The sequence below is a fragment of the Ovis canadensis genome, chromosome 6 (assembly GCF_042477335.2).
Source record: "Ovis canadensis isolate MfBH-ARS-UI-01 breed Bighorn chromosome 6, ARS-UI_OviCan_v2, whole genome shotgun sequence".
NCBI lineage: Eukaryota > Metazoa > Chordata > Mammalia > Artiodactyla > Bovidae > Ovis > Ovis canadensis.
In genome coordinates this window covers 41,290,669-41,362,757 of record NC_091250.1, presented here as the reverse complement: position 1 = coordinate 41,362,757, position 72,089 = coordinate 41,290,669, and the positions used below count along the sequence as shown (strand labels likewise).

Genomic DNA, 72,089 nt, shown 5'->3' with positions numbered 1-72,089 from the left:
TCTGAGCCACCAGGGAAGCCCCAAAGAGCCTGTTGCCTCCCTACCAGGGAACTGCAGTCTCCCAAGTGACAGGCAGGGATACTCGCCATGATAGAAACAAGGACGGCAAGTCTCATCTGAATCTCATCTCTCATCATTCATAATGACCTCACATTGTCATCTTTTTGTCATCTATTTGTCTTTGTCATGTCTTTGTCATCACTTATCTCTCAGCTTTTAAACAGTATTTTGTATCATTACTTGTGCTTTTCCATCTCTTTGACTCTTGGAGACCCAGTGTTATACTGGTATCACCTGCATCTAGCAATTCCTGGCATTAACTGATACTCCAGAAATTCTTATTAACTAATTATGAGCTGATCTTTCTCTCAGTTCATTTACTTTTTTTAATAGTCCCTTCATTGCCTTTTCAACTATTACTTCTCTTCAAACTGCTTCTCCCCAATAGAGCATCCTTGTTGTTAACACCCTCCTGAATCATTCTGTCATATTCCTTGCTGTCCTTCACTTTCACATATTTGCCAACCATTCACCTCTCTGGTTTCCCCATGTTGATGTGTGATTACGTGATTATTTTTAATTATTCTCAGCAGACAAATTATCTAGTTTTCCCAGGAGCAGAGTCAAAGAGTTGGTATTCTTTAGGGCATTATAAGACACTGAGGAAAACAGAAAACTCACCATGGACACCTTGGGAAAGGTAAGCGCTAGTTTTGAAATAGGTCTATATCATCTTTATTAAAAAGTGCAAAATCACTGCAGATGGTGCCTGCAGCCATGAAATTAAAAGAAGCTTGTTCCTTGGAATAAAAGTTATGATCAACCGAGACAGCATATTAAACAGTAGTTCAGTTCAGTTCAGTCGCTCAGTCGTGTCCAACTCTTTGCGACCCCATGAACTGCAGTACACTAGGCCTCCAAGTCCATTACCAACTCCTGAAGTCCACCCAAACCCATGTCCATCGAGTCAGTGATGCCATCCAACCATCTCATCCTCTGTTGTCCCCTTCTCCTCCTGCCCTCAATCTTTCCCAGCATCAGTGTCTTTTCAAATGAGTCAGCTTTTCCCATCAGGTGGCCAATGTATTGGAGTTTCAGCTTCAACATTAGTCCTTCCAATGAACACTCAGGACTGATCTCCTTTACGATGGACTGGTTGGATCTCCTTGCAGTCCAAGGGACTCTCAAGAGCCTTTTCCAACACCACAGTTCAAAAGCATCAATTCTTCTGTACTCAGCTTTCTTTATAGTCCAACTCTCACATCCATACATGACCACTGGAAAAACCATAGCCTTGACTAGATGGACCTTTGTTGACAAAGTAATGTCTCTGCTCTTTAATATGCTGTCTATGTTGGTCATAACTTTCCTTCTAAGGAGTAAGTGTCTTTTAATTTCATGGCTGCAGTCACCATCTGCAGTGATTTTGGAGCCCCCCAAAATAAAGTCAGCCACTTTTCCATTGTTTCCCCATGTATTTGCCATGAAGTGATCGGCCTAGATGCCATGATCTTAGTTTTCTGAATGTTGAGCTTTAAGCCAACTTTTTCACTCTCCTCTTTTACTTTCATCAAGAGGTTCTTTAGTTCTTCTTCACTTTCTGCCTTAAGGGTGGTGTCATCTTCATATCTGAGGTTATTGATATTTCTTCTGGCAATCTTGATTCCAGCTTGTGCTTCATACAACCCAGCAGTTCTTATGATGTACTGTGCATATAAGTTAAATTAGCAGTAAAGACAGTACTTTGCCAACAAAGGTCCATCTAGTCAAAGTTATGGTTTTTCCAGTAGTCATGAATGGATCTCATTCAAATACGAAGGAGAAATCAAAAGCTTTACAGACAAGCAAAAGCTGAGAGAATTCAGCACCACCAAACCAGCTCTCCAACAAATTCTAAAGGATATTCTCTAGACAGGAAATAGGAAAACGGTGTATAAACCCGAACCCAAAACAATAAAGTAAATGGTAACGGGATCATACTTATCAATAATTACCTTAAACGTAAATGGGTTGAACGCCCCAACCAAAAGGCAAAGACTGGCCAAATGGATATAATAACAAGACCCCTCTATATGCTGCTTACAAGAGACCCACCTCAAAACAAGGGACACATACAGACTGAAAGTGAAGGGCTGGAAAAAGATATACCACGCAAATAGAGACCAAAAGAAAGCAGGAGTGGCAATACTCATATCCAATAAAATAGACTTTAAAACAAAGGCTGTGAAAAGAGACAAAGAAGGCCACTACATAATGATCAAAGGATCAATCCAAGAAGAAGATATAACAATTATAAATATATATGCACCCAATATAGGAGCACCGCAATATGTAAGACAAATGCTAACAAGTATGAAAGGGGAAATCAACAATAACACAATAATAGCGGGAGACTTTAATACCCCATTCACACCTATGGACAGATCAACTAAACAGAGAATTAACAAAGAAACACAAACCTTAAATGATACATAAGATCAGTTAGACCTAATTGATATCTATAGGACATTTCACCCCAAAACAATGAATTTCACCTTTTTTTCAAGTGCTCATGGAACCTGCTTCAGGATAGATCACATCCTGGGCCATAAATCTAAACTTGATAAATTCAAAAAAATCAAAATCATTCCAAGCATCTTTTCTGACCATAATGCATTAAGATTAGATCTCAATTACAGGAGAAAAACTATTAAAAATTCCAACATATGGAGGTTGAACAACACACTTCTGAATAACCAACAAATCACAGAAGAAATCAAAAAAGAAATCAAAATATGCATAGAAACTAATGAAAATGAAAACACAACAACCCAAAACCTGTGGGACACTATAAAAGCAGTGCTAAGAGGAAAGTTCATAGCAATACAGGCATACCTCAAGAAACAAGAAAAAAGTCAAATAAATAAACTAAATCTACACCTAAAGCAACTAGAAAAGGAAGAATTGGAGAACCCCAGAGTTAGTAGAAGGAAAGAAATCTTAAAAATTAGGGCAGAAATAAATGCAAAAGAAACAAAAGAGACCATAGCAAAAATCAACAAAGCCAAAAGCTGGTTCTTTGAAAGGATAAATAAAATTGACAGACCATTAGCCAGACTCATCAAGAAGCAAAGAGAGAAAAATCAAATCAATAAAATTAGAAATGAAAATGGAGAGATCACAACAGACAACACAGAAATACAAAGGATCATAAGAGACTACTATCAGCAGTTGTATGCCAATAAAATGGACAACGTGGAACAAATGGACAAATTCTTAGAAAAGTACAATATTCCAAAACTGAACCAAGAAGAAATAGAAAATCTTAACAGACCCATCACAAGCATGGAAATTGAAACTGTAATCAGAAATCTTCCAGCAAACAAAAGCCCAGGTCCAGACGGCTTCACAGCTGAATTCTACCAAAAATTTTGAGAAGAGCTAACACCTATCCTACTCAAACTCTTCCAGAAAATTGCAGAGGAAGGTAAACTTCCAAACTCATTCTATGAGGCCACCATCACCCTAATACCAAAACCTGACAAAGATGCCACAGAAAAAGAAAACTACAGGCCAATATCACTGATGAACATAGATGCAAAACTCCTCAACAAAATTCTAGCAATCAGAATCCAACAACACATTAAATAGATCATACACCATGACCAAGTGGGCTTTATCCTAGGGATGCAAGGATGCTTCAATATCCACAAATCAATCAATGTAATTCACCACATTAATAAATTGAAAAATAAAAGCCATATGATTATCTCAATAGATGCAGAGAAGGTCTTTGACAAAATTCAACATCCATTTATGATAAAAACTCTCCAGAAAGCAGGAATAGAAGGCACATACCTCAACATAATAAAAGCTATATATGACAAACCCACAGCAAACATTATCCTCAATGGTGAAAAATTGAAAGCATTTCCCCTAAAGTCAGGAACAAGACAAGGGTGCTGACTTTCACCGCTACTATTCAACATAGTTCTGGAAGTTTTGGCCACAGCAATCAGAGCAGAAAAAGAAATAAAAGGAATCCAAATTGGAAAAGAAGAAGTAAAACTCTCACTGTTTGCAGATGACATGATCCTCTACATGGAAAACCCTAAAGACTCCACCAGAAAATTACTAGAGCTCATCAATGAATATAGTAAAGCTTCAGGATATAAAATCAACACACAGAAATCCCTTGCATTCCTATACACGAATAATGAGAAAGTAGAAAAAGAAATTAAGGAAACAATTCCATTCACCATTGCAACGAAAAGAATAAAATACTTAGGAATATATCTACCTAAAGAAACTAAAGACCTATATATAGAAAACTATAAAACACTGGTGAAAGAAATCAAAGAGGACCCTAATAGATGGAGAAATATACCATGTTCATGGATTGGAAGAATCAATATAGTGAAAATGAGTATACTACCCAAAGCAATTTACAAATTCAATGCAATCCCTATCAAGCTACCAGCCATATTTTTCACAGAACTAGAAGAAATCATTTCAAGATTTGTATGGAAATACAAAAAAACTCGAATTGCCAAAGCAATCTTGAGAAAGAAGAATGGAACTGGAGGAATCAACTTGCCTGACTTCAGGCTCTACTACAAAGCCACAATCATCAAGACAGTATGGTACGGCACAAAGACAGAAATATAGATCAATGGAACATAATAGAAAGCCCAGAGATAAATCCACACACCTATGGACACCTTATCTGTGACAAAGGAGGCAAGAATATACAATGGAGTAAAGACAATCTCTTTAACAAGTGGTGCTGGGAAAACTGGTCAACCACTTGTAAAAGAATGAAACTAGATCACTTTCTAACACCGCACATGAAAATAAACTCAAAATGGATTAAAGATCTAAATGTAAGACCAGAAACTATAAAACTCCTAGAGGAGAACATAGGCAAAACACTCTCAGACATAAATCACAGCAGGATCTTCTATGATCCACCTCCCAGAATTCTGGAAATAAAAGCAAAAATGAACCAATGGGATCAAATTAAAATTAAAAGCTTCTGCACAACAAAGGAAAATATAAGCAAGGTGAAAAGACAGCCTTCGGAATGGGAGAAAATAATAGCAAATGAAGCAACTGACAAACAACTAATCTCAAAAATATACAAGCAACTTATGCAACTCAATTCCAGAAAAATAAACGACCCAATCAAAAAATGGGCCAAAGAACTAAATAGACATTTCTCCAAAGAAGACATACGGATGACTAACAAACACATGAAAAGATGCTCAACATCACTCATTATTAGAGAAATGCAAATCGAAACCACAATGAGGTATCACTTCATACCAGTCAGAATGTCTGTGATCCAAAAATCTGCAAGCAATAAATGCTGGAGAGGGTGTGGAGAAAAGGGAACCCTCCTACACTGTTGGTGGGAATGCAAACTAGTACAGCCACTATGGAGAACAGTGTGGAGATTCCTTAAAAAATTGCAAATAGAACTACCTTATGACCCAGCAATCCCACTGCTGTGCATACACACCGAGGAAACCAGAATTGAAAGAGACACATGTATCCCAATGTTCATCGCAGCACTGTTTATAATAGCCAGGACATGGAAACAACCTAGATGTCCATCAGCAGATGAATGGATAAGAAAGCAGTGGTACATATACACAATGGAGTATTACTCAGCCGTTAAAAAGAATTCATCTGAATCAGTTCTGACGAGATGGATGAAACTGGAGCCGATTATATAGAGTGAAGTAAGCCAGAAAGAAAAACACCAATACAGTATACTAACACATATATATGGAATTTAGAAAGAGGGCAATGATGACCCTGTATGCAAGACAGCAAAAAAGACACAGATGTGTATAATGGACTTTTGGACTCAGAGGGAGAGGGAGAGGGTGGGATGATTTGGGAGAATGGCATTGTAACATGTATACTATCATGTAAGAATCGAATCGCCAGTCTATTTCTGACGCAGGATACAGCATGCTTGAGGCTGGTGCATGGGAATGACCCAGAGATGTGTTATGGGGAGGGAGGTGGGGGGGGTGGTTCATGTTTGGGAACGCATGTAAGAATTAAAGATTTTAAAATTAAAAAAACAAAACAAACAAAAAAACACACAAACTTTCAATGCCAATTAAATTTTGCAACAGTTAAACTCAAACACATTTTACATTATTAACTGAATGTTTTCAATATGCTGGTTTAAAATCAATTTTCCCAGAGGACTGGGAAAACAATGCACAATACTGGGCTTAAAATTTTTGGTTTCTCAATGGTGGTGCTGTGGATACGTGGTCAAAATTCCTTCATTGGATAGAATAGACTCTCATATTGCAAAACTAGTTGATGACACAGGGTGTACAGAGTAGATTTCAAAAAGCCTAGCTTATTTCTGTATCTGATCATCCACCATGAGAGTGGGTGAGTCATTTTTAAGTCTTTGAGTCTCCCTTTCCACATCTTTAAATTAAGGGTAATTAGACGTGCCCTGTTGGAGAAGGCAATGGCACCCCACTCTAGTACTCTTGCCTGGAAAATCCCATGGATGAAGGAGCCTGGTAGGCTGCAGTCCATGGGGTCACGAAGAGTCGGATACGACTGAGCGACTTCACTTTCACTTTTCACTTTCTTGCATTGGAGAAAGAAATGGCAACCCACTTCAGTGTTCTTGCCTGGAGAATCCCAGGAATGGGGGAGCAGGGGAGCCTGGTGGGCTGCAGTCTATGGGGTCGCACAGAGTCAGACACGACTGAAGCAACTTAGCAGCAGCACCACCACCAGCAGCAGACTTGCCCTGTGTTTCTCTGAATATTATTATAGGGATCAAATGAGGTCATTCATGTAAAAAAATTATTCATAATAAATCTCAGACAAAAGAAAATTTCCAAACTAATTTATCCCTGGCCACTTAATTCCTACCCAGATGATATCTACAGGGATCTGGGGTTCTTATGATCATGCTAAAAAAGGAGTAATCCCACTGAAGTATCCCTTCACCCCAGGCCCTGAAGGAGCTGGAATTGTGAAGAGTATCGGTGACAGAGTGAGCTCAGCGAAACCAGGTGGAAATGGACCACAAAACTCTCTCCACAAACAGCCCACCACCAAAATGCATTAGCATATTTATAGGAGAAATAAGTTGGTTTGCCTCTGAATTGTTTTACCTGATCACATATCATGGTAGTAAATATATCCAGTGATCCCAAGGGTCGCACAGTTTCTCTGCTGTCAGTGCTAGCAATCCAGAGAGGCAGTGGCTGAGCCAAGTGACTAGTCACAGCGGAACAAGAGTTGAGATAGGACCAGTGTATTTCTAAACAGATTAAAATCTCCTTAGGAGCAGGAGCTGCTTCTTTTCTTTTCAAACAGACAATGAAACTATATTATAAACATTAAACTTTCTAAGTGACTAGATTTTAATTGTTGCTGAAACTAAAAGAAATTATAATTACATGACACAATAGAAGTGTTAGCTAATATGAAAATGGCAATCATATTGCAATATAAATGTACCAAATCAGTAAAACTTACAATTTTGTTTATCAAATATATGTCAGTAAAAACTTTTTTCTAATGAATTATTTGTCAGCAGAAAGGGAAATTTTATAATCTGGCAAGTTCATTTATTCTGACATAGCTGCAGAAGAATTCACTGTTTCCTTTTTTATTGAAATACAGCTGACACACACACAATACTATGCTACAGGAATTCCCTAGCAGTCCAGTGGCTAGGACTCCATGCTGTCCTGCCAACAGCCTGGGTTCAAAGCCTGACTGGGGAACTAAGATCTTACAAGCTGCATAGTGTGGCCTATAAAAATACATCTATGTGTGTGTGTGTATCAGTTCAGTTCAGTCACTCAGTCGTGTCCAACTCTTTGGGACCCCATGGACTGCAGCATCCCAGGCTTCCCTGTCAATCACCAAATCCCAGAGCTTGCTCAAACTCGTGTCCATTGAATTGATGATGCCATCCAACCATAACATTCTCTGTCATCCCCTTCTCCTCCTGCCTTCAAACTTTCCAGCATCAGGGTCTTTTCCAATGAGTCACTTTTTTGCATCATGTGGCCAAAGTATTGGGAGTTTTGCTTTCAACATCAGTCTTCCAATGAATATCCAGGACTGATTTCCTTTCAGATTGACTCGTTTGATCTCCTAGCAGTCCAGGAACTCTCAAGAGTCTTCTCCAACACCACAGTTCAAAAGCATCAATTCTTCAGCGCTCAGCTTTCTTTATACTCCAACTCGCACATTCATATGTGACTACTGGAAAAAACGTAGCTTTGACTAGATGGACCTTTGTTGGCAAAGTAATGTCTCTGCTTTTTAGTATGTTGAATAGTTTGATTGTAGCTTTTCATCCAAGGAACAAGCATCTTTTAATTTCATGGCTGTAGTCACCATCTGCATTGATTTTGGAGCCCAAGAAAATAAAGTCTGTCACTGTTTTCATCATTTCTACATCTCTTTGCCATGGAGTGATGGGACCAGATGCCATGATCTAGTTCACATAATGAATAATAATGTAAGAAATGCTGAGACAAGAGAAAAGTTTAGAAAGAATAGTAAAGATTGGTGAAAGGTAGCCGGAAAGAACATAAAAGAAGGACCAGAAATTTAGACAAGAATTGTGTTAGGACAGAAACCTAATTGAAACTGCAAAATGGGTATTCAGTGGCTCAAATATTCAGCCAAATAATACATGTCATCTGGTTTCAGAAACAGAAATATCTAGAGCAAGCTTTCTCAATCTTGCCAGTCAGTCTGTAATAGGTATTTACTGGTTACCTGCTGTTTCTCAAGTACTTTCTGTGTTGACGGAAACAATGATGAGTAAAAATGTTTTAAATAAGACAGTGTCTCTCCATCTCTGGTGGAGACCTGCCTTTACTTAAAAACTCATTTATCCTGTTTTTTAATTTACCATTTTATCTTTCTGCCTCCATACTTTCATTTAAAATTTTCAATCTGTTCTTTTTGTTTAAGCTTACTCTTTTCAAGGAAGTATTTTAAACAATTAAATATTACATCATTGGTTTTTGGAAAATTATGCATAATTATTGCTTAAAAACATTACATAATAGTATAGTTATGAAGGTAAGAATTAGCTGAAACTTCACAATGGCAGCATAGACACTATTAACTTTTGAGTAAACATCCTTTCAGAACACTTTCTTTTCTATTCTTTTCCATTCCATTCCATTATCTGTCTGTAGAATCTATCTACACATTATTTATAAAAAAGGTATATAGCCTTACACAAATGAGATTATACTTAAATCAGTGTTTCTCAAAATGTAGTTTGGCAAGATCATCAGCATCAAACCACCCAGAGTTACTGGGATCTGCCTCTTAATGAATAGAACCCCCCTGTCTGGGGTTTTAGACAGTTTGACTTCCCATTTTTACCTTACTTTCCATTTTTGATTAAGTAATGTAAATGTATAACAAAAAATGAAATATAAGGACCTATAATGAGAAAGCAATTTTTTGTTCCCAACTTCATTAAACAGAGGTATACACACTTAAAATTTCCTGTTTTTAGATATTTTGGTAGTTACTCCATAGAATGAAGTCATATGCCTATGCTTTATTTATCAATTGTAAACAAAATATATTAATACATTGCATAAGCAACAGCCAAGTCTTTCTTTTTCTTCCTTAAAACTTATTATTATTTGTAGTTCTATTGGTTACATTTATAATTTTAAATTGAAATGATGGAAGAAAGATAATTAGTATTTAGTTCTCTCATATTAAAATTCATATTCTAAGATAGGATATAATATTTTTCAAGGAAAAGCAATAATAGAGATGAAAAATGAAAAGACATGATAGAAAAGACTGGGGAAGTAATAGTAGATCAGGTACAAGAAGAAGGGACCAAAAGGGTCAGGAGTGATTTCTGCCTTGCTGCTTGTTTCCTTGCTCTGGGCACTTAGCACAATCCTGTCTTGAGATATGGAAGTGTGAAATCCTACCAATAAGGACAGTACAGTTTAGATTTATTACTTCTATCACACTAAGGTAAGGTAAGGTAAGGTAAGGTAAGGTAAGGTGAAGTCGCTCAGTCATGTCCGACTCTTTGCGACCCCATGGACTGTAGCCTACCAGGCTCCTCCATCCATGGTATTCTCCAGGCAAGAATACTGGAGTGGGTTGCCATTTCCTTCTCCAGGGGATCTTTCTGACCCAGGGATCGAACCCAGGTCTCCCGCATTGGAGGCAGACGCTTTAACCTCTGAGCCACCAGGGAAGCCACTACTTGAGTGCAGTCTCAAAAATGACAAAATGATCTTGGTTCATTTCCAAAGCAAACCAAAAATGACAAAATGATCTTGGTTCATTTCCAAAGCACAGTAATCCAAGTCTGTGCCCCAACCACTAATGCCGAAGAAGCTGAAAAGTTCTATGAAGACCTACAAAACTCTCTAGAACTAATACCAAAAAAAAAAAAAAAAGTCCTTTTCATCATAGAGGACTGAAATGAAAAAGTAGAAAGTCAAGAGATACCTGGAGTAACAGGCAAGTTTGGCCTTGGAGTACAAAACGAAGCAGGGCAAAGTCTAACAGAGTTTTGCCAAGAGAACACTGGTCATAGCAAGCAGTCTCTTCCAACAATACAAGAGACAACTCTACACATGGACATCCCAGATGGTCAATACCGAAATCAGATTGATTATATTCTTTGCAGCCACAGATGGAGAAGCTCTATACAGTCAGCAAAAACAAGACCAGGAGCTGACTGTGGCTCAGATGAACCCCTTATTGCAAAATTCAGACTTAAATTGAAAAAAGCAGGGAAAACTCCTAGACCATTCAGGTATGACCTAAATCAAATCCCTTATGATTATACAGTAAAAGTGACAAATAGAGTGAAGGGATTAGTTCTGATAGAGTGCCAGAAGAACTATGGAAGGTGGTTAAAAACTTGGTACAGGAGGTGGTGACTAAAACCATACCCAAGAGAAATAAAGACAAAATGGTAGTCTGAGGAGGCCGTACAAATAGCAGAGAAGAGAAGAGAAGTGAAAGGCAAAGGAGAAAAGGAAAGTTATACCCATCTGAATGCAGAGTTCCAAAGAATAGCAAGGAGAGTTAAGAAAGACTTCCTCAGTGATCAATGCAAAGAAATAGAGGAAAACAATAGAATGGAAAAGACTAGAGATCTCTTCAAGAAAATTAGAGATACCATGGGAACATTTCATGCAAAGATGGGCACAATAAAGGACAGAAATGGTATGGACCTAATAGAAGCAGAAGATCTTAGGAAGAGGTGGCAAGAATACAAGAACTATACAAAAAAGTCTTAATAATCAGGATAACCACGATGGTGTGGTCACTCATCTAGGTCACATTTCCTGGAGTGTGAAATCCAGTGAGACTTAGGAAGGATCCCTACAAACAAGGCTAGTGGAGGTGATGGAATTCAAGCTGAACTATTCCAAATCCTAAAAGATGATGCTGTGAAAGTGCTGCACTCAATATGCCAGCAAATTTGAAAAACTCAGCAGTGGCCACAGGACTGGAAAAGGTCAGTTTTCATTCCAATCCCAAAGAATGGCAATGCCAAAGAATGTTCAAACTACCGCACAATTGCACTCATTGCACATGCTAGGAAGATAATGCTCAAAATCCTTCAAACTAGGCTTCAACAGTATATGAACTGAGAACTTCCAGATGTACAAGCTGGATTTAGGAAAGGTAGAAGAACCAAAGATCAGATTACCAATATCTGTTGGATCATAGAAAAAGCAAGGGAATTCCAGAAAAATATCTACTTCTGCTTCATTGGCTACTCTAAAGCCTTTGACTGTGTGGATCACAACATATAACTTGTGAATTATGTTTCATGGAAAGAAAGAAAGAAGGAAGGAAGGAAAAGAAAGAAAGAAAAAGCACACAGTTGTGTCTGACTCTTTGCAATCCCATGGACTGTAGCCTGCCAGGTTCCTCTGTCCATGGAATTTTCCAGGTAAGGATACTGGCATGGATTCCCATTTACTTCTCCAGGAGATCTTCTTGACCCAGGTTTTGAAGCTGGGTCTCCTGCACTGCAGGCAGCCTCTTTACCATCTGAGCTAGTCTTAGATAATTAAGATAGTTGAAATCATAGGATCAGGGACTTAGACACAGAAAGGAACGGTGTAAAAAAGCACTATAAATTATTTGTTTATCATTAGCAGTCCACAGTCAAATATGACCAAATTTTATTCTCTAGAGGTTTTAATAATATTACAAAAAGTGTTGAGAAAAATGAGATCACAGGGCGGAGAATTACATCTCTATTCACTGACCACAAGCATTTAATAGGCATACTACAGTTTATAGAAAATTCCTCTAGGCCTGAACAGAGTTTCTATCCCTAGAGTTGTTAATAGTGATGCCTTTACTCTAGGTTTATTTTTTAATCTGTTTAAAGCTGCTTGAGTCAGCTTTCAATAATATTAGATCCTTGAAGAGTAGGATCTTGCTTTCTATCAAACCACGAGTGTATTAACTAGCAGCAAGGGAAATTATTTAGTAATGGAATTAATAGTGAAATTTTATTTTATGAAAATTCCCAATTGATTCCCCAAATTGACTTTACCACACTAATAGAATAGTCCTCTCACAACTGACTGCCACAGCTGAGAAGTGAAGATTTTTTCCCATGGCTTTCCTTGTCAGCTTTAATTTTAACATTGGAAACTTCAGGAAAGATAATTAGAAAATTAATTAACATTGGAAGTAAAAAGCACATTTTAACAAATTGAAGCTATTTGGGGAATTAAGAAGATGAGACCAGAACAAAACCACTCTAGATATGTGTTTTATTTTTTCTCAGTGAGACAGAAGACATTTGTTTATACTGTCATATAGCCTTTCACTTATTAACCTATTCATTTTCTATTTCTTTTCTTTTCTGTTTTTCCTCATTTTTAGTCAGGCAGGCTTACTGCCTTAGTGTCATTTCAAACTCCTCCTTTTCTGCTGCTTTTCATGTAATTTCATTTGTTTCCAGGCTGCTTGTTCTATTTTTTCAATGATTTCTGTTTCCATCCTCTTGCCTCCACTCCAGTATAGGTACTCTGTTTAATTATTTTTCCCTCGGACTGCTACAATAGATTAACAATGTGTCTTGTGTTATTGGCCACTTCTCATTCTGATCATCTTTCTCTTTGCTGCCAGTTCAATTTTCTCAAGACATACATTCACTTATATCCTTCTACCATGAGCCTTCTAAGCTCTGCTTCCAACAACATTCTGACATAAAAAGGGGAGAAGTCCTTCAAGTGATCCCCATTGAATGCATTTGTTTATTCAGTCTGTTTTTTCGCTTGCTCTTTAAAAAGATGCAATATCCAGTATATCCCCAAGGGTATCCATAAAGACTAATGCAATGAACTGAACCGTCATATATCTGTTAGTTGGATTAAGAAATGAACTGAGGTTATGACAAATCCAGACAATGTTTTTAAAAGCAGAGACATCGCTTTGCTGACAAAGGTTCGTACATTCAAAGCTGTGATCTTTCCAGTAGTCATGGATGGATGGGGGAGTTGGACCATAAAGAAGACTGAGGGCTGAAGAATTGATGCTTTCAAATTGTGGTACTGGAGAAGACTCTGAGAGTCCCTTCAGCTTCAAGGAGATCAAACCAGTCAATCCTAAAGGAAATCAACCCTGAATGTTCTTTGGAAGTTCTGATGCTGAAGCTGAAGCGCCAATATTTTGGCCACCTGATGTGAAGAGCCAAGTCATTGGAAAAGACCCTGGTGCTGGGAAAAATTGAAGGCAAAAGGAGAAGAGGGCAGCAGAGAATGAGATGGTTAGATAACATCACCGACTAAATGGACATGAGTTTGAGCAAACCCTGGCAGACAATGAAGGACAGGGAAGCCTGGCGTGCTGCAGTCTATGGGGTTGCAAAAAGTTGGACACAACTTAATGACTGAACAACAGGAACAACATACCTTGTTTCATTGCACTTTGCTTTACTGAGCTTTGCAGATATCGCATTTTTCACAGACTGAAGGTTTGTGGCAATCTTGTAGCTAAGCTAGATTATCAGTGACATTTTTCCAACATTTGCTTACTTTATATCTCTGTCACATTTTGGTAATTCTTTCAATATGTCAAAGTTTTTCATTATTATTAAAATTGTTATGATAATCTGTGATCAATGATCTTTGATGTTATTACTGCAAAATATTAAGACTTGCTGAAGGCTCAGGTGATGATTTCTATATATGCTATTATATACTTTATAGACTAAAATATAATGTAAATATAACTTTTATATGTACTGGGAAACCAAAAAATTTCTGTGATTTACTTTATTAGTATTCTCAGGAACCAGACTTACAATATCTCTAAAGTATGCTTATAATTTATGTTTTCTCAGTAAATCATTAATCAGCAAGTGTTCCAAACATGTTAGCATAAAAAATTTATATTGCATTTTCTTGTAATGAAAAGAAAATGTCTATCTTTGGTTAGTTTTCTTTCTTACTCCTAATCCTGTATGTGTGTATTTTTGTTTTCTCTCTTTTTCTTGATTTTGCTTTGCTCAGGGTCACTGAGGGTGGTACAGGCCCTGGTGAAACTGCCCTTCAGACAATCTAGAAAGAGCAAACGGGCTTGAAATCTTTACATGAAATCTCTGTGGATATTCAATACAGTTAGGCCTGAGGCTCTGGTCTGGTATTTGTGTGAGTGCCTTTTCCTTATCTCAACCTAGATCTTGCCAGTTTCTTCTATGGGGACTGATTATGTAGGCTAATTGTATACCACGCAGGTAGGGAGGAGTATGTGTGGCACTCCTATGATCCACTTGAGTCTCTCCCAATATTCCATTGTCCAGCTGTAACTGTGAAAAGACACATGCAGCAACCATAGCTCAGGAATGCTATGATTCCTCAAGCCATTGTGAACCTGCTTGAAAGCATGCCTGCTTTCTTCAGAAAGCCTCATGATGTCAGTAATAAGCCTTTTCATATCCTCTTGGCCTCATCGATGACATGTGACGTGATCAGTGACATCTGTGACATCATCAGTGCACATCTGGACAGATTTTAAGTGAGAGATCCACATTCCTAAAAACAGACTGTTCCCTAGGACTTTTAAGACTTGTCAGAAATACTTTGCTCTTGATGCTGCCTATGGCTCTGTCACCAACAAAGATCCTGGTTCTCAGGTTTAGGGAAAAATACCTATGGCACATTAAGCCAGGGGTTAGCCCTGTAGAGCCAGCATTGCTGTCGAGGAGGCCCTAAACCCTGGCAATGCTGATATGAGACTCTCTGGAAGAAGAAACTAAATATAAATAGAGTAGAGAGGATTTCCTCCAAGTGTGGCTGGTAATTACCCTAAAAATACAACTATTTGACCCAGCTGTAAATACAAAACTACTAAAAACTTTATAAAATAGAAAAACAAACAAAAGAAGTTTTTGTGTTTCTATAATATAGGTTCTAAATTAATATCTGCTGAGATACAACAATTGACAAACTTTCATGAACTTAATATTAGGACTCAGGGTATAGTTATAATTGGGGATCCTACTACATTTAAACCAAGAGATTTGACTAAATTTAAGTAAATGGCTCTCTAAACTCTTAAGGGAGTGACTAAATATAGAACAGAGGAAAATTAGGTATTCCTTATCTTAATGCCTTATTTATTGCCTTGCTTAAATTTCCTATGGTCATATAGCATTCTTGTCCCAAAATATCTCCTAGTGGTTATGCATACTCTGGCCCAACAAGTAATAAAATAAATCTCTAGCACTTAAAATTGGCTTTCAAAAACAACCCCTCACCCCAGTTAAGATAGCTGATACAGCACAATATAAATTAAACTAGGGATTTTAAGGATTGAAACCCATTATTCAAGACCTAATTAAAGAAGGGATGGTTATCTCCACTCTCTCTCCATTAAACAGCCCTATTTGGCCTGTTCTTAAATCTGGGAAGAATGATTGGCTCCTTATGGTGGGCCACCACAGCTTTAATGTTGTGGGCATACTGTTAAGGACCCTGAAAATGAAAGTATTAGTCACTCAGTCTTGTCCAACTCTTTGGGACCCCGTGGACTGTAGCCTGCCAGGCTCCTCTTTCCATGGAATTCTCCAGGCAAGAATACTGGAATGGGGTCCCTGACCCAGGGATCGGACCTCGGTTTCCTGCACTGCAGGCAGGTTCCTTACCATCTGAGCCATTAGAGAATCCCATTGAGGACCCTATACCAATATTATTGAAATGAATTATTATTTTCTGCAAAGAGTTTTTATAGTTACAGCTCTTACATTTAGGTCCTTGACCCATTTTTATTCAAAATGGATCATATGGGGTGAGATAGGGATACAATTTTACTTTTTTGCATGTGAGTATCATCATGTCAGCATTATTTGTTGAAAACAAATTCTTTGCCAACTGAATGGTCCTAGCACCCTTGAAAAAAATCAATTCATCACAGATGTATGAATCATAGATAATAAACTAGGGCTATTAATTGTAGGGCTCAATTCTTCTGTTTTCCTTTCACTCCAAATACTCTTTCATTGCCTAATGTTCTGTCTTAAAACCATTGTCATATACAGATGTAAAAGATATATACATTATATCTATATAATACATGTATATGTATATATTATACACATTTATATTTTATACACAAATATCATACATGCATTTTTTTTTCAGTTCTTTTTTCAGATGGGAGGGTAAATCTCATCTCAGTTACTAATTTTTGACCAGAAGTGAAAGTCTGGAATTAATTCATACTTTTTCCAAATGATTATTTTTTTAATATATGGAAAAAAATGACATAAGATCTGTCCTCTTAGTAATTGTTGAAGTGTGCCACACATTGTTGTTAACTGTAGGCACAAGATTGTACAGACTTCTAGACCCTTTTTATCTTTTGTAACTGAAACTTTATACACATCGAACACCAACTCCCTGTTTCCCCTTCCCATAGTCCCTGGCAACTGCTATTCCATTTTCTTCTTCTTGAGTCTGACTACCTTAGATGCCTCATAAAAGGGGAATCATGCAGTTGTCTGTGACGGACTTATTTCAACTTAGAATAATGTCCTTCAGGTTTACCCAAGTTATCACATATGATAAGATTTCCTTCCTTTAGAAGGTTTCTTAGTATTCCATTGAATGCATATGCCAGATTTCTTTATTTCAAACATTCTAGTGTAACAGTGGGGAGGGGATTAGTGTTTTCTTCCCTTACATTTTATATGATTTTGTTGTTTTTTACCCGCTAAGTCATATCTGGCTGTTCTGCAAACCTATGGACTGTAGCCTACCAGGATCCTCTGTCTATGGACAAGAATACTGGAGTGGGTTGTCATTTCCTTATGCAGAAGATCTTCCTGATCCAGAGATCAAACCTGCATCTCCGTATTGGCAGGCAGATTCTTTACCACTGAGCCACCAGGGAAGCCCCATATGACTGATTACTGATGATAAAAAGAAAAATGCTGCATGTAAGTAAAATTTCAGATCTTGTATAGTAGAGGGGGAAATGTAATAAAGGAGAAATGAAATTTTTGCATTAAAAAACCCATTGGTTGTTAAGGAGTGTGTTCCTAATTTCCATAGATTTGTGATTTTTCCAGCTTTCCTTGTGTTATTGATTTCTAGTTTCATACTGTTTTGATTACAAAAGATACTATATATGATTTCAGCAATCTTTTAAAATTTGTTAATATTTGTTTTGTGACCTAGAATACGATATCTCCTGGACAACTTCACTTGACTTGAGAGAAGTGTATATTCTGCTGTTGTTTGATGGAACATTCTGTTTGTCTACTTGGTCTAAGTTGTTGTTCAAGACCATTATTTCCATATTGATTTTCTATATGGTTGATCTATCCATGGTTCAATGTGAGGTACTGAAATTCCCTATATTGCCTTGTTGCCTATTTCTGCTGAGCTCTGTTAAAATTTGCTTAATATATTTAGCATCCTCCGATGTTAGGATCATATATATTTACAATTGTTATATCCTCTTGCATGACATGTTCCCTTGGTATCTCTAATTTTCTTGAAGAGATCTCTAGTCTTTTCCATTCTGTTCTTTTCCTCTATTTCTTTGCACTGATCGCTGAAGAAGGCTTTCTTATCTCTTCTTGCTATTCTTTGGAACTCTGCATTCACATGCTTATATCTTTCCTTTTCTCCTTTGCTTTTCGCTTCTCTTCTTTTCACAGCTATTTGTAAGGCCTCCCCAGGCAGCCATTTTGCTTTTGGATTTCTTTTCCTTGAGGATGGTCTTGATCCCTGTCTCCTGTACAGTGTCACGAACCTCATTCCATAGTTCATCAGGCACTCTATCTATCAGATCTAGGCCCTTAAATCTATTTCTCACTTCCACTGTATAATCATAAGGGATTTGATTTAGGTCATACCTGAATGGTCTAGAGGTTTTCCTTACTTTCTTCAGTTTAAGTCTGAATTTGGCAATAAGGAGTTCATGATCTGAGCCACAGTCAGTTCCCGGTCTTGTTTTTGCTGACTGTATAGAGCTTCTCCATCTGTGGCTGCAGAGAATATAATCAATCTGATTTCAGTGTTGACCATCTGGTGATGTCCATGTGTAGAGTCTTCTCTTGTGTTGTTGGAAGAGGGTGTTTGCTATGACCAGTGCATTTTCTTGGCAAAACTCTATCAGCCTTTGCCCTGCTTCATTCCGTATTCCAAGGCCAAATGTGCCTGTTACTCCAGGTGTTTCTTGACTTCCAACTTTTGCATTCCAGTCCCCTGTAATGAAAAGGACATCTTTTTGGGGTGTTAGTTCTAAAAGGTTTGTAGGTCTTCCTAGAACTGTTCAACTTCAGCTTCTTCAACATACTGGTTGGGGCATAGACTTGGATTACTGTGATATTGAATGGTTTGCCTTGGAAATGAACAGAGATCATTCTGTCGTTTTTGAGATTGCATCCAGGTACTGCATTTTGGACTCTTTTGTTGACCATGATGGCTACTCCATTTCTTCTAAGGGATTCCTGCCCACAGTAGTAGATATAATGGTCATCTGAGTTAAATTCACCCATTCCAGTCCATTTTAGTTCACTGATTCCTAGAATGTTGACATTTACTCTTCCCATCTGTTTGACCACTTCTAATTTGCCTTGATTCATGGATCTGACATTCCAGGTTCCTATGCAATACTGCTCTTTACAGCATCGGACCTTGCTTCTATCACCAATCACATCCACAACTAGGTGTTGTTTTTGCTTTAGCTCTAACCCTTCATTCTTCCTGGAGTTATTTCTCCACTGATCTCCAGTAGCATATTGGTCACCTATTGACCTGGGGAGTTCCTCTTTCAGTATCCTATCATACTGTTCATGGGGTTCTCAAGGCAAGAATACTGAAGTGGTTTGCCATTCCCTTCTCCAGTGGAACACATTCTGTCAGACCTCTCCACCATGACCCACCTGTCTTGGGTTGCCCCACAGGCGTGGCTTAGTTTCATTGAGTTAGACAAGGTTGTGGTCCTAGTGTGGTTAGATTGACTAGTTTTCTGTGGTTATGGTTTCAGTGTATCTGCCCTCTGATGCCCTTTTGCAACACCTACTGTCTTACTTGGGTTTCTCTTACCTTGGGCGTGGGGTATCTCTTCACGGCTGCTCCAGCAAAGCGCAGCCGCTGCTCCTTACCTTGAATGAGGGGTATCTCCTCACCGCCACCCCTCCTGACCTTGAACGTGGAGTAGCTCCTCTAGGCCCTCCTGCACCAGCACAGCCACCTCTCCTTGGACGTGGTGTTGCTCCTCCCGGCCACTGCCTCTGAACTCGAACGTGGGGAAGCTCATCTCAGAAGCCACCCCTGACCTTAGATGTGGGGTGGCTGCTCCTGCACTGTCGCAGCCTGGCACTCTCGGCCACCTCCCCTGACCTCAGACGTGGGGTAGCTCTTCCTGGCTGCCACCCCTGACCTTGGACGTGGGGTAGATCCTCTTTGCTGCTGCCCCTTGGGCATGGGGTCCTCCCAGCTTCTGCCCTGACCTCGGACGTGGGGTAGCTCCTCTGGGCCACGCTTGTGCGCCGTCACAGCCACAGAAGTTATTAGGAGGAGGTGGCAAGAATACACAGAAGAACTGTACGAAAAAGATCTTCACGACCAAGATAATCATGATGGTGTGATCACTCACCTAGAGCCAGAAATCATGGAATGTGAAGTCAAGTGGGCCTTAGAAAGCATCACTTTGAACAAAGCTAGTGGAGGTGATGGAATTCCAGTTGAGCTGTTTCAAATCCTGAAAGATGATGCTGTGAAAGTGCTACATTCAATATGCCAGCAAATTTGGAAAACTCAGCAGTGGCCACAGGAATGGAAAAGGTCAGTTTTCATTCCAATCCCAAAGAAAGGCAATGCCAAAGAATGCTCAAACTACTGCACAATTGCACTCATCTCACACGCTAGTAAAGTAATGCTCAAAATTCTCCAAGCCAGGCTTCAGGAATACGTGAACCATGAACTTCCAGCTGTTCTAGTTGGTTTTAGAAAAGGCAGAGGAACCATAGATCAAATTGCCAACATCTGCTGGATCATGGACAAAGCAAGAGAGTTCCAGAAAAACATCTATTTTTGTTTTATTGACTATGCCAAAGCCTTTGACTGTGTGGATCACAATAAACTGTGGAAAATTCTGAAAGAGATGGGAATACCAGACCACCTGACCTGCCTCTTGAGAAATCTGTATGCAGGCCAGGAAGCAACACTTCGAACTGGATATGGAACAACAGACTGGTTCCAAATAGAAAAAGGAGTACGTCAAGGCTGTATACTATCACCCTGCTTATTTAACTTATATGCAGAGTATATCATGAGAATTGCTGGGCTGTAAGAAGCACAAGCTGGAATCAAGATTGCTGGGAGAAATAGCAATAACCTCAGATATGCAGATGACACCACCCTTATGGCAGAAAGTGAAGAGGAACTAAAAAGCCTCTTGATGAAAGTAAAAGTGGAGCGTGAAAAAGTTGGCCTAAAGCTCAACATTCAGAAAATGAAGATCATGGCATCTGGTCCCATCACTTCATGGGAAACAGATGGGTAAACAGTGGAAACAGTGGCAGACTTTATTTTTTGGGGCTCCAAAATCACTGCAGAGGGTGATTGCAGCCATAAAATTAAAAGACGCGTACTCCTTGGAAGGAAAAGTGTGACCAACCTAGATAGCATATTGAAAAGCAGAGATATTACTTTCCCAACAAAGATCTGTCTAGTCAAGGCTATAGTTTTTCCAGTGGTCATGTATGGATGTGAGAGTTGGACTGTGAAGAAAGCTGAGCGCCAAAGAATTGATGCTTTTGAACTGTGGTGTTGGAGACTTGAGAGTCTTCAAGGAGATCCAACCAGTCCATTCTGAAGGAGATCAGCCCTGGGATTTCTTTGGAAGGAATGATGCTAAAGCTGACTCCAGTACTTTGGCCACCTCATGAAAACAATTGACTCATTGGAAAAGACTGATGCTGGGAGGTATTGGGGGCAGGAGGAAAAGGGGACGACGGAGGAGGAGATGGCTGGATGGCATCACCAACTAGATGGACGTGAGTTTGGGTGAACTCCTGGAGTTGGTGATGGACAAGGGGGCCTGGCATGCTGCAATTCATGGGATCACAAAGAGTTAGACACGACTGAACGACTGAACTGAACTGAACTCATATCCTCTTGATGAATTGACTCTTTCATAATTATTTAATGATCTTTTTTTTTTCCTGTCAGATTTTTGGCTTATAGTCTATTTTGTCTAATATAAGTAAATATAGCTACTTTTCTTCTCTTTTGCTTTCTATTTTCATGAAATATCTTTTCCCACACCTGTACTTGCAGCCTCTGTGTATCCTTGGAGCTAAAGTGAGTCTCTTGTAGAAAGCGCATAGTTGGATCTTATCCTTTTATTTTTAATCCATTGTCAAGTCTATATCTTTTGGTTGGAGAATATAATCCATTCATATTTAATTATTGATGGGTGAGGATTTACTATAGTCATCTTATTGTTTTCTGTCTGTTTTGTAATTCCTAGTTCCTTCCTCTCTTGTCTTCCTTTCAGATTTGATAATTTTCTGCAGTTATGTGCTTTGATTATGTTTTCTCTTGTGTACTTATTATAGGTTTTTGCTTTGTGGTTACCATGAATCTTACGTAAAATACATTTTGTTTCTAATAAAAGACAATTATTTCTACCTCTTTTTTTCCCCTACTGCCACATTTTGTTTCCAATGTCTCTTTTTATATTGCATATTCATTAATAAATTATTATAGCTAGATTCATTTTTAGTACTTTTTTCTTTTAATTTTTATATTAAAGTGATTTACACACCACTTTTATGGTATTAAAGTATTCAGAATTTGACTATATGCTTACCTTTATGAATTTATTTTGTATTTTCAAAAGTTTTTATGTTATTAATTAGCATCATTTCATTTCAGCTTGAAGAACTTTAGTTCTTCTTGTAAACCTGGTCTAGTGATGATTAAACTCCCTCAGATCATTTATGTCTCTATCTCTTTATCTCTTCTTCATTTTAGAAGGACAGTTTTTCTAGACACAGTATTCTTGTTTAGCCAATTTTTTAAAATTTGAGCACTATGAATATACCATTCTATTCTCTTTTGACCTGCAAGGTTTCTATTGATAGCTTTATAAGGATTTCACATATGAGATGAAATTTTTTTCTCTTGCTTTTTTTGAATTTCAAAATTCTTTGATTTTTTACATTTTATTATAGTGTGTCTCAATGAAATCCTCTTTTTAAAAATTTTTTTTAATTAAAAAATTTTGTTGATATATTTTGGCCACACTGCAAAACATGTGGGATCTTTCCCTGACCAAGGATTGAACCCATGCTCCCTGCATTGGAAGCACAGAGTCTTAACCACTGGACCTCCAGTGAAGTCCAGACGAAATCCTCTTTTGATTGAATTTGTTTGGGGACCTTCGGGTATATGGATGTCCATATCTCTCTTCAGATTTGGGAATTTTTTAGCCATTATTTCTCTAATTATACTTTCTTCCTCTTTTTCTCTCTGTTCTCTTTATGATAATATCATAATGAAATACTATTTTGCCTGATGTTGTCCCATAATTCACATAAGCTTTCTTCACTCTTTTGAGTTGGATTGAATTATCTCTATCTGTGTTCCCTTATAGCTTGCTGAGCTTCCTTCAAATAACAAGTTTTTTGTCAGGCAATTTGCATATCTCCATTTCTTTGAGGTTCTCTACTGAAAAATTATTGTGTTCCTTTGGTAATGTCATGTTTTCTTGGTTTTTCGTGTTCTTCAAAGTCTTATACTGTTGTTTTCACATTCAAAGAAGCAGTAACCTCCTCCACTCTACCAGCAGGCTTTGGATTCACCTGTTAGTCCAGCTAGGGATTCTGAGGCTTTCTCAGACCTCTCTATTGATGCACCTGCTATGCACTTCTTGTTCCCTCTCAGGAGAAGGGCATCCTTAAGATTGTATCCCTTCTCTCAATCCTGCAAAACCAGACCAGGTGTGGAGGGCCCCTCATTTGTTTCCCAAGGACAGTGCCCCAAACTGCTCATGTTTGTGAGCCTTCAGTCCATCTCGCAGAGTTAGGACAGCTTTCTGCACTTGCTCATTAGCTGTCTGCAGAGGCTTGCTCTTTCTGGCCATGGATGGACAGAGAGGGTAAAGGGTGTCAGTGAGGAATTTGGAGTGTTAGGGATGACAGTGGGTCAGCTGGGGTTCATAGATGAGGCACCCCAGAGGCTCATCAGTAGAATTCCTGACAGAGTCCATGAAATGGTTAGCAGAAAGAACAGTGAGGTGTTTAGCAAAGTTTCTTTGATGACCTCAGCCCTGGCTGCTGTGTTCCAGCCTCTCCCAGTCCTTTCACTCTGCAGACTACATCAGTAATCCGGGTTAGGTGAGAAAGAACGGGGCCTCTTGGAAATTGTCTCCCATGTTGGGGAAACTGGACACTCACTCCCATGCCCTCACTTTCCCCTTTGGGAGAAACTGTCTGTCACAGGGTCTCTCCTAGCACCAACCTTGCTGCTCAAGGGAAGAGTAATGCAGACAAAGTGAAATGTCCTATTTCCCTCTTCAGTGGGTCTGTTCTTAGGATTTTTTGCTCCAAAAATGTGCTAGAATTTCTTTGCTGGACTCAGACTCCCACAAAGGCAGGCTCAACCCTGAGTCACTGCCAAATCAGTGTTCTGTGGGAGGATAATGGCTAAAATGTTCTATTCTGCCATCTAACTGATGCCACTCCCAGACAAATCTCTTTTCTGAGCTCAACAGTCCTACTTATTTTTTTTAGTAGTTGTCCTAGGGTTTGTAATATACATTTACAGCTAATACAAGTCCATTTTAAAATAACATACTGATTCATGGGTACTGAGTACCTTGTAATAACCAAATGATCCTAATTCTTCCCTTGTTTCCCTTGTATCATTGCTGTCATTTATTTCTCTTATACATAAGCATATAATGTATATATACAAACACATATAATTGAATACATTTTTGCTGCTATTGTTTTGAACAAACTATTATCTGCTATTTCATTTTATAAAAAGTAAAATGAAAGATTTTACTTTTCCTTTACTTCTTCATTCTCTGATGCTGTTTTCTTTATACAGATCTGAGCTGGACCTATATAATGTTCCTTATTTCAAAAGAACTTCTTTTAGCATGTCTTGCAAGGCAGGTGTCCTGGCAATAAATTCCATCAGTTTTTTGTTTATCTGAGAAAGTTTTTATTTTCCTTCAAGTCTTTTCTGTGGATGTGTTTTCTTCAAACTTGTGTTTGTAAGGTGCTAATTAGAGGGATTTGCCAGTTTCTTTTTTCAGGAGCTTGTTGTATCTTGTTTCCTCTGTTGTCTGTGTAGCTCAGCAGGTTCTCTGATTCTGCAGTTGCAAGCCATTCTGTTCTTCCTGGTCCACCAGCCAGCTCCCCTACCAGGGCCCTGAATCAGGCCAGAGAGATTGCAGACTTGGACTCTCCTCTGAAATGCCTACTCCTGGATGCACACTCTGTTCCTCACCTTCTCTCTCACTCTGAGTGAGATGAGACAAAAATTGGTCCATCTGGCAGGCTACTCTCAGAAAAGTTGGTATGATGATGGCACACTCCACTCCTTTCCCTTCCTCCTGAGGGAGAAGTTTCTGGTTGTGGACCTTCTCTCCATTGAGCAAAGTTGTGAAGTCAAAGTGTTAGTCACTCAATGTGTCTGACTCTTTGTGACCCCATGGACTGTAGCCTGCCAGGCTCTTCTGTCCATTGAATTCTCCAGGCAAGAATGCTGGAGTGGGTTGCCATTCCCTTCTCCAGGGGATCTTCCCAACCCAGGGGCTGAAGCTGGGTCTCCTGCATTGCAGGCAGATTCTTTACCATCTAAGCCACCAGGGAAGCCTGAGCAAAGTTGTGCTGGCATTTTCAGCTGCCTGCCACTTTTTCATCCACACATTGTGCTGATTCATCAGCCCCCTTATTAAGGGGTGAGGAGAGACAGAAATTAGTCCTTCAGGCAGCTCTCAGAAAATCAAAAATGTAGGCGGCATGTTCCTCTCATCTCTTTCCCTCCCTCCCAGAGAAGTCTCAGGGCAAGCTGTTTATCCCAGATAGGCAAAGCTGTGCCAACTAGGCCTTCCAGTTTTCTACTGTGCTCAGCTGCCTCTGGGCCTCCAACCTACGGTGGTTCTGCCAACAGTGAAAAGTGGGGCAAGACAGAAACCAGGCTCTGAAAATGTGGTGCTGAGTCTGAAAAGAAGGGTTCATTCTGTTTTCTACCCAAACAGAAGTTGCAGGTTGGGGCCTTTCTCCCTTGACACTGAGCTACATTAGCTTGGGGGTGGAGCTGATACGGGTAAAGTGATGCTGCTTTTCTTACCCTTTTCAGTGCAGCTGTTCTAGGTTTTGTGTTTGCTTGCGGTAATGCAACTTCTTAAGTGGAATCTTGGATTAACATAAAGATGTTTGGGTTTACGTGAAAGTGCAAGTATAAGTCGTGTCTGACCCCCTGGACTACAGCCCAACAGGCTCTTCTGTCCATGGAATTCTCCAGGCAAGAATACTGGAGTGGGTTGCCATTTCCTTTTTCAGGGTATCTTCCCGACCCAGAAATTGAACCCAGGTCTCCTGCATTGCAAGCAGATTCTTTACCATCTCAGCTGCTGGGTTATATCATTACTAAACTGGTGTTTCTGCAGGGAAAGGAGGACTAGGACTTCCTCTTCAGCCATCTTGCTGGTCTTATCTCTGGGATTAGTTTCTCATTGGTAATCCCAGGGTTTATTTTCAGTTTTATGATGTAGGTAATATGTAATTCAGTAGAATGGTCTTCAGATTTTGCCTTGGTGTCTAATAAGATACTTTTACATAGCTAATATCTGAGATGTTATGGAAAATGTGTTAGTGATTTAAAAATACTAGTTTTAATGTATAAACCTCAATTTTTGCTGTTTAGATGGTTACATAGGAGACATTATAAGAAGCACTTGATAAAGTTCTTGTAAGTAGTGCTCAAAAAGACATTCATAATTTAAAAGTATATAGCTACATAAGATTAATTCAATGTGTAGTCATACTTGATATTGGTACCCTTTCTCTGTTTCTAAAACCAGTAATCAGTAACACTGAATAGTTTGGTTGCCTGAAATGCAAAACCAGTGCCCAAACCAATCATTTCCACCAGCCTCTGATGGATGAGCATTTTGAAGTTCAGAGGCTTGAGCCAATTGTCCTCCTGCGAAACTTTCTCCTCATTGATTTCAGGTGCTGATGAGCCCAGTGGAAGCACCAGGTGCTCTGAACTTGAAGATGTTGGCTGGGCACATTCCCCCATGTTCACTGGTGTACGTGTGGAACATATGATCTGAGCACTCAGAAGTTACATTGTTCAAGTTGTTTTGCTGGATGAACCTGTATCATCAGCAAAACCATCACCACTTTGACTGATCTGGCATTGTTAGTTCATTGTATAGAGAATGTCTCTGAAACACTCAGGCATGCTCAACAATAGCTCTGTAGTGTGTGGACAATTCACCATTTTTATACCTGTATTTTCCTGTCAAGTAATACATACTGTGAACATTCTTGTGCCACAAAAATGTTAAGAATCTTCCTCTGAAAATAAATCAACTACTTCCATTCAATCCATCCACCTAAAGGGAATTTATTTTTCTGCAATAACATGTAAGCATACAGTAACATACCTAAAAAGAAGGCATACTCTCTGTACCATAAAAGAGGAAACAGGAGAATATTGTTAGTTGAGCAGAAGAGGAAATGAAAGGTGATTATAAGTTTGAACTGATTCATAAGATTAATAAAATTATTTAAATACCACAATTCCATATAGTGAACCCATCCATTAGCTTTTAAGATTATAGTAGCACGTGATCACACAGCCATCTCTGCTATTTTAAAGTTAATCTTGGCAAATAGATTTCAGTAGAAATAAAATTTGTAATTATTAAAAAGTTGATCTTTATGTAAATTTTCTTCTTGAAGATCATGGAAAACTATACCCGAGTGACACCAATATCCAAGGCATGGGATAGGCACCAATATTGTTTTGTTTGTATCCTCTATATCTATTTGAGTGTGTGTACACACACACACACACACACACACACATAACACCCATGTGAGCTCATGTGCATGCATGCTCAGTTTCTCAGTTGTGCCCATCTCTTTGTGACCCTATGGACTGTCGCACACCAGGCTTCTCTGTCTATGGGATTTTCCAGACAAGAATACTGGTGAGGGTATTTAGCACATAAAAGGTGCTAAATTCATATGCTGAATAAATGAATGTATGCTGTAGTGATGTTTTCTATTGATAATCTAGTTTAGTGCTAGAAGCGCAGACTGGGGAAGTGGAAAGACCTGTGATTGCAACCCATTTCTGCTGTTAACTAATTGCTGACCTTGAACAGTATTTAATTTTCCAGAGCTTCTGTTTGTTCACATGTAGAATAAGGAAAACTTATATCGTAAGGCTTTTGTCAGGATAACTGGAGGGGCCTATAAAGCACTTAGCATACTGTCTGAAACCTCAAAGCATCAAATACATGGAAGATACTATAAATATTGAATGAAGCTCTTCTGTAGATATTACATGCTTCTAGGGACTTAGAAATTTATTATATTTTTTTGCAGAGAAAAGACTTCCTAATCATACGGATTGGAGGTGGGGAAGTAGGATGATTCGAGTTACTGTTATAAGTTCCCTCTCTTGTTCAGACAATAGTAAAGATAGTTGATAAGTACTTCTATTAAGATTTTTAGTATAACTTCTAAATTAGTAGATAAAAGGAAATGGTGTGAGGTACTCAAAAAGAAGAAAAGGAATAGCATAGAGAACACAACATAGAAAGAAAGTATAAAAATAAAGAAGAAACAAAATCAGGTATATCAGTAATCATAGTAAGTGTAAATAGATTTAATTGTCAGTAATTCAGTCAGACCTTTCCTGTAGCTTGCTGTACCAGGCATATGCTAGGCTCAGTATGTAGAATGGTGAGTAAAAGCAATGTGATGAGAATGCAACCTCTCTGCATCTCTTGTATTGCCTTTCCTGTGTATTCATTTCATTCTTAGCTCAGTTGTTTTTCCTTCCTGGAGCTGCTCAGAAGTGTTCTACCAATTTAGGAACCCTGGGAGAAATAGCTGAGCTCTCTCTCAGAGCTCCAATGGAACTCTTGCAACAGAGTCTCAGGAGCCTGGCTCATGCCAGAAATCAGACTAGAATGAAAAAGAATCTAAAAGAGTGGAAAACAATCTAAAACAGTTGGTATACATGTATGTATATCTGATTCATCAGATATGGAGAGGGGTATGTTACTTCAGATGTGGCTCATACAGACAATGGGTTGTTACCCAGCCACAAAAGGAATGGAATAATGGCATTTGCAGAGACACGGATGGACCTTGAGATTATCATACTGAGTGAAGTGAGTCAGACAAAGACAAATATCGTGTGATATCCCTTATATGGAGAATCTAAAAGAATGGTACAAATGAGTGTGTTTCCAAAACAGAAAAAGAGTCACAGATGTAGAAAACAAACTATGGTTACCAAGGAGGAAAAAGGGAGAGGGGGATAAATTGACACACTACTATAAATAGGGGCTTCCCTGATGGCTCAGATGGTAAAGCATCTGCCTGCAATGCAGGAGACTCAGGTTCAATCCTTGGGTCAGGAAGATCCCCTGGAGAAGGAAATGGCAACCCACTCCAGCACTCTTGCCTGGAAAATTCCATGGACTGAGGAGCCTGGTAGGCTACAGTCCATGGGGTTGCAAATTGTTGGATACAATTGAGCAACTTCACTTTCACTGAATATAAAATAGATAACAAGAACCTACCATGTAGCAGAGGGAACTACTCAATACTCAGTGATGACTTATATGGGAAAAGAATCTAAAACAGTAGGTATACATATATGTCTATCTGATTCAATCTAAAAGAGTGGATATATGTGTATGTATTTTGGGGCTCCAAAATCACTGCAGATGGTGATTGCAGCCATGAAATTAAAAGACGCTTACTCCTTGGAAGGAAAGTTATGACCAACCTAGATAGCATATTCAAAAGCAGAGATATTACTTTGCCAACAAAGGTCCGACTAGTCAAGGCTACGGTTTTTCCAGTAGTCATGTATGGATGTGAGAGTTGGACTGTGAAGAAAGCTGAGCGCTGAAGGATTGATGTTTTTGAACTGTGGTGTTGGAGAAGACTCTTGAGAGTCCCTTGGACTGCAAGGAGATCCAACCAGTCCATTCTGAAGGAGATCAGCCCTGGGATTTCTTTGGATGGAATGATGCTAAAGCTGAAACTCCAGTACTTTGACCACCTCATGCGAAGAGTTGACTGATTGGAAAAGACTCTGATGCTGGGAGGGATTGGGGGCAGGAGGAGAAGGGGACGACAGAGGATGAGATGGCTGTATGGCATCACGGATTCGATGGACGTGAGTCTGAGTGAACTCTGGGAGTTGGTGATGGACAGAGAGGCCTGGTGTGCTGCGATTCATGGGGTCGTAAAGAGTCAGACACGACTGAGTGACTGAACTGAACTGAACTGATACCTGATTAACTTTTCTGTATAGTGGAAGCTAGCACAACATTGTAAAAACTGTACTCAAAAGAAGATTAATTGAAAAATAAAGACCAACTGGTGCTTTTGCCAATTTGAATGGCAAGTATGTCCCAGGTTGGCTCAATCTTCAAACATCTGCAACACTTTTACTCTAATTAATATCTGCTAATATGACAAGTATTGAAGTAAAATTTGATAATTTCTGTGGTTGTTGCTGTTCCGTTGGTGACTCATGTCTGACTCTTTGTGACCCCATAGACTGTAGCATGCCAGGCTTCCCTGATAATTTCTAAATTTAACTTCAAAAGAAAAAACCAGAAGTTAAACATTAGATACATGCTGTGGACATCTGTAGTGCCTGAACCCTCAGTAATGTCTAACTTTTACCAAGGTTCTTTAGCACAGAATCCACTTTCTGGAGCTCTAGACCTCTCCCAGACTTCTGTATCTCTCCAATCTTGATATAGCTGGATTTAGAAAATAGGTTCAGAATAGTTTCCATTATAATTTTGAAGTCATTGTTAATATTTTCATATCACTAATGAAGCTGATAAGAGGTATGAAGTCATTCTGATTTTGTTTTTATTTATTTACTTATTAATTTATTGTCATGATGTGCTTTTTTTCTGAAAGATTTTTTTAAGAAAATCTTTCTGCTTTGATGTTCTGAAATATCATAATAATTCATTTGTAAGTATTTTTTCATTAATTGTTTTTGGTACTTGATGAGGGGTGTTTTTAGTGTGAAAAGAGAAGCATTCTATATTTTCAGATCTTGAAAATTTTCTATTTTTTTTCATAATTTCCTTTTTGCTTCTTCTTTGTTTAAATTTCAAGTAGTTGTATGTTTGATATTATGTTTTTCTCCTCCTAGCTTTTTTTCCTGTTATCATTTCTGTGGGGTGTTTTTGTCTTCTCTTTTTTTTTGAAAGGTTTTCTTCTTAAAGCTTTACATTATTTTTATTTAAAAAATTTTTCAGAAATCATTTTAACTTTCCAAGAACTCTTCTTTGTTCTTTATCATGCCATTCTCTTCTTGCTTCATAGCATTAAAGTTACCATTTGTGCTTAAATACTTAAATGAAGCAAGTCAAACTAATTTCAAAATATATTTTTTAATCCATATGATAAATATAACACAAAATATTAAAAATTAGAATATACTACACTGGTTAGTCACAGACTTTGTTATCTTCTAATTACCATAAACCTGTTGACTTTTAATAACACTGGATTTTTTTTTTACTTTAAATTTAATACTTAAAAGGAAGTGATAAAAAAGAACACAAATGTAGGCTTCTAGACATCCAAATGAGACACATTTTGTTGTTGTTTAGTTGCTCAGTAGTGTCTTTTGTGACCCCCGTGGTCTGTCCTTGTAATTTCCCAGGCAAGAAAACTGGAGCGAGTTGCCATTTCTTTCCTCAGGGGAATTTTCCTGACCCAGGGATGAAATCCACGTCTCCTGAAATGGCAGGCAAATTCTTTACCACTGAGCCAAATAAAACACACAGAGTTTGTAAAATGTCTAACTTTTACCAATCTATGAATTAGAATGATTAGTTAGAATAACTGGTTTTCTAGTTTAAAATACTGTCAAGTTGTTCTGAGGGCTAAGTACCTACATACTCAACACGACATGTGTTCTTTGCAAAAAGAGTCAAACTATGTGTGACCTTCGCAAGTCACCTAACATCTCTGTGTTTCTTATTTTTCTCATTTGAAAAAGGAGGCTAGTAACACCCTCCTCTTTATGTCCTTATTGTGGTTTGAATATGAACAATTATGTTGACAGCTGCATCTTTATGTGAGTGTGTGTAACAAAATAAAGAGAAAACCTCACAGATGCAGTGGCTTAAAACAACACCCACTTATGAGTTGACAGCAATGTGGGTCAGAAGTGTAGGCAGGCTCAACTGGGTCTGCAGGAGCCCAGCATCAAGGTGATTGGCTGGGCTGGGCTCTTAATCTGGAGACTCTGGGAAAGAATCTTCTTCTAAGCTCATTCTGTTTATTGGCAGAATTCTTTCCCTTGTAATTGTAGGACTAAAGCCTTCATTTCCTTGATGGCTGCCCCCAGGGGTCACTCTTGGCGCTTAGAGGTTAGCTACAGCCCTTCACATGGCACCTCCATCTTCAAGCCAGCATTAGTGCATTGTATCCTTATGTTTCAAATCTCTCTGAGTTCTCCCTCTGTTTTTAAGTGCTCTTGTAATTAGATCAAGTCGATTTAGACAGTCTCCTTTGGCCGAGTAACATAAAGAAAGAAAGAAAATGAAGTTGCTCAGTCATGTCCTACACTTTGCGACCCCATGGACTGTGTAGCCCACCAGGTTCCTCCGTCCATGGAATTTTCCAGGCAAGAATACTGGAGTGGGTTGCCATTTCCTTCTCCAGGGCATCTCTCCAACCCTGGGATAGAACCCAGGTCTCCTGCATTGCAGGCAGACGCTTTACCATCTAAGCCACTAGGGAAGCCCCTAGTTATTCATGTAACATAATCATGGAGATAATAGTCATCTAATTCACAGGAAATCTTGGTGGAGTATAGAAGATGTTTTGGAATTCTGCCTGCCACAACTCCATTTACCAGTGTGCCTGGATATATATTACAAATAACTGCTTTCTCCTTACCCCTTCTCCATCCTTGCATTCATAGCATGTCTATCTGATTGACAGTTAAGCAGCTATATCAAGTCATTTATTGTAGGTAATCCAGTGTGGTTCATCTCACGTTTTCTGTGCCTGTTTTGTGCTAAGTACTTCAAAACCACCAAAAGGAAACTGACGAAAGTAAATCCTTTTTAGGAAGCAGTTCTACAAATGATTAGATTTTTTTTCTTTTTTAATATTTGAAAATTTTATTTTTCATCTATAGTGTAATTCTATTTATCTTTTCACCTTATTTTTGTTTTATAGTGAAGTATAGTTGATTTACAATGTTGTGTTAGTTTCAGATGTACAGCAAAGTGATTCAGTTACACATATACATATGTCCCTTCTTTTTCAGATTCTTTTCCCATATAGGTTATTACAGAATATTGAGTAGAGTTCTCTGTGCTGTGCACTAGGTCCTTGTTAATTATCTATTTGTATAATAGTGTGTGTATGTTAATTCCAAACTCCTAATTTATCCCTCCCCAATCTTTCTCCTTTTGTAACCATTATAAATGCTTCAACTTTAATGAAGAGAATGTATTTCTGAACTGGGAGTAAAAAGGCCTGTACTGTGCAGTACAGACTCACTTTGAGTTCAATTTTCCAGTTGGAAAGGGTTCTTAACTTTCCAGACTTCAGTTTTCTTGTCTATGAAATGAGGACACTGAACTGTAGTATCTCCTTTAACTTCCAGCTCTAAAAATTCTATGCTTCTATGTGGTTTTTTGGTGTAAAATTTTCAGTTATTAGACCCAGAATCCTGAATGTGTTCATATTCATTCTTCCCACACATATACTGATCACTCAATCAAGAATATTTTTCTCAGATATCTCTGGTACATCACCCTCTTTTATTTTCTTTATAACTCCCTTCATAATCTGTTCATTTATTTATTCACTTGTTCATTATGTCACTCCCCATATACCTGGAAAATAAAACTTGGGATCTCACTTTCCTTGTTGATCACCATGTCTCCAGTTCAAGAACAATGTAGCATACATATTTATTAGGCATATGGCAGATAATAAAACAGAATAAAAGATAGATTTGAGAAATATCTGAGTTACTAGTATTGGTTTAGTGTTTAAAAACCATTTTTTTTCTATGAAAATTTATGTTCTGTTTTAATAATTGAAAACATGGTAATAGTTCAGCTATTGTGTGCTGGGTATTATGCTAAAAGTCTCATAGTCTCTCATTTCACTTATCTGGGATGCTTTGCTTTTTAATAATTTTCAATATCTTGATAGTTGGATCTGTTCAGACTATGACTGACCTTCTGCCAGTGGATTAAGTGAAGTGAAGTGAAGTCGCTCAGTCGTGTCTGACTCTTTGCGACCCCATGGACTGTAGTCTACCAGGCTCCTCCGTCTATGGGATTTTCCAGGCAAGAGTGCTGGAGTGGGGTGCCAGTGGATTAGATAGGATCATATTTGGCTGCTCAAACATAAATACCCGAGTTATAGTGGCTTAACTGAGATGGGAGCTTATTCATTGTCATGCATGGCCAGGGGGCTGTCTGCCGCTGTCACGGCAGCTCCACAACTGTCAGGGACCCAGACTCCTTACTATCATGCTGCCCTGTCATCTTCAGCATGCAGCTTCTGTCTTGTGGCTAAGATGGCCTTTATCATGATCCTATCTCAGCTAGCTGGAAGGAGATATAATAGAAAAGTGCTGTTGCCTTTAGGAGCATCGCCTAGTACTTCATTCATCATTTCTGCTGGAACCCCATTGAGCAAAATTTGGTCACGTTACCATACCAATTTGTTAGTGAGACTGATGAAAGTGATCATTACTTTAAAAAGCTAAATTTCAATGTTATTTTTGAAGGTTCTTATTATTAAAATTTAAAGCATTAAATTTCAATATTTTTATTATCAGAGGGAGAACATACACAAAGAATAATTAGTGGCTCTGCCCCAACGAATAAATGGGGTTCACGTTTTCTCAACTTTGGGAAGGCACTAAGATACGAATATTTATGTGTTTTTATAGGATGACTAATAATGCTAATGACTATATGATTAGTTTGGGCACATTTTAGAAGCTAAGAAGCAATAGATCTATGTTGCACACGTTCAACCCCAAATTCAGAAATTTTATCAAAATTTCTAACGTGAAATCTTAAAGAATTCCATTATTGGAATTCTAGATAACTCTGACCAGACTTCAGATATTGTCCCTCCACTTCAGAAAAAGTGGCCTCCTCACATCCATGGATTCATTAATTCATTATTGTAAATAACAGTGGATCCTCTTACTGTGAGCAAGATTCTGAGATAGTCATTCATATTTAAAAGGTAAACAAGATAAGCAAGTTTCCTATTCATTACAGGCACATCCCCAGGTTTTTAAAATTGGGGACTTGAGCCAATATTAGTATAACATGTCGAACATTGGCTTTAGTTACTTGTATCATTTAAAGCTATGCTTTGTGGGGTATATGAACTCCACAGATTAATGAAATCAATGGATGTTCAGTTCCCTTCCATTTAGAATATTTCACAATTTTTATTTTTTAACAAAACTACATTTGACTATTTAATTTGCTTTTGTTTTATGTCTGAAATTTTCAGAAGTCATTGTTATATTTAGCAGAGTCTCATACCTTAAAGATATTATTTAGTTGTGATTCAAGGCTGGTTCAGTTCAGTTGCTCGGTCATGTCCGACTCTCTGCCACCCCATGGACTGCAGCACTCCCGACTTCCTGGTCTATCACCAACTCTCGGAATTTACTCAAACTCATGTCCATAGAGTCAGTGATGCCATCCAACCATCTCATCCTCTGCTGTCTCCTTCTCCTTCACCCTTCAACCTTCCCCAGCACCAGGGTCTTTTCCTTCACATCATGTGGCCAAAGTATTGGAATTTCAGCTTCAGCATCAGTTCTTCCAATGAATATTCAGGACTGATTTCCTTTAGGATGGACTGGCTGGATCTCCTTGCAGTCCAAGGGACTCTCAAGAGTCTTCTCCAACACCACAGTTCAAAGGCATAAATTCTTCAGTGCTCAGCTTTCTTTATAGTCCAACTCTCACATCCATATATGACTACTGGAAAAACCATAGCTTTGACTAGACAGACATTTGTTGGCAAAGTAATGTCTCTGCTTTTTAAAATGCTGTCTAGGTTGGTCATAGCTATTCTTCCAGGGAGCAAGCATCTTTTAATTTCATGGCTGCAGTCATCTGCATTGATTTTGAAGCCCCCTCAAAACAAAGTCTGTTACTATTTCCATTGTTTCCCTATCTATTTGCCATGAAGTGAAGGAACCAGATGCCATGATCTTAGTTTTCTGAACGTTGAGTTTTAAGCCAACTTTTTCATGCTCCTCTTTCACTTTCATCAAGAGGCTCTTTAGTTCTTCTTTGCTTTCTGCCATAAGGGTGGTGCATCTGTGTATCTAAGGTTATTGATATTTCTCCCAGCAATCTTGATTCCAGCTTGTGTTTCATTCAGGTTGGCATTTTGAATGATGTACTCTGCATAGAAGTTACATAAACAGGGTGACAATATACAGCTTTGACATACTCCTTTCCCAATTTGGGACCAGTCTGTTGTTCTATGTCCAGTTCTAACTGTTGCTTGACCTGCATGCAGATTTCTCAGGAGACAGGTAAGGTGGTCTGGTATTCCCATGTCTTTAAGACTTTCCCACAGTTTATTGTGATCCACACAGTCAAAGGCTTTGGCATAGTCAACAAAGCAGAAGTAGATGTTTTTCTGGAACTCTCTTGCTTTTTCTATGAGTCAATGGATGTTGGCAATTTGATCTTTGATTCCTCTGCCCTTTCTAAATCCAGCTTGAATATCTGTAAGTTCATGGTTCATGTACTGCTGAAGCCTGGCTTGGAGAATTTTGAGCTTTACTTTGCTAGTATGTGAAATGAGTGCAATTGTGAGGTAGTGTGAGCATTCTTTGGCATTGCCTTTCTTTGGGATTGGAATGAAAACTGACTTTTCCAGTCCTGTGGCCACTGTTGAGTTTTCCAAATTTGCTGGCATATTCAGTGCAGCACTTTCACAGCATCATCTTTTAGGATTTAGAATTCAAAGCCATATATATTTTGAAAATCCATGTATTCAGTGTTTGTTTTTACATCACTTCTGTATATTTCAGTTATGCATTTTTAGTTTATACTAAAAATTCACATTAGTACATTAGAAGTAAAGTGAAAGGTAAAAGATCTTCATCTCCTTACAACTCAGATTAGAGGAATGAAAAATAACTTTGTTAGATATTAGCTAGCTGGGGGCTTCCCAAGAGGTGCTAGTGGTAAAAAAAAATCTGCCTTCCAGTGCAGGAAACTCAGAAGACATGGGTTTGATCCTCGTATTGGAAAGATTCCTGGAGAAGAAAATGGCAGCCCACGCCAGGATTCTTACCTGGGAAATCCCATGGACAGAGGAACCTGGTGGGCTACAGCCCATGGAGTTGCAAATAGTTGGACATGAGCACACACATAGAGATATTAGACCGCCAGTTTATGGTGCAGCTGAAAACACCAAGAATTAACAGTACTTCACAGGTTTATTACAGTCATGGAGTATATTGACAAGGAGAAAGGGGGCAAATCTGATTAAAGTCATATATGCTGTTTTCCTTCCACCTCTATTCAATCTCTACTTCTCTCAATTGTGAGAAGTAAGAAATGAAAGTTAGCTAGCTGGGTCTAGCTTTCTGTCCTGTGAGCTTGGGAAGAACACCTGGGCAGTCAGGAGTTCCATATCCATATACATATCTGTATCTATGTCCATATCCATATGTACTTCGGTTGCATTTTAAAAGCAGAGCTGCTAAAACATCAAGCCTCAGTTCTTTCCTTTTTTTAAACTCGTGGCATGAAAAGAATCCCTGACTGCCTGTTCCTTCCATTCCCTACTGTCCCATTTCCTTCACAACCTGAAATGAATTCAGTCTATCTTTTCACTCTCTACTCAGTTTTTGGAGCTTTTGTGTCACAAGATCATATCCATTGTGCTTTTCTCATAGCAATTTATTTATACCACAAATACAGGAATAATAATAATGATAAATGATTGAGCTTCCCTGGAGGCTCAGATGGTAAAGAATCTGCTTGCAATGCAGAACACCTGGGTTCAATCCTTGGGTCAGGAAGATCTTCTGGGGAATTGAATGGCAACCTACTCCAGTATCCTTGCCTGAAAAATCCCATGGACAGAGGACCTGGTGGGCTACAGTCACAAAGAGTTGTACATGACTGAGTGACAAACACTTTCACAATAATAAATATTAAGTATCCCTATTGTTTATGAACTCCTTGCTAAGTGGTAATAAAGAAAAATGATTTAGAGCACAGCCTTTATATTGCTTATATTTCAGTCTTTGTTTTGCCACATAGCTATTTCATAGTGAGAGAATTAATCAGTCTCTCTGTATCTTAGTTATTTCATCCATGGAGTGGAGATAATATTCCCGAACACATAGGGCTAAGGTGAAGATTATATGATGATTGTGAAGTACTTAGCACAGTGGTTGGTATTTTGTAAGTACTCCATTATACTCTGGTGGCTTATTTAGGAAGTTTATATAACTCTTTGAACTTCCAGCATCCATTGTATATAGTGGATAAAAATTGAAATCATCAGACAGGCAGCTGTTAATCTTTACCTTTAAACATAACAGTGGACACAAATTCTCATCCATTTTAGCTTTGTTCTATCATCTCTTCTTCCTACATCTTCATTATTCTTATGCTTTCTGAATTGGAGGTTCTCAGAGAATTGTTCTCCTTTTTTCCTGCTTCTCTGCCTTCCTTATTTCTGAAAATAATCATTGTTTTAGCCTAAAGTATTGAACAAAACTTCTTAACTTTTCATTAAGTTTTTGTGATTTATTCTCTCAAAAAAATTCATTGAGCGCTTACTTTGTACCAGATACAGGGGATAAAGATACGATATGCCCGAAACAGTAAACCAGGAGATACTCTTAATAAAGTGTGATAGTGCTATTGTGATCTCACAAGAGAAATAATGACCCCCCTAGCACTCTGACTTCTTGAAATCTGAGAAAGATGCCATGAAATTAAAAATTCTTTGTCCATTTTATTTCGAAAACAAACAAAACATAAAACCTGCTCAACTGTCCTGGGGGGATAGAACATGAGACAACTGGCCACAAAAAAAGCAGAAGTGAGTGTGTGATATAATGTTTTCACAAATGAATAACTGGTGACATTTTGAAGACAGTGTCAGAAATAGAAGGAAACACCCTAAGGGCTATGAGGTAGCAAAGAGATATTATGAAAGCTATAGAAATATGCCTAACTAGGACTCTTTTTATAGAACTGTTCAAAGATCAATCACAGAGGAAAAGACAGATAAGAGGCAACAAGGACTTCCCTAGTGGTCAGGTGGTTAAGCCCCCATGCTTCCAATGCAGAGGACGAGGGTTCCACCCCTGGTTAGGGAACTAAGATCCTGCATGTTGCACCATGCTCCCAACAAAAAAAAAAAAAAAAAAAAAGAGGAGGCAATAATTTTGATGCAATAGAATCAACTTACTGTCTCTCTAATCGTGTCTGGGGACAGTGAGGTTCGGGAAAAGCCTTCCATCTAAGTGCGTCTTTCTCCTGGCCCTGCTGTGTGTTTCATGGGTTTTTGTTTTGGTTTTTCTTTCCAAGCTTCTGTTCAAGTGTAGAAGTCTTCCAGCTTGGGGGACAGTTCTTGGTAGCTGGGTATTTCCAACCCCAAGCTTCTGATACAACTCTGGTATCAGCTCTTTTATTTTTCCAGTTGTGTTTTGTTAAGAATACATTGTTACTAATTTTTTTCATGATTTTAGGTCACATTGGTAGCTTTTATCTACGTAACAAAATAGTTATTATATTCTTTTGAAACTCAGTTTCTCCTAGCCTTGTCTTTCTATTCTTTAGAATGTTTGAATTCTATAATTTTTATTCTTAAGTTCTTAAGTTTAAAATGCCTTAATTTCTTTGCCTTTTCTTTTCCCTTTCCTTAGATCTTAATTATTCTATTATTTAAAATTTTATGTTTTCATTTTATTTCATTTATACAAGTGATCTCCAGTCTTGAAAATCATCGTATAACATTACTCTTATTTTCCCACTTGACAATGTGGCAGTTGATACTCAGAGAGGGAAGGGCTTGTTAAGGTGACAGAGATAGCCTGGCAGGATTGTATTTAAAGTATTCACTTAAGAAAAATTTTCATGTGTTTTTTTTAAAATTCTTGGACCTTCCCTCATTAAGTCAGCTGGACATTTTGAGCTCAAATCTCAGGAAGGGATATTACAAATGAAACAAGATTATAAAAGAAATTTTCCTTGTGATTTCTTTGTTTCAACAGCAAAAGTTTAAGGAGAATGTAAATGACTCAAGAACAGATGAAAAGCATAAGGACAAAACTAGATAAAAGGAGCTGTTTTTATCCTTCTCCCAATCTCCCAGCCTTAGTGAGGAAATAATTATATTTGTTTAGTGAAGAGAAAAAGACTTGAAAAGGAAGTTATGAGGTCGTAGATGAGTTTCTCTTAAAGAGTCCTACACATGCTTCCTCGGGGTGCAGGTGGCAAGATTTCCCAGATATGCTTTTCTGTTTGAAAGCACAGATGGGAACTGTGCCTCAGCATGTCATGGGCATTGCAGGCATAGGATGGTACGAAGACCCCAGAATAGAAAATGGCTCACTGTGTCCTGAGAGAGCCTTTCAAGAATTTATGAGACCCCATGCATTGCAGAAACAGGAAAATCATCAGGTAAACCCTGGAGTGGTGTGAAAGATACAGAGAAACCTGTATATTGAGAATAGGAATAAGGGATAACTCAGGGACAACGTTCATGGACCGATGACAGAGATTAGTTGGGTTGATGGACATATCACAAATGTTGTCAATCAAATCCCACCATCCCTTTTTTTTTCCACCATCCCTTTTTTTAATGTCACAAAATGAATTATATAACATCTATTCTCTAAGAGGCTATTTTATTATAATTAAATTCAAGGTGAACTTTTTTTTCATTTTTATAATCACACTGCATTTCCATATTTTTGCTGCTCTTTTCACTGCACTGAAACAATCAGGGAAGCGAAACAGGAAAGGAATAAACTCCCCAAGGATATTCTTGTACCTTTCATTATTTGGGATCTCAGAACAGCAGAACACAGCGTATCCTGAAACACAGAAGTGTAATAATAAAGCAGTTGAATTCCCTGAGAAACAGTGATATCAGCAAAGCAAATTACACCCTGTATTGAAAAACTGAGTTGCCTATCCCCACCCGACTCCACCTTTATCTAGTTTACCTATAAGAAATATAGGATGGGGTGAAAACAGGACCCCAAATCAGCTATAATAGGAAGACCCCAGCTTTGAGCACCATTCCTTCTGGCTACATAATCACAAAGACATCCTAACCCTTTGCTACGGCTTCTGATCAGCTTCCATCAATCCTAGAATCTAATACCATGTCTAATTAGGGAAGAATAAATGGGTTCCTTAGTTTCTTTCTGTTTGTAGTGTGTGTGCTACCTGTTAGATCCATTCCCCTCCTCTATTATTTGTTTCTAAAATTTTAGATGAGTTTTCTTGACTCTTCTTTCTTGATTTAAATGGGCTGACATGCTAGGTCTAAACCAAGAAGGTATATAGCAGGCTAAAATTTAAATACCTATCTTAAAATAAAAAGAAATCATAAAACAAGCAAACGATGTAAGTAGAGAAGTAGGGAGAGAATAGGAATGAGAGATGTTTTTAAGAACCAGAATCAGAAAGTCAAAGAATTCATCACAGAAGTAATTCCTCATTTACTCCTTGTTACTTGCTCTCCACTGTCTCTAGCACTCAGGACAGTCCTGGCAAAGAGTGTACCATCACTCAATATGCACTGAGTATATAAATGAACACACTGAGTAAACACTTCATCCCTAAAGGTATGCTAGCTGGAGCATACTGACATTTGTCAAGAAATTATATAGAAAGGCTTTGTGCCTTGGGTAGTCTGAACCTTTGCCTTGAAGATCCTTGTAAGATTTTATGATGGTGGTAATGTCAACTCATTTATTCTAGATCATTTCTCTAACCAGAAAAATAATGCATAATTGACCAATGTGGAGTAGACTGGTGCTTAGTGTTATACCGACTCCTCAAACATTTCTTTGAGATAGGTTAATACAGGTCTTTCCCAAAGAGGAACTTGCAGATGAAACCTTTTCTTATCCTTGTGATAACAGGAAATAGGATAGAGTATATGAAAGAAGGTCTTCAAGTAGCCATCTTTTTTTCACAAAACCACTTAGGAATGTTTGAAAAGTCATTTTTTTCTGTGAGTTCAGGGTACAGAAGTTCATCAAAGAAAACACTCACGTTTTTCCAGCATGATACAACTCGAAAGCTTTGTGGAGTTGGTCAAAAGGCAACTGATGGGTTATTAATGGATCTATATTAATTTTATTTTGTAGGTAAGCAGTCACTAGTTGGGGAAAACAGTCTCTGGTTTTATAATCTGCAAAATAAAAAGGCTATTGTAACAAGATTTGAGAAATATCAAATTAACCAAAAGAAAAATAAGTAAGTTGTGGAGATGGGTAAAGTATTCTGAAAATTTGCCATTGATGAGTTCATTTGTACATCAGAAGTTGTTGGCTTTTGTTGCTAAGTGTGGCAGCTATAGACAGTTCTGTTACCTAGAACATCTTTGGAAAAAAATTGGGTCAATATTCACACATTATTGGATTAAAAACTAATTAAAAATAAAGTAGAGTCTCCAGCCCACCTCCTGGGTTTAACATTATACAACTATTTCCTCATCTCTCTATTCACACACAATGAGATGGCATGGGAACTTTTGATCAGAGCAATGGATGGAGATGGGAATATTAATTTAGCAAGCTATTGGTCAGTACTGCTCAGAAATAAGGGCTCCTATGGGAAGACAAATATCAGTGCCAAATACCAAGTTGGTGCCTGTAATTATCCAGAAAGCCTTGCTGTTAAAATAGCACAACAAACTTTGAGTCCACCAGTGCAGAACTGAACTTAGCTGGATTATTCCAAACACTGGGGAAACCCAGAAACTATTTTGTAGGAAAACCCAGAAACTATTTAAAAATTTTTATTTAAATGTAAAAAAAAAATAACCTATTTAATTAAATTAACTAATCTGCAAAATATACCAATTCATTGGAGAAGTCTTTGAAAACTTATACCTTTATAGGTTTGTTTCCCCAAGGAGAACATTTTTGAATTACATGTTTCTACAAAGTTGAAAGAGATTTTGTGAAAGCAAAAACAACTGACTTACCTCCTAAACATGTACCCTTCAGTGTCCGTCCAGTGGAAACTGATTGAGCAGAAAGGGAAAACTTTGAACCTGGTGCAGACACTCCAATGATTATACAGACACCGTGGCTCAGGTGGCAGGAGTCCCAAGCAGCAACCTGATAATGAGAAAAATGACCATAAGTAGATGCCCATACATAAGTAACAACTATCTGCAGTGTTGGAAGGAACTGTGGAGTTCCTAGATTTCAGACCTCTTCCTGGGCAGATGCTACTTACTTTGAGCTCAGCTTCAACATTGCCAGTGATGGAATCTCATTAGAGAACCAGAAATGGCAACCCGCTCCAGTGTTCTTGCCTGGAGAATCCCAGGGGCTGCGGAGCCTGGTGGGCTGCCGTCTACGGGGTCGCACAGAGTCGGACACGACTGAAGCGACTTAGCAGCAGCAGCAGCAGCAGCAGCAGAGTTTAGTGGTAAAGAGCACAGACCCTGCCACGGTGTGACTTTAGGCAAGTTACTTAAGCTCCCTATGTCTATTTGTAAAAAGAAGAGTAATATCACCTATGTCATAGATTTGTTACAAGGCTTAAGTGATTAAAACATTTAGAATGTTATCTGGCACAGAGTAAGTACTGTGTGTTTATTTAATAATTACCCGCCACCTCAAAGACCACACATACTATTATTCTTTGCCTGACCTTCTCACTTGTATAACTCTGTTCAGTTCATTTATATTTAATAAAAACAAATATATATACATATGTGGGTGTGAAGCTTCATTAAAAAAAAACAAGTATTTTAAGGGTGTAGAGTATACTTCACGTCAATCTATTTTGCTTCCTTTTCTGGTTCTTAACCTTCTATCTCTCCCCTTCCTGCATTTTGCCTGTGTCTCTTTCCTGTTGCATCACTGCATCTACTTCCTTCACCCTTTAACCACGTACATTAGATACACGCTGAAGTGAATCAAATGCCTAATTCTTTCCTCTACCCTGTCAGTTCCGAGTCTGCTGCTGCTGCTGTTAAGTCGCTTCAGTCGTGTCCGACTCTGTGCGACCCCATAGACGGCAGCCTACCAGGCTCCCCCGTCCCTGGGATTCCCCAGGCAAGAACACTGGAGTGGGTTGCCATTTCCTTCTCCAATGCATGAAAGTGAAAAGTGAAAGTGAAGTCGCTCCGTCGTGTCCGACTCTTAGCGACCCCATGGACTGCAGCCCACCAGGCTCCTCCGTCCGTGGGATTTTCCAGGCAAGGTACTGGAGTGGGGTGCTATTGCCTTCTCCAGTTCCGAGTCTAGGGTCTACTTTATTCTCCCTGAACTTAACATACTGGTGCATAGGCTCATTTTTCAAATAATGAATGGTTCTGACACAGAACACACATGAATATCATATGTGAATTACATAATGTTGATACTTAAATATAAAAACATGTTCATGGATAAAGAGCTAGGACTACAGGAAAGGAAATAGTGCTTGTTTAAACTTCATATATTGTAGTGTCATGTCTTTAAAGTATATATTGCTTTGACTTTTAAGATGGATATTTTAGAGTGACTATACATTCCATTTTTAGGTCTGGGGTCCACTGGTACAAAACATATGTTCAGGGGAGTTTTATACTTAGTGTGTCCCCACCCACTAAGCAAGCATCTATAGACACAATTCGTTTTACTGTGCTTTGCATTTTTCAGATATTGCATTTTTTACGGATTGAAGGTTTGTGGCAACCCCGTGTTGAGTAAGTCTATCAGCACATTTTTTTTTCCCAACAGCATTTGCTTCCTTTTGTCTGTCACATTTGGTAATTCTCACAGTATCTCAGACATTTTCACTATTATTAAATTTCTTATTGTGATATATAATCAGTGATCTTTGTTACTATTACAAAAAGATATATTGTAAAGTAAAACAATAAATAAATAAATAAAACAGATTAAAAAACAAAAAGATAATGACTGTCACTGAAGGCTCAGATGATTAGCATATTTTAACAATACAATATTTTAAAATTAAGATGTGTACATTGTTTTTTCTTAGACAAAATGCTATTGCATACTAATAGACTATAGTATAAACATAATTTTTATATGTGGTGGAAAACCAAAAAATTACTTAGCTCACTTTATTACAATATTCACTTAATTGTGCTGGTCTGCTTCTACTTACTGTGACCCAAACCTACACACCATGGTTTCTGCGAGTCCAATGGCCTCAAAGGCAAAGTCAACACCGGTGCCTGTCATTTCCTTGACCACCTCCTGGACGGGCTTCTTGAGATTCGAAGGGTTGAGACAATCTGTGACCCCTAATGCTCTTGCCCGAGGAAATTTTTCCTCATTGATATCAACTCCAATGATTCTAGAAGCACCAGAGGCTTTACAGCCCATGACAATAGCTGAGCCGATTCCTCCAAGTCCAAAGACCACACAGGTAGAACCAGGAGTGACCTACAAATTCACAAGTCATGTTTGTGTTAGGAATCAAATCTGGACACTTGTATGATTAAGAAAAGAAACAAAAACAACCATTGAGGCTTTTGGAACCATTGACCCCAGTTGAAACATTTGGACTGTTTTGGTCTTGTTTTTATGTTTTCTTGACAGATCACTATAACATACTAACACACAGCTGTTTTCCTCACCTTGGCCGAGTGAACAGCAGCCCCATATCCTGTAGCCACCTCACAGCTTATGACACAAATCTTATCCATGGGAGCAGCAGCATCAATTTTCACCACTGAAATCTCAGGCGCAACAGTATATTCGGTGAATGTACTTGTGCGGAAAGAATGATAGATCTTTTTTCCTTTGCAGGTAAACCTGCTTGTGCCATCCAGCATTAATCCAGAAGGGGGTAGAAAGCTGTTCAGCAGTGACACAGACAGGCACAGCATCAACCCAGACACATAGAGTTGTAAAGAGAGAAATGAACACCTTTAGCTCCAGGTCAGTGCTTGCACAATAAAAATGATTTAATAAAGAGTGACAAGATAAACAAAAGATGGGCAAATCTACTAACTCTTGCTTCTCACAGAAGTTTCCCTTGGAATTCAAGCAGGCACTGCATTCTCTACACTGTGGAATAGCAAGTGTGAGGACTTTGTCTCCTATATATAGGAAAAAAAATCATTAGTTTAAAATATTATTGAAACACAATAGTGTGGGGATAAAAACTTTATTGAATGATCTGATAACTTGCTGCGGACAGATTATGACAAGTATAACATATCCCATGGTTATTTTGGAGGAAAAATCCTATAACCTGGTTTCAGAAATCCCATTATTATTTTGGGCAAATGATGGAAATATGGGGATATTCCTTGCTGGATAGGTAATTGTAGGTCTGCTTTTACTCTGGAAATAAACTAATAAAACTGGGAATGACCCTTAGAGATGTCATCTACTCTAACCTTTTGGCTTTCCTTTGAAAGATTTAAGTCTGCAGCGGTCGTTACCTGCCTGAAGCTGGATAACAGCAGAGACCTTTCTATTGAGCCTACCTGCCCCACGATGGCACATGGACCCACAGCAGGTCTCTGACATGTTTTCTTTAGGGGGCTGTGGCTCAAGATATTCTCAGTTCTGAGAGTAAAAGGAATAGCTTTCTTTCTGCAGAGAGAGGCCGCTTCTGGAGCGCTTATTACAGAGGGTGGTTTTTCGGTTGCACAGTTTTAGAGTGCATACTGATTATGTGTGGGTCCAATAATTAACCCTCCTGGGACCTAGGGTTACAGGCTGGGAAGGTGAAGAGAATTAATGAACACAGTCATCACAGACTTATAAAACTGTACAAAGCCTTGTCAAAGGTCTATAACCTCTTCCCTAAACGTGTGTACGGTTCTTACATATATTTATAATCCCCTTTGGCCTCTTGCAGAGTTCAGATAGCATTAAAAATCTCTTTGAGTTTATGAAACTTCCCTGGTGGTCCAGTGGCTAAGACTCCACACTTTCAATGCAGGGAGTCGTGGTCAGATTTGATCCCTGGTCAGGGAACCCTCTGATCCCGTGGGTCAGATTTGATCCCACGCCAAAACTAAAGATCCTGCATACCACAACTAAGACCCGGTGCAGCCAAATAAATAATTATTTTAAAAAGTCCCTTGTAAGTTTAGATAAGGAACATCTTAACTTCACTGGCCCTAAAAAATTCCAAGGATACTGGATCTCAAAATCAGGAGAAACTCAGATTCTGCTGCCTTATCTTTTCTCTCAAATAGTCATCATTTTCCACAAAACTTTCACTGAGATTTGTTAGTTAAAGAGGAGTTAGCTCCCTAACGATTGGCATTATCTTCTTGGAGTTGTGGAGAAGGCCGTGTCTTTTCGCTTTTGTCCCTCCCACTAGGCCTAGTGTCAGAGGCATGGCAGGACCTCGATCATTGTTTGCAAAATGAATACCCTGACGATAGCTTTGTGAATATCCTGACCACATGCCCTTCACATGAAGCTCACACATGGACTCTTCACATGTGTGATTGCTCTTATTTTTTTAAACCATTTCAGATGTGCTAAGAATGGCTGTGTCAAGGTCCTTTCTGATATGCCTGGGGAAGAGTGTTTACTTTTTTTGATTCTTTGAAATATCATTATCATCCTGTCAACAAAGTTCTACTAATATATTCTACTTGATAAGAATATTCATTCGTCGAACACTCATTCGTCAATCATTCAATGCATTCCAAACCTGAGCAGGCACTATGCTAAGTATGTGGGGGACACTATATATATAGCAGCAGCAGCACAGAGAGAGTGAGAGTGAGAGAGAGAGAGCTGTCCCTCAAAAAACAAGCCAGTGGGACTACATTGGACTAAAAGACTCAGGCACAGCTAAGGAAGCTATATAAACAAAATGAAAGGCATGCCTACTGAATGGGAGAAGATATTTGCAAGCAATATATCTGATAAGGGACTTCCTTGGTGGCTGAGATGATAAAACATCTGCCTACAGTGCGGGAGACCTGGGTTCGATCCCTGGGTCAGGAATATCCAATCCCCTGGAGAAGGAAGTGGCAACCCACTCCAGTACTCTTGCCTGGAAAATCTCATGGACAGAGGAGGCTGGTGGGCTACAGTCCATGGGGTCACAAAGAGTCAGACACGACTGAGTGACTTCACTATCTGATAAGGGGCTTGTATACAACATTTGGGCTTCCTTGATGGCTCAGATGGTAAAGAATCTGCTTGCAATGCAGGAGACACAAGTTTCATCCCTGGGTTGAGAAGATCCCCTGAAGAAGAGAATGGCTATCCACTCCAGTATTCTTGCCTGGAGAACTTCATGGACAGAGGAGCCTGGAGGGCTATCGTCAAAGGGGTTGAAAAGAGTTGGACATGACAACATAATAACACACACACGCGATATATACAATGAGCTTATACAACAATGAACTTAACATCAGGAAAACAAGCAACCTGATTTAAAAAATGGACAGAGAACCTGAACAGACATTTTCCCAGAGAAGGCATATACAGATGGCCAACAGACAGACGATTAAAACCGCAGTGAGATACCACCTCACACCTGTCAGAATGACTACTATCAAAAAGACAACAAATAAGTGTTGATGAGGATGTGGAGAAAAGGGAGCCCTCATGCACTGTTAGTAGGAATGCAAATTGGTGCAGCAACTATGGAAAACAATATGGATGTTCCTCAAAAAATTAAAATAGAACTTCTATGTGATCCAGCAATTTCACTTCTGGGAATTTACTCAAAGAAAACAATTAATTCAAAAAGATACACGAACACCAAGACTTATTGTAGCATTATTTGTAATCGCCAAGGTATGGAAGCAACTTAAGTGCCCACTGATTGACAAATGGATAAAGATGTGGTGTGTATATATAATATGCATATGTGTGTGTGTGTATATATATGTACCTGGGGCCTCTGGTGGCTCAGAAGTTAAAGCGTCTGCCTGGAATGTGGGAGACCCGGGTTCGATCCCTGGGTCAGGAATATCCAATCCCCTGGAGAAGGAAATGGCAACCCACTCCAGGACTCTTGCCTGGAGAATCTCATGGAGGGAGGAGTCTGGTAGGCTACAGTCCATGGGGTCACAAAGAGTCGGACACGACTGATCGACAAATGGATAAAGATGTGGTATGTATATATACTATACATATGCGTGTGTGTGTGTATATATATATATATACACACACATATACATACACCCAGGGGAATATTATTCAGCCATAAAAATATGAAGTCTTGTCATGTGTAATAACATGGATAAATTTAGAAAGTGTTATGCTTTCATGCATTGGAGAAGGAAATGGCAACCTACTCCAGTGTTCTTACCTGGAGAATCCCAGGGACAGGGGGAGCCTGGTGGGCTGCCGTCTATGGGGTTGCACAGAGTCAGACACAACTGAAGCAACTTAGCAGCAGCAGCAGCAGCATGCTAAATGCTGTTGTCCCAGGTGGTGCAGTGGTAAAGAATGTGCCTGCTAATTAAAGAGGTACAAGAGACACAGGTTTGATCCCTGGGTCGGGAAGATTCTCTGGAGGAGGAAATGGCAACCTGCTCCAGTATTCTTGCCTGGAAAACTCCATGGAGAGAGGAGTCTGGCAGGCTACAGTCCACAGGGTCACAAAGAGTCAGACACTGCTGAGAGAATGAGCACACACGTGCAGGCTAAGTGAAAGAAGTCTGACAGAGAAAAGCAATTACCGTATCATCTCACATATATGTGCAATCTAAAACACAAAACAAAACAAAATGAAACAGATCCATAGATGCAGAGAGGTTGCCAGAGGGGAGGGAATGAGAGGACAAAAGAGGTGATGAGGATTAAGTACAAATCTCAAGTTATGAAATAAATAAGGTGTAGGGTTGTAATATATCAGCAAAGGAATATGATCAATAATATTAAAATAACTTTTTTGGGGATAGATGGTTAAGACTTATCATGGCAATCATTTTGTGATGTCTACAAATATCTAACCACTCTGCAACACACCTGAAACTAGCATTATATGTGTGTGTATACACACACACACACACACACACAAAGAATGCTTAAACTACCGTACAGTTGCACTCATCTCACTCACTAGCAAAGTAATGTTCAAAATTCTCCAAGCCAGGCTTCAACAGTGCAAGAACCATGAACTTCCAGATGTTCAAGCTGCATTTAGAAAAGGCTGAGGAACAGAGATCAAAATGCTAACATTCACTGGATCATAGAAAAAGCAAGAGAATTCCAGAAAATCATCTACTTCTGCTTTATTGATTATGCTAAAACCTTTGACTGTGTAGATCGCAACAAACTGTGGGAAAGTCTTAAAGAGATGGGAAACCAGACTACCTTATCTGCCTCCTGAGAAATCTGTATGCAGGTCAGGAAGCAACAGTTAGAACTGAACATGGAATAACGAACTGGTTCCAAATCGGGAAAGAAGTACGTCAAGGCTGTATATTGTCACCCTGCTTATTTAATTTAAATGCAGAGTACATCATGTGAAATGCCACGTTGCAAGAAGCACAAGCTGAAATCAGGATTGCTGGGAGAAATATCAATAACCTCAGATATGAAGATGACACCACCCTTATGGCAGGAAGTGAAGAGGAACTAAAGAGCCTTTTGATGACAGAGAAAAAGAAAAGTGAAAAAAGCTGACTTAAAGCTCAGCATTCAAAAACTCAGACATGGCATCCGGCTCCATCATTTCATGACAAATAGGTGGAGAAACAATGGAAATAGTAACAGACTTTATTTCCTTGGGCTCCAAAATCACTGCAGATGGTGACTGAAGCCATAAAATTAAAAGATGCTTGCTCCTTGGAAGAAAAGCTATGACCCACCTCAACAGCATATTAAAAAGCAGAGACATTACTTTGTCCACAGAGGTCCATCTGGTCAAAACTATGGTTTTTCCAGTAGTCACATATGGATGTGATAGTTGGGCTATAAAGAAAATCGAGTGCCAAAGAATTGATGCTTTTGAACTGTGGTGTTGGAGAAGACTCTTGAGAGTTCCTTGGAGATCAAACCAGTCAATCCTAAAGGAAATCATTGGATTTCCTGAATATTCATTGGAAAACTGGTGCTGAAGCTGTGGCCAATGCTTTGGCCACCTGATGCAAAGAACTCATTGGAAAAGACCCTGATGATGGGAAAGATTGAAGGCAGGAGGAGAAGGGGACAACAGAAGATGACATGGTTGAACAACAGAGGATGAAATTGTTGGATGGCATGAATTTGATAGACATGAATTTGAGAAAGCTCTGGGAGTTGGAGATGGACAGGCAAGCCTGGCGTGCTGTAGTCCATGGAGTCCCAAAATACTGGACACGACTGAGTGACTGAATTGAACTGAACTGATACACACACACACATATATGTATTTGTGTAGACTTATAGGATCTTAGTTCCCCAGTCAGGCATTGAACACAGGCTGTTGGCAGGACAGCATGGAGTCCTAGCCACTGCACTGCTAGGGAACTCCTGTAGCATAGTATTGTGTGTGTGTCAGCTGTATTTCAATAAAAAAGGAAACAGTGAATTCTTCTGCAGCTATGTCAGAATAAATGAACTTGCCAGATTATAAAATTTCCCTTTCTGCTGACAAATAATTCATTAGAAAAAAGTTTTCACTGACATATATTTGATAAACAAAATTGTAAGTTTATATTGATTTGATACATTTATATTGCAATATGATTGCCATTTTCATATTAGCTAACACTTCTATTGTGTCATGTAATTATAATTTCTTTTAGTTTCAGTAACAATTAAAATCTAGTCACTTAGAAAGTTTAATGTTTATAATATAGTTTTATTATCTATTTGAAAAAAAAGAAGCAGCCCCTGCTCCTAAGGAGATTTTAATCTGTTTAGAAGTACACTGGTCCTATCTCAATTCTTGTTCTGCTGTGACTAGTCACTTAGCTCAGCCACTGCCTCTCTGGATTGCTAGCACTCACAGCAGAGAAACTGTGTGACCCTTGGAATCACTGGATATATTTACTACCATGATATGTGATTAGGTAAAACAATTCAGAGGCAAACCAACTTATTTCTCCTGTAAATATGCTAATGTATTTTAGTGGTGGGTTGTTTGTGCAGAGGTTTTTGTGGCCCATTTCCTACCTGGTTTCACTGAGCTCACTCCTTCGCCAATACTCTCCACAATTCCAGCTCCTTCATGGCCTGGGATGAAGGGACACTTCAGTGGGATTATTCCTTTTACAGCATGATCATCAGAACCACAGATCCCTGTAGATATGATCTGGGTAGGAATTAAGTGGCCAAGGATAAATTAGTTTGGAATTTTTCTTTTGTCTGAAACTTATTATGAATAATTTTTTTCACATGAATGACCTCATTTGATCCCTATAATAATATTCAGAGAAACACGGGACAGGTCTAATTACCCCTAATTTAAAGATGCAGAAAAGGAAGACTCAAAGACTTAAAATGACTCACGCACTCTCATGGTGGATGATCAGATACGGAAATAAACTAGGCTTTTTGAAATCTGCTCTGTACACCCTGTGTCATCAACTAGTTTTGCAATATGAGAGTCTATTCTATCCAATGAAGGAATTTTGACCAGGTATCCATAGCACCACCATTGAGAAACCAAAAATTTTAAGCCCAGTTTTGTGGAATGTTTTCCCAGTCCTCTGGGAAAATCGATTTTAAACCAGCATATTGAAAACATTAAGTTAATAATGTAAAATGTGTTTGAGTTTAACTGTTGCAAAATTTAATTGGCATTGAAAGTTTTAAAACTTCTCAGTTAATAGACCAAGTTGTCTTGTCTGTGGATAGACTCAATCCACTTATACTGATCATAGAAATGAAACATTTCCGGTACCATAGCCACTGTATTACTGCTCTGCCTGGAATTCAGCCAGAAAGCATACAGGCAGGGATACGGACTAGCTGTTTCAGTATCAGTAGTGGGAGCGCTGGAACACTGGGAACAGCTTGATACATGAAATATTTCCCCACACTTGCCTTCACAAGCACAAGTTCAAAGATTTAAATTTACCTTAATACGAACTTCCCCAGACTTTGGTGGCTCAACCTGCACTTTCTCAAGTGAAAGAGAAGAGTTTGTTTTCCAGGCAATGGCTGCCAGGCATGTGATTGTCTGTTGACCCAAGGACAATAAGATGACATCATTTAGCGATAACATTTAACTTCTGATCATACAAATGACACTTACTTGCTATAATTTGTAGCAATAAGAAAATCACGCAAAAAAAGAAAAGAGATCGTTGCAATTTCAGACATAAGCTGGTAAAACTTTAGCATATTTCTTTTGAGTCTCTTAAAATAATTTTTATACGGTAGAGATCATGTCATATAAGCAGTTTCGCATTTTAGGGTTGCTTTTTTTTTTTTTTTGCCAGTGAAAGCCACCATACACTGAACTACTGTTTGCTTGTTCTAAAATGTTTTCTCATGATTTCAAAATGCTTTATAATTTTAAATAGCTGTTTTATATTTCATCATTTGAGTATATCCAAATATTCTTAATCAGCAACTACTTTAATCAAAACAATCATTTCCATTGTTTTGACTATTATAATTTACATTGTATATAATTTTGACTTGCCTGGTTTCCTTAAGTAAGAATTACTAGAGGAAGGACAGAGACATGGTTAGAGTGAAACTGATTTCTAAATAACTCTACAGAAAGTTTGAATGATTTGGCACAACTCCTAGAACTGTAAAACAGTATCTGTCATCATTTTTCCCACTCTCATTAGCATTTACTATAGTCATTAAAAACAAAGTGACTGTCAGAAAAAGCTAGCTATTTCTTTTTATTAGCATTTTTTAATATTAAGAATGTTGAAATTTTTTATGTTTATGTGAGTCATTTTCTTCTTTTTGTGAAATGTTTGGTCCTATATTTTATGTAAGTATTCACTGGCATCTTGATATTTTTTACTATCATTTGACCTATTTGTGCATTAAATGAGTGACTGGTTGTCTACTATCTCATCATACATGATTTTTCCTTCTTGATTTTTGACCTTTAATTTTTTTGTGAAGCTATATGTGCATATATACATGCATAACACACATATTAAAATTTTGATTCGTAAAAATACGTTTTCCTTTATTATTTCATCCATTTCCGTGGTTTGAGAATTTTCTCCACTGTTGATGTTGCTCAGTCACTCAGTCTTGTCTGGCTCTTTGCGACCATGTGAACAGCAGTGCACCAGGCATCCCTGTCCTTCACTTTCTCTCCATATAGAGACCAAATAAATATTTGTTACCTCTTTCTAGATTTTTATAGTTTGATTTTTAAATACTTAACTCTTAAATCTACTTCAAATTATTTTGTGTAGTATAAATTTATAGAATCTAAATGAATTGGCTCAGCATGAACTCTTGATGAATTTTTCTTTCATTTATACTTAAATTAGCACCTTTACTCGGAGAAGGCAATGGCACCCCACTCCAGTGCTCTTGCCTGGAAAATCCCATGGAGCCTGGTAGGCTGCAGTCCATGGGGTCGTAAGGAGTCAGACATGACTGAGGGACTTCACTTTCACTTTTCAGTTTCATGCATTGGAGAAGGAAATGGCAACCCACTCCCAGGCAGTGTTCTTGCCTGGAGACTCCCAGGGATGGGGGAGCCTGGTGGGCTGCTGTCTCTGGGGTCCCACAGAGTCAGACACGACTGAAGCGACTTAGCAGCAGCAGCAGCAGCAGAACCTTTACTATATAAGTTCTTCAAAAGTTCCTTTTGTAAACATCTTACTGTCTATTCTTGCACTGACATTTCAGTGAATAACTTTTTGATATTTTTAAATATCTGGTGGTACTAGAGCCCTTCATAATTTTATTGGTGTTTCATTTGCAAGTTTACTGCTTTAGTAACTGTAAGACATTATGAGTGGAGTAAACTATGTCTTAACGAAACTTAGAAATCAATCAAAGAGATAGTACATGTTTTATAACACAAAGAAAAGGGGAAAATGCCACAAGAGAAGTTCAAATAAAAAAATAAAATTATATACTTTATGGAAAACTTCTCCTACTTCAGAAGTGATACACACTCAAGGCAAAAATTTGAAAAACTCAGATAAGTGTAAAGGAGGGAAAACTTCAAGTCTAGTACCCAGCAATCAGCATTTTTAAGATTTTTATAAACAGATTAACTAAAGCATTTTTAACAAATGTTTATTGGAGAATAATTGCTTTACAATATTGTGCTGGTTTCTGTCAAACATCAACATGTATCAACCACAAGTATACATATGTCCCTTCCCTCTTGAGCTTCCCTCCATCTCCCACCCCATCTCACACCAGTCAGAATGGCCATCATTAAGAAATCAACAAACAATAAATGCTGTTGAGGATGTGGAGAAAATGAAGCATTGTTTTTAAGAGTATGATACTGGAAGGAACATAACATCTAATACTAGGAAACTGACTAAATAAATAAATAAAAACAGCATAATTATTTCCTTGGAATGAATTTCTTTGTTAAATGATAGGCACATTTTTAAGGCATTTAGTTCCATAGTGTCAAACAATCACCCAGTAAGTTTCCATCAGTTTACTTTCCTAACAGTGGTGCATGAATTTCCATTGGTAGGAAAACATTGAGTGTTATCCACAGAAATCTTTGATAAGCTGTTTGGAGAAAGTGTCTCAATTTTGTTTCAAAGTGCACTTTTTGGATAACTAATAAAGATGATATAGACCTATTTGAAAAGCAGCACTTACCTTTCCCATAGTGTCCATGGTGAGTCTTTTGTTTTCCTCAGTGTCTTATAATGTCCCAAACAATATCACTTCTTCAAATCTGCTTCTGGGGAAACTGGACTATTTATGTGCTAAGAGTAATTAAAAATAATGACATACTGGAGCAGCCGTGAAGAGATACCCCACGCTCAAGGTAAGAGAAACCCAAGTAAGATGGTAGGTGTTGCAAGAGAGCATCAGAGGGCATACACACTGAAACCATACTCACAGAAAACTAGTCAGTCTAATCACACTAGGACCACAGCCTTGTCTAACTCAATGAAACTAAGCCATGCCCACAGGGCAACCCAAGACGGGTGGGTCATGGTGGAGAGGTCTAACAAAATGTGTTCCACTGGAGAAGGGACTGGCAAACCACTTCAGTATTCTTGCCTTGAGAACCCCATGAACAGTATGAAAAGACAAAATGATAGGATACTGAAAGAGGAACTCTCCAGGTCAGTAGGTGCCCAATATGCTACTGGAGATCAGTGGAGAAATAACTTCAGAAAGAATGAAGGGATGGAGCCAAAGAAAAAACAATACCCAGCTGTGGATGTGACTGGTGATAGAAGCAAGGTCCAATGCTGTAAAGAGCAATATTGCATAGGAACCTGGAATGTCAGGTCCATGAATCAAGGCAAATTGGAAGTGGTCAAACAGAAGATGATAAGAGTGAAGGTGAACATTCTAGGAATCAGTGAACCAAAATGGACTGGAATGGGTGAATTTAACTCAGATGACCATTATATCTACTACTGCGAGCAGGAATCTCTCAGAAGAAATGGAGTAGCCATCACGGTCAACAAAAGAGTCCAAAATGCAGTACTTGGATGCAATCTCAAAAACGACAGAATGATCTCTGTTCGTCTCCAAAGCAAACCATTCAATATCACAGTAATCCAAGTCTATGCCCCAACCAGTAACGCTGAAGAAGCTGAAGTTGAATAGTTCTATGAAGACCTACAAGGCCTTTTAGAATTAACACCCCCAAAAGATGTCCTTTTAATTATAGGGGACTGGAATGCAAAAGTAGGAAGTCAAGAAACACCTGGAGCAACAAGCACATTTGGCCTTCGAATGTGGAATGAAGCAGGGCAAAGACTAATAGAGTCTTGCCAAGAAAATGCACTGATCATAGAAAACACCCTCTTCCAACAACACAAGAGAAGACTCTACACATGGACATCACCAGATGGTCAACACCGAAATCAGATTGATTATATTCTTTACAGCCAAAGATGGAGAAGCTCTATACAGTCAGCAAAAACAAGACCAGGAGCTGACTGTGGCTCAGATCATGAACTCCTTATTGCCAAATTCAGACTGAAATTGAAGAAAGTAGGGAAAACCACTAGACCATTCAGGTATAACCTAAATCAAATCCCTTATGATTATACAGTGGAAGTGAGAAATAGATTTAAGGGACTAGATCTGATAGATAGAGTGCCTGATGAACTATGGAATGAGGTTTGTGACATTGTACAGGGGACAGGGATCAAGACCACCCCAATGGAAAAGAAATGCAAAAAAGCAAAATGGCTGTCTGGGAGGGCTTACAAATAGCTGTGACAAGAAGAGAAGCAAAAAGCAAAGGAGAAAAAGAAAGATATAAGCATCTGAATGCAGAGTTCCAAAGAATAACAAGAAGAGATAAGAAAGCCTTCTTCAGCGATCAGTGCAAAGAAATAGAGGAAAAGAACAGAATGGGAAAGACTAGAGATCTCTTCAAGAAAATTAGAGATAACAAGGGAACATTTCATGCAAAGATGGGCTCGATAAAGGACAGAAATTGTATGGACCTAACAGAAGCAGCAGATATTAAGAAGAGGTGGCAAGAATACACAGAAGAACTGTACAAAAACGATCTTCATGACCTGGATAATCACGATGGTGTGATCACTCACCTAGAGCCAGACATCCTGGAATATGAAGTCAAGTGGGCCTTAGAAAGCATCACTACGAACAAACATGGTGATTGCATTCCAGTAGAGCTATTTCAAATCCTGAAAGATGATGCTATGAAAGTGCTGCACTCAATACGCCAGCAAATTTGGAAAACTCAGCAGTGGCCACAGGACTGGAAAAGGTCAGTTTTCATTCCAATTCCAAAGAAAGGAAATGGCAAAGAATGCTCAAACTACCGCACAATTGCACTCATCTCACACGCTAGTAAAGTAATGCTCAAAATTCTCCAAGCCAGGCTTCAGCAATACGTGAACCGTTAACTCCCTGATGTTCAAGCTGGTTTTAGAAAAGGCAGAGGAACCAGAGATCAAATTGCCAACATCCACTGGATCACCAAAAAAGCAAGAGAGTTCCAAAAAACATCTATTTCTGCTTTATTGACTATGCCAAAGCCTTCGCCTGTGTGGATCACAATAAACTGTGGAAAATTCTGAAAGAGATGGGAATACCAGACCACCTGACCTGCCTCTTGAGAAACCTATATGCAGGTCAGGAAGCAACAGTTAGAACTGGACATGGAACAACAGACTGGTTCCAAATAGGAAAAGGAGTACGTCAAGGCTGTGTATTGTCACCCTGTTTATTCAACTTCTATGTTGAGTACATCATGAGACATGCTGGGCTGAAAGAAGCACAAGCTGCAATCAAGATTGCCAGAAGAAATATCAATAACCTCAGATATGCAGATGACACCACCCTTATGGCAGAAAGTGAAGAGGAACTAAAAAGCCTCTTGATGAAAGTGAAAGAGGAGGGTGAAAAAGGTGGCTTATAGCTCAGCATTCAGAAAACGAAGATCAGGCATCTGGTCCCATCACTTCATGGGAAACAGATGGGGAAACAGTGGAAACAGTGGCAGACTTTATTTTTGGGGGCTGCAAAATCGCTGCCGATGGTGACTGTAGCCATGAAATTAAAAGATGCTTACTCCTTTGAAGAAGAGTTATGACCAACTTAGACAGCATATTGAAAAACAGAGACATTACTTTGCTGACTAAGGTCCGTCTAGTCAAGGCTATGGTTTTTCCAGTGGTCTTGTATGGATGTGAGAGTTGGACTGTGAAGAAGGTTGAGCACCGAAGAATTGATGCTTTTGAACTGTGGTGTTGGAGAAGACTCTTGAGAGTCCCTTGGACTGCAAGGAGATCCAACCAGTCCATTCTGAAGGAGATCAGCCCTAGGATTTCTTTGGAAGGAATGATGCTAAAGCTGAAACTCCAGTACTTTGACCACCTCATGCGAAGAGTTGACTCATTGGAAAAGACTTCGACGCTGGGAGGGATTGGGGGCAGGAGGAGAAGGGGTCGATAGAGGATGAGATGGCTGGATGGCATCACTGACTCGATCGACGTCAGTCTGAGTGAACTCTGGGAGTTGGTGGTGATGGACAGGGAGGCCTGGCGTCCTGCGATTCATGGGATCGCAAAGAGTCAGACACGACTGAGTGACTGAACTGAACTGAATGACACAGCAACATGGGGAAACCAGAGAGGTGAATGGTTGGCAAATATGTGAAAGTGAAGGACAGCAAGGAATATGACAGAATGATTCAGGAGTGTGTCTACAACAATGAAGCTCTATTGGGAAGAAGCAGTTTGCAGAGAAGCAATAGATGAAAAGGCAATGAAATGAGTATAAAAAAAGTGAATGAACTAAGAGAAAGATCAGCTCATAATTAGTTAATAAGAATTTCTGGAGTATCACTTAATGCCAGGAATTGCTAGACACAGGTGATACCAGTATAACACTGGGTCTCCAAGAGTCAAAGAGATAGAAAAGCACAAGTAATAATACAAAATGCTATTTAAAAGCTGAGAGATAAGTGATGACAAGGACATGACAAAGACAAATAGATGACAAAAAGATGACAATGTGAGGTCATTATGAATGATGAGAGATGAGATTCAGATGAGACTTGCTGTCCTTGTTTCTATCATGGTGAGTATCCCTGTCTGTCACCTGGGAGACTGAAGTTCCCTGGTGGGGAGGCAACAGGCTCTTTGGGGCTTCCCTGGTAGCTCAGATGGTAAAGAGTCCACGTGCAATGCAGGAGACCTGATTTCGATACCTGGATTTGGAAGATCCCCTGGAGGAGGGCATGGCACCCCACTCCAGTATTCTTGCTTAGAGAATTCCATGGACAGAGGAGCCTGGTGGGGTCGCACAGAGTTGGACATGCTGAGCCACTAATAGGGGGTTCAGCTCAATCAAGGTAAAGTGAAACTGTGTAATGTGGGCTTGGAGTAATGCTGCTGCTGATGATGAAGCTTCTGCTCCTGTTAATATGGATGATATTTGGCTTGATAGTTGGCTTCTGCTAGAGATAGATACTAAGGCAAATATTAGATCAGAAAACACCAAGGGCACTGTTTATTAACTTGCAGAGTAGGAAGGTGAGTTCTTGGCTGGTCACTCTGGCAGCCCCTGATTCACATCCCTTAGACACGATTGATTCACTGTGCTTCAAAGCTTCCCTCGAGGAAATCAGTGAAACAGCTTCTTTGATGAAAACTTTTATAGTTACCAGAGGCCATGAGGTGTGAGTAATTTAGGTATCAGTAGGTGTGAGAGAATAGTTTGAAACTAGATTCAATAATTGCATGTCTCTAGGCTTGGAGCGTTTCTAGCAAAAGAACTCTCCTAACCCCCTAATCACATGTTCATAACTTTGTTTTCTTTCGTAAGGGTTTCATAACTGCTATTTCATTTTCTCAGGGTCTTGCCCGAATACTGCTTCTCTCTTGTTCTCCCTAGTAATTATTGAAGCTCGAATCTCAAGACTTGGGTGAGAAACTGGGCTGGGCAGAGAGGGCTGGCTTACAAGCTCAGGAGAATGCTCTTAGGAGGCATTCCAAGTGCCTATTCTTTATTTAGGGAGCTATCACTCATATAGGCAAGAAGGTATGAGAGTGGAGCTGTCTGAACGGGATTGAAGGGACTTAATCTTGTTCATTTCTCTCTTTTTAAATAATACCCTGATCTCTAAGCTTTCTGCACCAATGCATCTACTGTTAGAATGTATACATTATTCCTATTCAGCAATGCTTGGGCTGACTGACTTGAAATGAAGTCTGGCATGAACAATCAGAAGGTCCAGCTTGGGCTTGTCTCTCCCATAGGATCTTGCTAAAGACCAAAACAATAGTCATTTGTTTCCTACCCTGTTGCCTAAATCTAGACCTTTATTGGGTGTATATTCTGAGCCCTAAGCAAACAGCCAAACAAGGTCAAGGGTAGGACTGCACCTGGGAGCAGAAACTCGGATCAATTCCACCTCAGTAGGATTTTCCCTCTCTGTTACATGAGGCAGTACAGTGCAGTGGTTAAAAGCATGGATACTAACACTAACAGACTTACATTCCAATCTTAGTTCCATGTCCTACATGCCTTATGTCAGTAAGAAATCCAACTTCTCTGTCCTTAGTTTCCGCATAAATAAAATGAAAATGATCATAGAGTTCCTACTTCATAGGTTTGCTTTAAACATTAAGAGAGCCAACATGCGGCAAATGCTTGGAACTGTGGTGGGCACATAGCGCTGCCTTTCTGTAAGTGTTATCCATTAATAATACAGTGTCTCCCAGGATATTATTTCATTTTCTTAGCACGGCCTTGCTTTGGGGGAATATGCCACAAAAAAGCCACCCATGGTTATGAAATCTAACAGCTGCAATGAGAGAGTTCAGATTTCTCTCAAGTCCAAAAATGAAAGAAAGGTTCTTTTTGCTTAGCTTGGGTCGGGTGTTCACTCCTAGACCAAGGAAAACTGGCGAGAGTTGTAGGTTGGAAAAGAACTTGTTAGCTATGATCACAGCCAGGCTGACATCCCTGAGCAGCTGAGGGTGAACGGGGAAGATCAACAGGGAAAATCACAGGGCAGATTGGTTCCACTGTGAAGTATGATCACCAAGACAAATGAGATGTCAGCTTTGCGTGGCAATCCAGTTTTCCCTAACCAACTTGTTGTCCAGTTTCCTGAGATAACTGTCCCTCTTGCAATACTCGTACCAAACATCTGACCATCACCACCCCCCCATCCCTGCCCATTTTCCTCCATCCCCATGCCTCTCGCGAGAAAGCTTACAACATCCTGAAAAGTCACCCAGTTGCTTCAGGCAAAAACCTTTCCCTCTTTATACCCAATCTACTAAAATCTCTGCCAGCTCTGTCTCTGATGCATTTCCCTAGTTTGTTACTGTTTAATGTCTATATCCCTACAGTTCCTAGAAGAACAGAGGCTTTGAATCTCTCTACTCCAAGTATCTGGAAAGTTGCCTGATACAGAAGTATTGATTACATGGTTTAGAGTGGATGTTATCAGAGGGGACCCCCTTTAGGCCTGTTGCTAGTCATGTGTCTGCATCTGCGCTCATCCTGTTCTCCTTCCTCATCGCCTGTCTCCACTTGTGAAGCGTGATGTTATCGATGTCTTCTCTCGATGTGCTTTGTCAGCTTTTTAACACACTCTACCACTGAAAAGGAAAGCAGAAACAAGCTTTCATTGCCCTGAATTTCTTTCCAGCTGCCACGGGGAATCAAGATGGATATGCATGTGGCTGTCTGAAGCGAGGGTGAAGAATTCCATGCCAAGCACTACTAATCTGGGCTTCTGTTGACCGGCCATGAGAAAGAACAATTGTAGCGAAGTAATTGGAACTTCTCAGTCTGACTAAATAGTGGATTGACTTTTCAATTTGAATAACTTAAATTTGACTTATAAAAGGATACCCATGTATAACTTGACTTTGTAATTTGGACTTTGCAGCTTTGGGGAGTTTCTATAGTGGTGTCAGGCAGTTACTTTATAGCCAGCAATATACCAGAGTCATACTGTCTAAGAAAAGACACAATTTAAGAAAAAGACCCTTTGCATTCATTGTCCCTTTTTCCTCACCTTCCTCTCAGTCCTTCAAACATGCTTTTGTGTTTTATATCCCTAACACTCCCCGGAAAGAGCCATTATTTAATCTTATTACTGCTGTCCATTTTAATAAAGCCAAGGAACATTTTCAGCAGTCATCCTGACAGTTCAGTACGACTGATCATGTTATGCCCAGTGTCCGAGTCCCCAAAACTGAGAGAATAAGACATCCACAGCAATGCAAAAGCATAAAGAGGTTTATTGCTAGCTCGAGCTAGGGCTCAAGTCTCATCCAGTGCAGTGGAGTCTTGACGAGAGCCCCGAGGTCTGAATCACATCTACTTTTATACAGACGGTTCTTTGTTCCTGTAACAGCATAGCTGAATGGTTAAACCGTATGCGTGCGTGGGACTTTTAAACCTCGCATCCCTATCCAGATTGGCTCAGGTCTGGCGCGGGAGTGGGGCTACGGGGATTTTTTCTGATTGGTCGAGCTACACTGCCTGCGGGAGTTCCCAGTGCCTCAGCTTTCCTAGAGACTAAACCTCAGGCCTAGCCTGCCCCTTAGAGCCTGTCCTGGCTTCAGTTTGGTCCTAACATTTTCCCCTGTCTTCAGCTACATAGAGGAATCTTCCTCTTTATTTTGGGGCAGAGCCTGATACTGTTGCCTCAGTACCATCAGTTGGACGGTATTGACGCAGTCTTTTACAAAGGCAACAAGCTTAGTTATTATGCATGGACCAAAAGTAAGTATTAATAGTAGCACTATTAGAGGGCTCACCAGGGTGGAAATTAGCGTTGTTAACCACAGGGACTGTTGGAACCAGGACTCAAATAAATTTTGAGACATTTTTTTTCTTTTTGATTTAGCCCTTCTCTTATCTTGGCCAGGGACTCCCTGATTATCCCTGAATGATTTACATAAAAACAACGTTCTTCCCCTAACACAGCACATAGGCCCCCTGAGAGACTTCATACTCAAGATACTTTTTGGGAATTGGGGCAGAGGTCTCTTTTTTCTGTAACTTCTTCCTGCTGTGCATGGGCGTAGGCCTGCCTAGCAGAGCAGAAGTCTCTGTACCTGATCTAAGTTGGGGTTTTTCACACCTGAAACCAGCTTTTACCCTTGTAGTTGCAGCAATTTAGTTGGCCCCTTTCAGAGATGAAATAGACAAGGGCCAAACAAGACACCTAACAGGATGGTCATCTCTGGTCCCCGGAAACAGAAGGCAACATTTGGGGTGAGGGTTACAGGGTTTGTGACCCCTTTTGATTGGTTGGTGGTGAGGCAACAGAGCAGTGCTCCAAGAATCTTGTGTTCAGTCTGAAGTTACCATCTTCTACCTGGGTGGGGGCTTGAAGACATTGTTATGCATATTTTTTTGAGTAGGAACCAGGACTCTGTCTGGAGGCTGTACCAACCTTTAATTGTTTCTGGTTTTGTATCTCCTCCCTTCCCTGATTAGCAATTGTTTGAATCCATGCTTTGGAATTCAGGGAAAGCCAAGGAGGCTGAACAAAGTCTATATCCTACAGATAAGAAATGGAGAACACAGAGCAGGTCTGTACTCCAGAGCCCCAGAGTCCCGCTCAGTTTTAATTTTAGGGAACTAGTCAACAATGACTATGATAACTTCCTGTCAAAATGGGGCATAGGACTGCCCCAGCTTGGAGCAATACAAGCTCTAATCTGGAAGTACACCCATAGCATCACCTAATTATTTTCTAGGATATCTGAACCTTAGCTACTCTATTTTGACTTTTAATTGTAAACTTTTTTTTAATAGCCAAAGCAGATTTCACCGTTAATGACATCAGTGTTTCTCTAGATATGAGAAGATGCAAGAACTGGGACTCATAAAATCTTTTCCTGAAAAGATCTATCTGAAGTCCTGTTCTGCCAGTTTTTCCCAGAGCAGAGTGCCTCATTCTTGATTTTTACCCTGAACTCTTTTCAGGGGCGTTGAAAGTCAGCAGTTGCAGCGGCCATGATTTAATCTTTGTAGATGCAGATGGTGATTGTCAGTCTTCAGTTGGCAGAGACCCTTTTTGCTCATAAACTTGACCATGATTATGAGGGGGGGGCACTTCATGACCATTTTATCTCATGGTGCTGAGAATGTCTATTCTCAGGTTTGGCAAAGATTTTGTTGACAGGCCACTCAATGTGCTGTTACTAGATTAGGCCATAAAACAGTATCTAAAATTCTCTGGACCACCTGTCTTATTAGCTTCTTGGTCCAGGAAAATATTCCCTCTTGTTGCTTCTTGCCATATCTAGAGTTACACCGTTACCATCATCAATTTTATATGGAACTATATATTAGTCTATTAGAGGCCTCATACACACATTTGACAGTGTAAGAAACAGCAATTTTGTAAGACAGGGGAAATACAAATAACATAGCCAGCAGTATTAGTAAAGTCACAAGTAAGACTTATGTCAAGAACTTCCATTAGATGTAGCCCAGTATATCTTCAGGTCATCTGACTCAGTCTGTCCTGTAGAATCTTTATCTTCCAGGGAAATTATATATTGGCACCATCTATAAGGCACATAGCCCAGTTTTTTAGTGTTACTAGACCTATTATCTTTAGTATGATGTACTTATTTATTAATTTTTTTAACAGAGGAGACTTTAAACCTAAATTATTGTAGCCTGGTATTATTTATATAAATCCATCCCATAATTGTGGGAGATTTTTTCCCTTCTTTGTGGAAACTTTTTTGTTCTGATTGAGCTTGGGTAGTAGAAAAAAAGCTCAAATTTATAGGCAGAGTCAGAGCAGGCATTATTAATTGGCCCGGTGAGGGGATCCTATCTAGTAATACCATAGTGACCTGAATATGACAATAATTTTTAAGTAAATTTTATCAGGGCCAACCAGTTAGAGTCTGGTAGTAGATAAATTTACCAAGGCAACACAGAACTAGACACAGGTAATTGGCCACAAACCCAACAATTGGATTGATTTTTAAAACTAGTATAGGATCAGGCCTATGATAGAAAAGCATATGACTTATATGCAAAGGTCTAAGAGGTCAAGAAAACATAAATGATCATACGAATCAGGTCCAGTATCTTGGGGAAGCTGTCTACCTCTGATGTCATCGTCTTCTCATCCTGGTGTAGTGTAGTTTCTCCTGATAAAAAAGTCCTTCCATCCATGTTGGAGACAGTCCCTTAAATTATGTCTTTTTTTAATCCTGGTTGCAGGTCATGAAGCATCTGATCTTCATCCAAAGATAGATTACTGAGATAAGCTTCAGAAACAAACTTAGGGTGTTTTTTAAGAATTTAATTAAATTTTACATCAATATCACATAACAGCAAAAACTATCTAAGAGATGAGTCTTACTCGATGCAGACCTCTATTAACAAACTGGGATTTAGCGTTTTGAATTTTTTCTTTTTCTTATAGTTACCCTTATTTTTATTAAATATAACCAAATTAAGGCTAGTTTATTTGCAAAATAGGTCTGTTCTCACTGATTTGGGTCTGATGATTTTTTATAACCATAATTGATTATAGGCTTTTTATTTTGCTGAAACATTTATAGAGTCTCAGACTGAACTTTTAAAATAAAACAGGGCTGGGAAACTCACACCAAAGGCTTATCACAGATTCTGCCTAACAAATCTAGGTGAATTTTTCCCTTTTAAGGTCTCAAAAATTTATTGAGATTTTTGTACCCATGAGATAACCTTCCTAACTCATTTGATAAACTTACTGGAAACGTAAGAACTCCCAATTTTTAGAGGAGTCAGAAAATATAATTGTTGCTTATAACGTTTAATTTTACCAAAGTATTGTCATAATTAGTTTGAGAGGAAGATTTTCCCTACTCCCTGAAAACATAAGATTCAAACCCATAATTTTTTAGATAGAAACCATAAAAGTTATAATCATATTTACTGGTTCATTCAGTCCTTTTGTTAACTTTTGTGAAGTCATCAGGTTTTCCATTAAAATACCAGGACATATCAGAATGTTAAAAACTCCATATAATTTTTAGGATATCTGTATTAGTTAATTTACCATACATTATTACATGAGCAGATGTATTATTCATTTGATAATCTTTTCCATGCAATTTAACCAACCAAATAAACACAGTTTAATATCTCTCCTTGGGATGTTCCAGGGGCCCTCTGAAGCACCCCAAAGTTAGCTAGAGATATAAAATCTCATATCTCATTTATATTTTTAGAAGTTTTTTCACTTGAAGTAATTTCCTTGTTGACAAACTTGTAACAGATATAATATTTAACTTATATTAATCCTAGGTACAATGAAAATATTTTACTTAACCATTATTCTAAGACATGTCTATATTAGATAGGTCAACAAACAAACATTAACATCAGGTATTTAACATTGAATATTTCCCAGTTCACATGAACCTGGAATTTATTGTTTAATTTAGAATTACTTGATTTGTAAGAGCTTACCCCCCGCTTTTTTTAAGCCAAATAATTAGAGCTCATATACATATTAACCACAAAAATATTACCAAGACATATTTAGACAGACACAGTGCAAGATCTAGCTTTAAGCTTTTTTTTTTTTTTTTTTTTTTTTTTTGGTCAGTGTCAGGAGTTAGAGATGGTCTCAAGGCACACGGAAAGAAAATCAAGTTTTAACAAAATGGTGGCAGGTCTAAACCACATGGTGGCCAGACAAAGCAAAATTTCTTTCTCCAGGGGATCTTCTCAACCTAGGGATCGAACCCAGGTCTCCCATATTGCAGGTAGATGCTTTAACCTCAGCTCCACCACATAAGCCTTTAAATGCAAAAATATAGTCTCTCAGGAAACCTCCTATAGAGACACAGAATTTCAGATCTAAGTACTAACATCAAAGATTTCAAGGGAGGAAAGGAAGCCAGGTTGAAAGAAGAAGGGGGAGGAGGCAGGAGAGGGGGGCAAAAGGGGTGGCCTTACAGACGTCTCCTGCCACCTACAGATACCCAGGCATTACGGGACTTTTCCCTGGGCCTCCAGAGAAGGGAGGACTGGAACTCGGCCCTACCAGAAATCAGAACCAGAATTCGAGTTCTCTGCCAAGAGGAGGTGATCAGTCTCCAATCCTCAGCTCAGGCTGAGGGCCCTTCGACCAGATTTCTGCGTCCAGGACCGGGGGAGGGACTAGAAAAACAGGGAAGGATAGGAAGGGTTAAGGAGAGGAAAGAGAGAGGAGAGGAGAGAGAGGTCAATAAAGTCTCTTGTTCCTTACCAGTCAGGGCACTCTGGCCAATTGTCTGCATCAGGAGGAGACCAGGGACAAAAGGGTCCCAGTTGCGGCCGCTGGGTCTGGTCCATTGGCAGGCAAGCTGGCCCCTGAGTACCCCGAGTGGTCAGGATGTCAGTCTCGGCTTTTTCACCAATAATGATAGAATTTGCACCCTAGATTTGAAATCAGAAAAATGGTCAGTCATAAGGGACAAAGGAGTAGAAGTTGCTTGCCCCATGATTACAGAGAAGAACACAGGAGACAAAATGAACACACAAAGAGCAGAGACAGTGCCGGCACTCACACAGACATGACAAACAGATAACAAATACACATCGGCCGAGAACACAGCACTAGGTCTTCCTGGGCCCCCTTTTTTAACACTTTCCCCCCTGAGAGTATCTTACCGGCAGGATGTCCACGGAGCCAGCCGCCTCCCCGGCATGATGCCAGGCCTCGGCCTTACGCTGGACTTTATCAGAAAACAGAGCCAGCCGCCTCCCCAGCACAATGCTGGGCCTTGGCCTTATGCTGGACTTTACCAGAATTAACACCGGTGTTCAGAGATCTCTCCTCCTAGTGAGGAAACCCCTTCTGCCGGGAGAGTGTTGTTCTTCCCAGTTGAAGGGATCCCGGACGAGCCCCCAAATGTTATGCCCAGTGTCCGAGTCCCCAAAACTGAGAGAATAAGACGTCCACAGCAATGCAAAAGCATAAAGGGGTTTATTGCTAGCTCGAGCTAGGGCTCAAGTATCATCCAGTGCAGTGGAGTCTTGACAAGAGCCCCGAGCTCTGAATCACATCTACTTTTATACAGACGGTTCTTTGTTCCTGTAACAGCATAGCTGATTGGTTAAACCGTATGCATGCACGGGACTTTTGAACCTCGCATCCCTATCTGGATTCGCTCAGGTCTGGCGTGGGCAGGGGGCTACGGGGATTTTTTCTGATTGGTCGAGCTACACTGCCTGCAGGCGTTCCCAGTGCCTCAGCTTTCCTAGAGACTAAACCTCAGGCCTAGCCTGCCCATTAGAGCCTGTCCTGGCTTCAGCGTGGTCCTAACAATCACTCCTTGAAACTCTTCCTTTGAATTCTTGCCTCAACACTCTCCTGAATTTTTTCTATCGAATTTGACTATCTCTTTTCTGATTTTTTTTAATGTTTCATCCTTCTCTTCTTAGCCATTAAGTGTTACCATCGAGTTTTCTGACTTGGCAGAGCAGCCTTGCTAAGGTTGAGAATTCATCCTTCCCTGGAGCTCCAGTACCTCTGTTACTAAGTCTTAGACCTGAATCTCAGCTATGGTCTGCCCTCCAGCTTAAGGAGATTAGATATGAAATGTTTCCCTTGGGATTTTTTTTTCATATTTTCTCTTTCTAAACCATTATCTTTTGTGTATGTAAATAACTTTTAAACAAGATGCTTATTATTTTTCTTTATTAAAGTAATACTTTTTCTTATTGTAAGTGATATATGTGTACTTTAGAATATTTATAAAATATAGGAAGCATAAAGAAAAAAATAATTCTTGTAATCTCATCAATTATTAATCACTATAAATATTTTAGAAATTTTTCTACACATATATACATTTTATTTTTTTAAAGTTGACTATCTTATATATATAGTTGACTGTGTGGTACATTGCTTCAGTCATGTTTGACTCTTTGCAACCCCATGGATTGTAGCCCACCAATCTCCTCTGTCCATGAGATTCTCCAGGCAAGAACACTTGAGTGAGTTGCCATGCCCTCCTCCAGGAGATCTTCCCAATCCAGGGATCGAACCCAAGTCTCCTACATCTCCTGCATTGGCAGGCAGGTTTTTACCTCTTCCACAACCTGGGGAGTCCTATAGTTGACTCTCTCTCCATATATATATATGAAAGTTGAAAGTATTAGTCACTCAGTCGTGTCCAACTCTGAGTGACCCCATATATTGTAGCCCTCCAGGCTCCTCTGTCCATGAGATTCTCCAGGCAAGAATAGTGGAGTGGTTGCCATTCCTTTCTCCAGGGGATCTTCCTGACCCACTGATCAAACCCAGGTCTCCCTCATTGCAGGTGGATTTCTTACAGTCTGAATCATCAGGGAAGCCCATATATATATATATATATATATATATATATATATATATATATATGTATATATATTTGTGTTCTGCATCTTAAAAATCTACAATTACATTATGACTCCTTCCCATGTTTTTAAGTATTCTTCCAAAGCTTAACTTTCAGTGGCTTTATTGTGTTTCATCCACAGTTATCTTTCTTCTGCAGTTTCTTTCGTTGTGGCAAGTAGGAGCTGCTCTCTGGCTGCAGTGCTCAGGCTTCGCATTGTGGTGGCTTCTCTTATTTCAGAGCATGGGCTCTAGAGTGTGTGGGCTTCAGTACTTGCGGTGCACAAACTTAGTTGCCCTCACCATGTGGGATCTTCCAGTACCAGGAACTGAACCTGTGTTTCATGCCTTGGCAGGAGGATTCTTAACTATTGGACCACTAGGGAAGTCACCATTTGTACTTCATCCTTGTTTCTCTCTCTATCCACATAACTAACGAGAGGATAACAGGCAGGAAGGCCAGTAGTTTCCAAATGGAGAAAACAGGCTGCAAGTGTCAGACATATTTTATTTCTCTCTTAAGCAGCAGGAAGTAACAAACTAGTGATATATTCCCCCCCTTCTCTATACAAATTTAAAAAGAGGTTTCTCTTAAAATACTGTGTTGCCATGACACCTGGTTTCACTTGAACTTAACTAATCTCAAACCTTGAGCTAACCAATGCATTTTTCTTATGGAAATGTTTATCTTAAGCTATGTTAATGTACTATGCATTTACCCCAGGCTCTGTCTTCAAGTCGGTTCTACCTAATGGCTCAGAACCAACTTGAGAAACCAGTATGTTATACTCAGACATTGTCCCCCCAATCTACATAAACGAAACTATTTGTAATCTGTAATTACTATTTGGTAATCTGCCTTTCTACAAGATTCAAGTCAATTGTTTCAGGACCCAGGATGACTCATCTGGTGCCAAGATTATCCCAAAATATGTCTTATGCGTGAGGGGCCTGGTGCCATTCTCTGAGTTTTAAGATATTCCTTTCTTTCATTAACAGACTACTAGTAACTATATAACATCCAGCTAAAAACTAGCAGGCAGGTATTCTTTCTGCCCCCTTCTGATGTCTGTGTCAGAAGCTTTATCTCTTTTATACTTTAATAAAACTTTATTACACAAAGCTCTGAGCAATCAAGCCTTGTCTTTGGCCCTGGATTGAATTCTTCTCCTCCAGAGGTCAAGAACCCTGGCGTCTTTTGTGGTTCAGCAACAACCTTTCACTAACAAGGGTTTTGTTTGTATAATTCATTTGGAATTTAGCACATACACTCTTTTTTGTTGTCTGTTTTATGGGTGGAGACTACTCTCTGGATTAGATTTGAGTCAAGAAATTCAGAAGTCAAAACTGTAGAGTAAAACTTTTCTTCTTCTTCCCTTTTTCTTCCTCCTCTTCCTCTTCTATTAGGAGAACTGGATTTGAATCTTTACCCACGACTGTTTAATGATGGTTATTTTTAGGGATTAAATTTGCTTAGATATTTTTAATCTTGAATATCAGTATTAAGTTAAGTTGATTTCTATTCAATTCAATCATTATCGATCTTTCTTTCATATCAATCTCTATTTCACCTCGTAGAGCTGTTATCTGTCAAAATATATCTGTAGAGAGACTGGCACTTGTTCCAGCACTCTCCTCCTCTTCACAGCACAGCAGTCAGACACCAATCAGTCAGCAAAGATGCTCACCTTCCCCAGTATCTCTTTCATTTTTTAAAATATTAATTAATTAATTAGGCTGCATCGGGTCTTAGTTGTGGCACTGGGGATCTTCACTGTCTCATGCGAGATCTTTTGTTGCAGCGTGCACTCTCTAGTTGTGGTATCTGAGCTTCGTAGTTGCTCTGGAGCATGTGGGATCTTAGACCAGAGATTGAGCCCATGTCCCCTGCATTGCAAGTTGTATTCTTAACCATTGAACCACCAGGGAGGTCCCAGCATCCCTGGCATTTCTCCTCCACTCAATACCAATCAGCATCGACTGAACACCTCCTCATTCCAGGCACTCAGGTGGGTTCAGCAGAGTGACAATGATGGATAAGAAATGACCTCCTCTACCTATGCCAGGAGGCAGTATGGGGCAGCAGTTATAACATAGTTATAGATTGGGGAAGATCTTATCCTTACTATCTATGTGAACTTGGAAGTATTAACTATCTTTGTCTGTTTTTAATCTACAAAAAGAGG

General features: G+C 39.1%; 1 protein-coding gene across 1 annotated transcript; it reads right to left on the bottom strand.

Moving 5' to 3' along the window:
* Nucleotides 1-40,680: 40,680 nt before the first annotated feature.
* Nucleotides 40,681-53,034, bottom strand: LOC138442888 (alcohol dehydrogenase 6-like). The gene is made up of 7 exons (XM_069595017.1): nucleotides 53,002-53,034; nucleotides 52,095-52,233; nucleotides 46,015-46,102; nucleotides 45,638-45,857; nucleotides 45,183-45,443; nucleotides 43,016-43,151; nucleotides 40,681-40,886 (listed from the first exon to the last, which is right to left on the bottom strand). Exons 4-7 carry the CDS (start codon nucleotides 45,833-45,835, stop codon nucleotides 40,693-40,695), a joined length of 789 nt encoding a protein of 262 aa, XP_069451118.1. The 5' UTR covers nucleotides 45,836-45,857; nucleotides 46,015-46,102; nucleotides 52,095-52,233; nucleotides 53,002-53,034; the 3' UTR covers nucleotides 40,681-40,692.
* Between the last annotated feature and the right edge of the window lie 19,055 nt (nucleotides 53,035-72,089).

Coding starts and splice junctions, on each gene's coding strand:
- LOC138442888 (XM_069595017.1), bottom strand. CDS start 45,835: ATGCTGGATGGCACAAGCAGGTTTACCTGCAAAGGAAAAAAGATCTAT. Junction 45,444..45,637: donor CTGCTGTTCACTCGGCCAAG/GTGAGGAAAACA, acceptor GTGAATTTGTAG/GTCACTCCTGGTTCTACCTG. Junction 43,152..45,182: donor TTGGACTCGCAGAAACCATG/GTGTGTAGGTTT, acceptor TCTCATTATCAG/GTTGCTGCTTGGGACTCCTG.